A 71,157-nucleotide genomic window follows, 5' to 3' on the forward strand; every position below is an offset into this window, starting at 1 on the left:
CATTCCTAGGAGGTCAGTCTTTATTTGCAGTGCTGGGAGGGGAAGGCAGAGGAAGGTGGCTGTGTGGTGCTTGGTGATCAACTCTCTAGGGACATTTGGGATGGCAGGCCGTGCTTTGTTGGCACCACAAAATGTCCAGTGATGATTGGCTAGCTATGTAAATTCCTCAAGGTACCATTAGAATTGAACTATTCCCTTCAGAAGAGCATCGTGTCCAGGAGAAGGGAGTCATTCGGGAATCAGAAGGCATGTGGTTGGCAGGGCAGGAGTACACTACTTAGTGTTACTATGTCAGGGACCCCTCCTGGCCAGGGCCATGTGTGTTCAGGTATGAACCGGTCCAGGTCTGGGAAGACTGCAGACATGAGACCAGGGATCAGCACCCAAGGTCTTGCTGCTCTGCGATTTCATGAGCCTGGTTATTACTTCTGAAACCTCCCGAGGCTCCAGAGAAGTGGATCAAATGAACATTCACTTGAGGAGAAAGCAGAGGCTATGGGAGCAGGTGTGAACCACAGACTTACATATGTAGCCATAGGGGTCTGAGTCCAGTGTACAGAGGTTTGACTCTGGCATACGAGAGTCTGTCTCCTATATACAGAGGTCTGTCTCTAGCATATGGGGGTCTGTCTCCAGCACATAGGGGCCTGACTCCAGCATACAGGAGGGTATGTCTCCCACATAAAGGCATCTGACTCCAGTGTGCAGACATGCCCAGCACTTACCTCTGTCTTGCTGTTGGATTTGCTGAAGCTGCTTAAGACCTAAGGACTTGGAAGTGAAGGTTGCTGGTTTGTCCCCTTCCCCTCCACTCTGGGCAGGGTGCCCAGAATTGGGGCAGCTGAAGGACAGTTCCTGTCATAAGAGCAAAGGAAGGATAGGATTCCTGCTTCACCCCCTGCGTGCGCAGAAGGTGGACACTTAGGCTTTGTTCTTACCCACACCAGCTCCTCCAGACCCTGTAGACAGTAGTTCTGAGAGGGACATGATAGGAGGAGCCTTATCCTAGAGCCCCTCAATGAGAAGAGACCAGAGAAACCCTGGTCTTTCCCCATGTTGGGGAAAGCAGGCTTTCAGAGTAGGCCTAGTAAGGTTAGGCACCCCAGTGACTCTGCCTTCTTACTGGATGAGTTGTCTTTTGAACCTGCCTCTTTCCAGAGCCTTCATCACTGGGTCCAGAACCTTCCGCAGAGCAGTTTTCCAGAGTTGGACCACTCCTCACACACTGTGCTCTCCCTCAGACTCAGAGCCCTCCTCCCCACATATGATCACCAAATGTCCCCAGCTTTTCTTACCCATCTCCTCCTCTTTCTCTCCCTCCCTCCCTCTTTTTTCTTTTTCTTTCTTTCTTTTTTTTTAAGATTTATTTATTTTGTGTACATGAGTACACTGTCAATGACTTCAGATACACCAGAAGAGGGCATCAACTCCCATGATAGGTGGTTGTGAGCCACCATGTGGTTGCTGGAATTGAATTCAGGACCTCCGGAAGAGCAGTCAATGCTCTTAACCACTGAGCCATCTCTCCAGCCCCTCCCTCTTTTTTGAGACAAGATCTTGTGGTGTAGAACTGGCTGTCACTCATAGTGACCTAACTTGTCTCTGCCTCCCAAGTACAGTGATTGAAGTTGTGTGCCCCATGGCCAACACCCCCACTCGTAGCCCAGCTAAGAAGTATGACTTTGGCAAAATAGTATAGAAAGAAGAGATCACTTCTGACCCATTCACCACAGGACCCCAAGCCCGTCTTCATTCTTACCTGTTTATTTTTCCCGTCCCCTTTTACTACACAGTGCGCCTGCCACCTCCTCCATGAAGCCCTCCATGGATCTCTGTTAGAAGAGGTCTCAAAAGCCTGACACATTGAACCTCTTTTGCTAGACAGTGAGGTCATTGCTTTACTCACCTAGCATTCTCTGAATGCTACACACACATGTCCCCAGGCACTCGTGGGGAAGGAAGTGACAAATAATAATTACATTTTATGATGACGGCACTGTAGAATGCCATCATGGGATGGGGAGATGCTGACAAGGGTGTGTGTTGATGCGGTTTGCCGTGCTTTATGACTGGTGGTTTTACATCTGGGTGTGCAGTGACCTAGAGACACTCATGCCCGAGCAGAAGCTGACAGTCTCTGGGATATCTAGGGCAGCAACACCCGAAATGCAAAAATTAGGTATTGGGCCCGCAGCTTTGACTTTGACAAGCAAAGCTGTGACGTCTGCTAGTTCACACAGCAGAATGGGGGGGGTTATGGGAGAAGGTATTAATATGATTGTTTGTTTTATTGTATTTTGATTTTTGGGGACAAGGTCTTGTTATGTAGCTCTGGTTGGTCTGCAGCAATTCTCCTGCCTCAGCCTCTTGAGTGCTATAACCGCCCCAGTTCCTAAATGACGATTTGGAGGCTTATTATTTAATAATAAATGCCATAGGCATTACACTGGGCTTGCTCCCCGAATAGCTTATAATTCAACAAACCCGTCTATACTATTCAGATGTCTGCCATATGGCTGGTTACCTCTCTCCAGTTTCCCTCCCCGTATTGGGTTTTCCACCTATAATTCTTTGTAGTGCTGGGTTTGTGGTCAGATATTGTGTAATTTTAGTTTTGTCCTAGAATATCTTGGTCTCTCCATCTATGGTGATTGAGAGTGGTCTGCATGATGTCTGTCCAGGATCTTCTAGCTTTCATAGTCTCTGTTGAGAAGTCGGGTATGATTCTGATTGGTCTGCCTTTATATGTTACATGCCCTTTTTCCCTTACTGCTTTTAGTATTCTTTCTTTGTTTTGAACACTTGGCGTTTTGACTATTATGTGTCGGGAAGAATTTCTTTTCTGGTCCACTCTATTTGGAGTTCTGTAAGCTTCTTTTATGCTCATGATCATCTCTTTCTTAAGGGTAGGGAAGTTTTCTTCTAAGATTTTGTTGAAGAGATTTACTGTGCCTCTTAGTTGATATTCTTCGCCCTCTTCTATTTATATTATCCTTAGGTTTGGTCTTCTCATTGTATCCTGGATCTTCTGGACATTTTGGGTTAGGAGCTTTTTGGCGTTTGGATCTTCTCTGACTGTTTTGTCTATGTTTTCCATGTTGTCTTCAGCCCCTGAGATTCTCTCTTTCATCTCTTGTAGTCTGTTGAAGATGCTTGCATCTGTGACTCCTGGTTTCTTTTTTTGGTTTTCCACCTCCAGGGTTGTCTCTTTCAGTTTTTTCTTTATTGTTTCCATTTCCATTTTCAATTCCTTTATCTCTTTCTTTCTGTTTTCCTCTAGTTCTTTGATTTCTTTGAGTGTTTTTTGTGTTACCTCTTTTAAAGCTTCTATTTGTTTATGGTTATAATCCCGTTCTTGTTTAAGTGAGTTATTCACGCTCTTCTCAAAGATCTCCATCATCATCTTGAGGTATGATTTCCGGTCTGAGTCTTCTTTTTCTGGAGGGTTTGGCATTCCACTGCTTGTTGTGATGGGAGAGCTGGGTTCTGATGTTGCCAGGTTGTCTTGGTTTCCATTGCTTAAATTCTTTCGCTTTCCTCTTGCCATCTTGTTGTTAGTGATTGGTTCCCGTCTTTCTCGTGTACCAGGCCTGTGTCCCTGGATCTCCACTGTTCCAGGTAGCAAATGGCTTGAGCGTTTCATCCACAGGAAAGGGCTTTCCAGGAGGATACCGAGTCCCTATGGCAGAGTTCCTGCTCCCCTGAACCAACCTGGGGGAGGTGCTTTCCGAGTGCTCAGCCCAGACCTCTCTGAGCCCTGGCCACTCACGGCACAGTCTTGCCAGGCTTGTGCCCCTGGATCTCCGCTATTCCAGGTGGCAAAAAAAAAAAAAAAAAATTAAAAATGTCTCCCCAGTTTCATATATCTGACTTCCTCCAAGTTCGAGTGGCAAATCTTCTAGTTTATTTCCCAGAGTTCCCCTTTCTCAGGATGTCCCACCTCCTAATCCTGCTTCAGTTTATTGGCCATCCGATTTTTATTGACAGGTGATGTTTTTACACAGTGCACAGAGTGCTGGGATTACAAATACACACTATCACTCACTCCTGTCTGAAGATTTTGTTTTGATGGTTTTTATTTTTGAGACAGGGTCCCACGAAGCCCAGGGTGGTCTCAAACTTACTGGGCACAAGATGCCTTTGAACTCCTGATCCTTCTGCCTCCACTCCCCCAAATGCCAAAATTTGTAGGTGTATATTGCCACAACCAGCTAGAAAATTTATTTTCTATAAACTATATCTTGATAAGACTGATATACCCATATATGTATACATATGTGTATATACATGTATACATGTATGGAGGTAGATAGATAGATAGATAGATACACACACACACATACACACACACACACACACACACACACACACACACACATATAGTATGTGTATATTTGGTATTGCCATGAATAAATCTTAAAAACTGTCATAAAGAGACTGCAGAACAATACCATTAGTGACAATATAAGGCCAATAACATAACAAAAACCTGATCTAATGATTAATAGAGATGACGAAGCTACAGCGCCTATGAAACACAGCCTGTGGTGGTCTGTGGGGAGTGGAGTGGAGCTGAGACTTCAGGGGAAAAACTTCTGGTTTTTCAGGAACACTTTGTTACACACACACACACACACACACACACACACACACAAGATCTGAAGGGAAAATTATAGGATGTTAATATTTGTTAATTAGGTTGATTTTATTCTTTTGTCTTTTTAGAGTTTGAATTTATTTTTTTTTCCCAAAGGAAAACCACCAACTCTTCCCTGGGAGGTAGGGGTAGGGTCCTGGAGGAGGTGACAACCGTGGGCTGAAGGAAGAGTGTGTGGCAGGTGTAAGCAGTGTAGGGAGCTAGGGAGAGGACGTGTGGGGTGATGAGGAGTGCAGCTGACCGTGCTCATCTTTCCTCAGCACCTTCCCATCTCTCCTGTGATACCAGCATGTCAGTATTTGGGCTGTGTGCACAGGAAACAGGACACTGGGAGAACCATGTTGGGGACTTTTATTCATTTATTTTAAAGATTTATTTATATTTATTGTTGTTGTTATGAGACAGGGTTTCTCTCTGTAGCCTTGGTTGTCCTGAAATTTATTCTATAGACCAGGCTGGCCTCAAACCCACAGAGATCCAACTGCCTTTGCCTCCCAAGCGCTGGGATTAAAGACATGAGCCACCTCCGCCTGTTTATTTCTACTATTTTAAATCACATATGCATGTGTGCTTGTGTGTGATGTATATGTAAGAGGGTGTATATGCATGCATATGGTGTCTGTGAAGTCCAAAAATATCAGCTCCCTCTGGAAGAAAAGCTATAGTACTTGTGAACCACTTGATATGGGCACTGGGAACCCAACTCAGGTCCTATGGGACATCAACACACACGCCCTTACTCACTGAGCAATCTCTCCATCCCTGACTTGATACCTTTTAAAATCTAGCTAACCTAGCGAGGGTTGGTGAAGCAGTGAGGAACAGATGAAGTTCCACACTAAAATAAGGAAGTGGTCATTGGTACAGAGAAAATGGAGTCCTCAGAGAACACTGAGTTCAGCCATGTGCAAATCCGTTTGGAAGCTAGCTGAAACAACAGTTCTCTGGGAAAGTGTAAACAATCAGATTGACTCAGAAGAGCTGGAAACCCAAACAAACCAATAATTGTAGAAGGAACCAAGTCCTCAAAAAACAAAACAAAACAAAAAAACAACCCCCAAACAGCCAAGTTTAGACAATGTCTGTGGAACCTTCAGGTAGTTAAATACCACCAACCATTCCAGATTTTAGGGAAGGAAAGATTCCAGGCCATTCTGTGAAGCTAATGCCACACGGATAACAAAGATAGGACAGCTGGTGTGTGGCACACATTCATAATTCATAAATTAAGTAGCAGAATGAAGGCTCATCTGTGAATATTAGTATAAAATGTATAAGCTAAACAAATAGACTTAAAGTATTTTTAATTTACTTACTGATTACAATTTTAAACATATTTTGTTTATATGTTATATATGAGTGCTCTGTATGTATGCCTGCCCGCCAGAAGAGGGCATCAGATCCCATTACAGATGGTTGTGAGCCACCATGTGGTTGCTGGAAATTGAACTCAGGACCTCTGGAAGAGCAGCCAGTACTCTTAGCCACTGAGCCATCCCTCCAGCCCCCTCTTGATTAATTTTTTAAAGAGTTGTCTTATTTTCTGTGTCTGACCATTTTGCCTGCTTGTCTGAGTGTGCACCATCTGCATACCTGGTAACCATGGAGGTCAGAAGAGGGTGTGCCTGGGGCTTGAGTAAAGCTGGTTGGGAACCAGCAGGTGGGGGCTGGAAACAAAACCCAGGCCCTCTTCAAGAGCAAAAGTCCTCTTAATTGCAGAGCTATCTTTCTAGCCCGTATTCTTGACTTTTGAAGACAAGATTTCAAGTAGCTCAGGCTAACTCACTACATAGACCATGATGATCTTGAACCTCAGATCCTCCTACCTCTACCACACGAAAGCTAGGATTAGCCACATATACCAACACACCCAGCAAGGGCCTAAAGAGTATTTGATGAAATTGATATATATTTGATTTTAATGTGTGTGTGTGTGTGTGTATGAGTGTGTTTGAGTGTTTGTGCATATGGGCAGGGTGTACATTCCCAACATTTTTCTATACCATTTATCTGAAACATGATGTAATCTGTGCTGGAGAATGTTCCACAAGTGCTTGGGAAGTGTGTGTGCAGGAGCTGCTGGGTGCAACGAGGAGAGAGTGAGAGAGAGCAAGAGGGTAAGGGGGGGAGGAGAGAGAGGAGAGAGAGGAGGAGAGAGTGAGCGTGGGAGAGAGGGGAGAGCAAGAAAGAAATGATCTGTCCTTGGAGCAATGGAGAGGTCTGAACTGAGAAGTGATGGCCTTTTGACTCATATTGCCAAAGCAGAAGGGTTTAACGGGATAGAAATGAGCTAGATACAGACAGTGTGCCTAAAAGTGGTGCTGTATTAACTACCATATTCAAATATCCTAGTTAAAACAACTGATAAATGGTATGTGGGAAAGCTTTCTTTAAAAGGTGACTATGTGTCTCATGTGGATAGTGCACTTCCTTAATTCCAGTGCCTGGGAAGCAGAGGCAGGTGGATCTCCTTGAGTTTGAGGTCAGCTTGGTCTACAAAGTGAGCCACACTGCTGAAGAGAAACCAGCAGCTGCCTGCGTTGCTGGGACACCAAGCTGCTTCATTATTGCAGGACAGCTTGGCCGTATATATTAGTATTTAAGAGCAGCAGAACCTTCAACCTAGGGTTTTCTACAGCTAAGTCTAACGGCTTACTGCAGCATCAAAAATAGGGAAACAAACCAGGCATGGGTGAACCTATAATCTCAGTGCTGGAGGGGCTGAAATAGGAAGATAGCCAGTTTTGGGACAGCCTGGTCTCCACAGAGAGTTCAAGGTTAGACACAGTCACAGTAAGGACAGCCCAGGCATCCAGCACAGGTTGGAATCGTGTGACACATGGGGCTTGGTTCAGTGGAGCTCCATTGAACACTGAAGGTGCTGGATGCAGAGATGGACAGCATGTATTAATGAACAAAGCAAAAAGCATCAGGGTCATGAAGACATTGGGACACGTGCACATTCATCTGTGTTTGGGGAAACTCAGAGAAAGCTACAGCAGGAGCATTGACTATCTTTATGTCTAGAAATGCAACAGCACTGGGAAGGCCAGGGCAGCGCGTCCAATCTCACTGCCATTGTGTAATTTACCTGGAGTGGGCCTTTTCCATGCTGTGTTGCTTTCAGAATCTAAAAGGAACATTTTAGAAGAAAACATGCAAAGGGAGAAAACTATTTAAAAAGCCTCACCCCAAGCTTCCTTCTTTTCCTTTTTTGCCAATGCTGGGAATCAGACCGAGGACCCTGTGCATACTGGGCAAGTGCTCTGTCACTAGATGACATCGGCTCTGAATTTCCATTTTGTTCCCTTTTTTTGTGGGTTCTTCTCTTCTTTTGTTGGCAATGTCAGATCTCAGAGGGTCTGTAAGAGATTATCCCTCCTTTCACCTTGCTCAAGAGGAAAATAAAACCTAGAGATCTGTCACACATGCTGCCAAGGGTTGCTGCTAGTCTCTGCAGACTTGGGGCTCCTCTGAAGTTGCTTTTGAGAAAGGAAATAAGGATGTTGTGTGAGCAACACAAACCTCATCTGCGGACTTACCCGGTTTCTCCCAGGGTACGCATTGAATATTACTTCCCGTACCTTCTTTGTAGAGATGTGGGTGTGCAGATCCCTGGGTACCTTCCTGGACATTTGTTCTCAGTGGGCCAGGCGGGGGGCCCTTCAACAGGCATTTCTGTAAGGTCTCCTCAGATGACTCTGAAGGAAGATGGCTGTGGCCCTACGCGACCTCCCTTCTCAGCACTGCTGGCGTTAACTATATCCAGGCTAAAGTTTCTGCCATGATAAATGAAAGCAAGGTGCTTCAGCTCACTAGGGCACAGATGCCAGAACCAGGATGGCCTAAAACCCCAGTATACTGTCTCATCTCTGTATTCCTCTTGGTTCCAGGCCTCTGCTCAGCTGGGATAGCTTACTCAGGCCTTGCCTTGAGGACTCATTGGCCTCCGAGGTGCCCTTCACCCTACCAGAGCGCCCCAGCCTGGCCCAGTGGGAAGATGCTGACAAGCACATTGGACCTAGGAGGGGCCTGCTGGGGGAGGAGTTGTTTACAGAGGGCCGGGATCCCTGCCTGCCTATCCTGAGAGTGTTCTATTGTCCCTATGCCACAGAGCTCCGAAGGGTCCACTTTAGTCCTCAAGAACGGGTGAGACGCTGTAGGCTCACTTGGAAGCATCTCTTCCCAGAGACTGGTGGAGAACTGGGAGTCCTGGGGACATAGCCTTTCAGTCTGAGCTCTCACCAACACCCGCTGCCCCAGGTAGGTAACCCCTGACACCATCTCTCAGCCCCAGCATTAGTCCTCCTCCCCACTCCAACCTGGGGAAATATGGCCATAGGGTTGTCCCATAGCCCGGGGTGTGTCAGTCAGCAGCTGGGAAAAGGCCCTCCATGAACTTCCTGAACCACAGCCTGATTGGAGGGACCGGCAGGGACCTGAACCCTCTGCATAGGATGGAGGGTGGCTCAGGCTCCTGAGGTTTGAGGGAAACTTGCAGTGCTGCAGGCTGAGATTCTAGCTGGGACCTCTGTGTTTAGGGTTTTGCCCAGCTGCTCTGGTGTGGAGGGAGAAGCTTCAGAACAGAGCCAGGCAATGTTCTGAGCAGTCCCTAACTCTGGGAACCCTTTGCTCTGGAAAAAATTAAGACAGTAGCATCTTCAGACTTTGGAGACTGGAAGGAATCTTATTGAGCTAAGCTAATCCAGTTCAGTCCCCCTTTACTTTTTGAGCATTGGTTAGTATCTTACTTAGATCTAGTTTTTTCTCTGTGCAAAGTGCTCAGTGTCTTTTTTGTTTTTGGTTTTGTACCCCTATGACTTCCTAGTCTTTTCCTAGGAGAGCTCTTCAGGGCAGGTGGCCTTGACTGCAGGCAGCACTTACTTCTGTCCCCTTCAGGTCTCACTGTCCAACCCTGCTTCCTCTCATCTAGATGGCTGTGAAGAGTAGCTGTGAACACTGTAGAAAGCCGCAGCCACCTGACAGCCCCACCGTCTCTGTGTGCCTCGGTTTCCACTTGTAAAATGGGGGGAAATAGTTGAACCCCAATGTCACTTAGGATTAAATAGATGAACATCTAAAATGCTTGAAACAGCATCTAGTATTCAGTAAGCTCTGCTCATCACGAAAGCCTGTTTTCTCCCAGCCACACTTGACTGGTTGATTAATTTCCCCAAAGCACCGAGTAGCCATCTTACCCATCATGGCTCCCTGTAGCCTGCTTCCTAATGATACTGTAACCTGTCCTTTAAGGGTTTTGAAAATGCAAACTGGATATATCTTATTTATGTTATATACTTATAAGGGAATTTTATCGATCGAGACAAAGGATTTCCACCCTCAAGGCAGTGTGCTGAATTCTTCAGGGGTGGGGATGTAGCCACCTGCAGCTTCCCACCCCAGCTTGAAGATTTAATTCAACTTCTGCCTTTTAACCATAACCCTGATATGAGCAAAGCTGGATCCGCACTGCGGGGTCCACTGGGTAAGTGTGGCTCTGGATTTACCTGGGTCCGGGAGTCTGCAAGTGCAGGAGCCCTTTCTGAACTCCAGCTCTGTCCACGTCAGAGTGAGGAGAGGTCAGATGGCCACTGCCCGAAGCAGATAGGAACTGCAGCACTCTTTCAAGTCCAGGTCAGGCAGCAGACATGAAGTCATGGTCCTTGGCTCCCTTAGCTCTGGGCTGCTGGAGGTTGGCAGAAAGTACCCAGGATCAGCACCTTGGACAGAGCACGCCGCTCTTTTAACTCTGTGTTCCCACGAAGAAAGGCTGCCTACCAGGAGACTGGTGCTTGGAGGAATAGGGAAGGCCGGCATTTAGAACCAAGTTCTTCTTCTTCTTCTTCTTCTTCTTCTTCTTCTTCTTCTTCTTCTTCTTCTTCTTCTTCTTCTTCTTCTTCTTCTTCTTCTTCTTCTTCTTCTTCTTCTTCTTCTTCTTCTTCTTCTTCTTCTTTTTCCTAGTGCAGAGACGTTGGTTGGCCATCATCGAAGGCTATTTGTCAATCTGTAAAATGGGGAGAGTATTTCCCCCTACAGTGGGTAGAGGCTCCTACAGCAGGGCAGCCAGCCAGCACCTTTGCACGGGGCCAGCTTCGTTAAGCTGTTCTTCCCAGCACCGTGTCCTGCGGCCTGCTCACTTTCCCTAGGTGCAATGTGCCTTGCGGGCTATGGGCTCCACTCCAAGTTGACAGACGATGGTGGTGATTAGACGGGGGTGAAGGAGAATCACTCCAAAGCTTCCAAGATTCCTGGCGGGGTGAGAGGCAAGGAGGGAAATGACACAGTTCTGTCTGATTTTCTCTGAGATTTTTTTTTTCCACCAGGAGGCTCAGGCACTGCCAAGCCCCAGGAAGCAAGGGTGTGGTGCCAGAAAAGGAGCAGACTGCGCTGTGCTGGTTCCCACAGGGCAGGCTTTCCTTTAGCCAGCTCTACAACAGGATGCTTGAGCTTGGGCTGTGACTCTAGGCTGAGATCCAAAGCATGTAAACTAGACACAACCATGTCCTCCCAGGTCTCAGTTCTACTGCTAGAGAAGTTTAGGACATTCATTAGCAGCTTAAATTCTTGATTTGTTCATTATTTATTCTTACTCTTCGAGAGTCTCACTTAATAGCCCAGGCTAGCCCCAAAACTGTGTCAATGCCCCTGCCTCAACTTCTCAAGTGCTGGGATTATGGGAGTATACCATGAGGCCTGGTAAAGCAATATAAGTTCTAGATATAAAGCAAATTGGGAAGAGAATGATGTAATATGGAAACAAACAAAAACGCAGAGAAAGAAAGGGGTCTCAGGAAGGCTTTAGAGCTGTGTCATTGCACAGGGCCTCCAGGGGGCTGGAGAGATGCTTAGCCGTCAAGAGGCCCACTTCCAGAGGACCTGAGTTTGGCTCCCGGGATTCATGTGAGGCACCCACAGACACCTGTACACATGTGTGCACACTCACACGTGGACAGACACATCTATATGTAATTTTAAAATATATCCAAATTAAAAAAAAATTTAAATCAATAATTTTAAAAACAGCGTCACCAGGGCAGATCTTACCAAGAACGTGATCACTGAGACCCAGCCTGCTTCCCTTGAGGCCTTAGGACCGGAGCAAGATCTAGAAACCCTACTAATTCCAGCCCAGACAATATCACACCTCTTCTGCACTATTTCTGTGGCTCTCCCATAAAGCACAGGTGAACCAGGCTGTCTTAGGATCCTGTGATCTGTCCAGTTTGCCTTTAGCTCAGCAGACCCTTTTCTCTGGTCTCCGGAGCCAAGACTCATTTTTCAGTATCTCCACTTCCCACCAATCTCCCGCCCATTCCCCGCCCACCCCCGCCCCCGCCTCTACTGGTTTCTATCACTGTAGACTCTCTACTTACAAATGACACCTCTGGAGGTCCTCCCTGCCTGTCCCTATGGCCTGGGGGATCTCTATGGCCACCAAGCTCATAGATTCTGCATGTACCATGCTCTGTCCCATCTTTGGCCTGGAATTACTGTTCGATCTGCCACCTGGGTACATGCTGAGACCCTGGCCTGGGCTCTTCTACCTCCAGCAGGTGTTGGCCCAGTAAATACTGGGCTGAACTGTGTCTATGCTTACAAGCCCCCTTAACAGTAGGACAAGCAGGTTGAGCCTTTGATCCACTTGGACACCAAAGGCAGAAGAGAAATTTGGACAGAAAAAGGGGGGGAAGGTAGGGAACATGGGGGAGAGGAGGCAATCACTCTCTTCTGCTCAGATCCTCACAGACAGAAGGGTGGGTCTCTCTCTTCTCCTGAAATAGCTACTACTTCCTTCAGCAATCCAAGCTAGTATTTCTTTGAGTCTAATTAGAATGCCTCCAGCTTTAAGCAGAGTGAATTTTCTCTGGTTCCATCTTTGGGTCTGAGTGGTTTTCCTGAACCTCAAGCTAAGAAAGAGCAAAGCCGGGCAGGTGTCTAGCTCTGGCTGATGTCAGTAAACCGCCCCCCCTCGTCCCTCTGCAGAGTCATACAGGAACAGGAGGCCTGAGGTGTGGGGTGTGACCACAATTCCTGTAACCCCTCAGCCACTTGGCTCTGCTTCCGTCCAGGGCTGAGCTTTATCACTAGGTCAGTATTTTTTCACATGTGAGTCTCATGACTCGCATGAGTTCCTGACTCTGATGTTCCATGGGCCCTGTGAGGCTGTGTAAACTAGACAAGCATCGTCAGCCATCTGGCTTCCACCACCCATCACCGAAGCAGCTTGATTTGAGCAGGCAGCTGCTCTCAGAGCACCCCCGAGGCAGTCAGCATGGCTTCCGGCCTATTTAGACAGATGGAGCCCAAGCCCAGGGATGGGCTTCACCCTGGTCTTCCTCTCATCTGAAGGTGGCATATTTCCATCTAGGGACCTGAGCTCCCCAGGAAGCCTGAACTCAATCTGGACCCACAACTGCCTTCCTCCCCTGTGTCCCCTCTCGGTTTTTGTGCATCCAGTGGTCTGTTCTTGGAATGTCATGCCATGGTTGGAGGCCTGTATGCCCCTAAGGACATGCAGCTGTGCTATCGACTCAGAGCTCACACGGTGGCAGGGATCCTGTCTTGAATTGGTGTGGTTGGTTTAAGGTGCACTGTGCCGAGAAGAGTGCCTGGCAGCTAGCAAGCTGTCAGCTTGTAGGCGATAAACTGTCTATAGTTAAGGGGCCACCGTTGGCCGGCCAAGCCATTGTGTATCCTTTGTGGATTCTAGGGAGAATCAGATGTTACCCTCTGTGACCCCCACACCTTGCAGGTCCTTTAGTCCAGACCCTTATGAGGCACTTCAAGCCTGAACTGTAGGCTCCTTAAACTCAGGAGACAAGTCTGGGCTGAATAGGTGAATCTATGATCGGAAGCTGAGCTGTTGAGAGAAACACCATGGCTTTGAGAACCAGACCAACTCTGCCAGGCCACCTTCTCCAATGTCTAGGCTCAGCTTTAGGACCTCAGGGGGACCTTCCCCCTCTTTCTATGGACGTGGCCTCCGTAGGACAAATTTGAAAGCATGGTGCAGTGGTACCGGCACCATTCGGGGACTCGTTGGAGACACCGACTCCCAAACCTGCCGTTCCCGAACAGGTGGTGATTCAGTGATAATTGAATCATGCTTCATGAATACCTTGTACCGTATTCAAACAGTGACAAGGACAAAACCGACCAGTGAGTCCCTTGTGCTGCGTCTGTGACTCCCTACCTCTCCCCCCGAAGGCAAATTCTGCCAGCAATTTCTCATGCATGCGTCAAGAGAAAACTGGGCCCTACCCAGGCGGGCACATGCAAGGCACAACATTCTCTGTGTGCTCCCTGTTCTGTGCTTTGCCCTCTAGCAGCTGCTACTCTCAAACCTGGAAGCCTACTGATGGGGTTCAGGCTCCCTTCACCCGACTTGTGTGCTTACTAATGGCCCTGCCACATGTGGCTGGACTTTGCTCCTCAATTCCTAGCTCAGCGTGGCACAGATCAGATGTTTGATATGGAGAAATCTACGTGGATATAAGTGGGCTGTAAATAGTTGGTTCAGTCTTTGGCTGCAGAGCCTTGAATGATCAGAGCTCATCTTGGCTGTAGAAAGAGGTGGAGTGAGGGTGTCAGCAACGGCATCCACCTGACCTGGTTGACCTGGTTGCTGTGGGTACCTCCACGCTGGCAGCCTTTATCCCGCAGCAAGAGCTGAGTCTAAGATGGGGCCCTATCTCGCTGCATGTCTGTGATTCCCTTCCATTCCCACTCTCACTCCTCACTGCTCCCCTCTGGACTCATGCTGAAGAATTAACGAGGTAGAGGCTGAGGAGAGAACTACAGCCTGGCGTCTTCACGCCCCTGTTGATGAGGAATTGAGCAGCTGCCCAGTCTTGCTGGCTGAAAGTGTAGTCCAGACTTGTTGCTATGGAGATGAGAATTACAGGGATAACTCAGGGTCGTGCTGGAGGCTCAGCTTCGCCCAGTTGTGACTGCGTTTGCTCTACCACCCCCGGATGGGAAGTGTGCCGAGTTTCTCTTTCTCTAAATCAAGACGGAAAACTCCAAGAACAGGTTTCAGCCAACCCCGCGGGGAATGGAGACAGGCAGGAGCTACCTAGCCTGAGGTGGGCAGCAACACTGGCCAGCAGATTCAAGTGAAGCAGCTTGGAAGACAGTGTTTCTGTAAGTTTCCTTCTAGGCCATATGTTCTGGGTTTGACATCACAAGGCTGAATAAGTCGCTCTGCCCTGCTTCTTGACTATCTCATCCCCAACAAATATTTGCGAAGCGTCCAGTGTTACCCAAGCAGCAGAAGAGGTAATGATGAACAAGGGCTCAGGTTGTGTCATTAGGGATTGGCTAGTCCCTGGAGTAGCCAGTCATGTGCAAGGTCATCTTGTAAGTGACCACGCGGTATTCTAGCTCCCCACGGGGTAAATCACAAATTTCTGGGTGTGCTGGACAGCGTATGAGCAGTTTCCTAGGTTCCCTTAGTCCTCGCAGGTACCCAGTGTGGGGGTACATTAACGCATCCATTTATAAGTAAGGAGACTGAGTTAGACTTAAGATACCTACTCAAAGTCATGGGGCTAATACGTAGCAGAGGCTAGGGTCAGACCCAAAGAAGCCAGCTCTAGGGACCCACAATTACATGCTGCACTGTGTCTGCCTCCCAAGATGCAATGAGGTAGGGGGCATGGGCATGGGGTGTCACCCAATTTCCCCCAAAGAAGTAAATATTGAACTTAGTGGCAAAATGAGTTAGTGTTGGTAGCGGGGAACATCTGGGCAGAGAGTCTGGGATATGCCCTGGGGCTGGAAGAGAGGATCTGAGAGACAATGGATAAAAGCAAGGGGGTTCAGCTAAATGAAGCCAGTGAATGAGACAAAACCACCTAGAACAGCCAGAGTAAGGAAAGCAACCAAATCCGGATTCCCTCACTGCCTTTTCAGGAAAGACTCCTAAACACTCCAGATTGGGTTCAGTGGCCCTTGTCTGTGAGCTATGCACACACGGCAGACAGATTCTTTTAGCAAGATCTGTCTGAAGCCTCTCCTGGAATGAGCTGAGTGAGAGAAAAGAACATGTCATATTCTTCTTAGCACTACATGGGGGAGAACTCAGGATAGAGTGTAGGAATGGCTGAGACATGGGAACCTCCAGCAGGGCCTCCTGGGAGTGCAGAGTTGATCTGACTTCTAACAGGGCATTCTTAATGGGGGGAGAGAGCCCCGGGGGCTGGAGAACACTAGGGCCTTTGAGAGCTAAGGGCCACCCAGTTCAGAGGAGATCCTGGTGGAGGATGATGCTGGCGTGACCAGACTTCGTCTTCCTGAGTGAGCAGTTCCTAAAGCCACCAAGGGCCTGAACAGAGAGCCCTTCCCATTGACAAGTTACAGTTAGATCTGGAAGAATTAGAGGGCCTGAGGGACAGCAAGGGGTCTGAGATTTGATGAAGGGAAACCAATGATGTTCGTGTTTAGAAAAACAACAAACAACAAACAAAAAACAAGGCTTCCCTTCAAAATACAACAGGGCATGCTCATTTAGCTTAGGTTTTTTTTTTTTTTTTCAGAAAAAAATTAAAGACCTCTAAAAGAGCATGTTGTAATTTTAAGGGTTTGCTGTTGTTGTTTATTATTCCTTAAATTAAACAACAACAACAACAAAAACCAAAAGTCAGGACCCTCTAGTTTTGGAGCATCAGTACACCGTTTTTTTGTTCTGTTTTGTTTTGGTTTTTTATTTTTGTTGTTGTTGTTTGTTTTGTTTTGTTTTTTGAGACAGGGTTTCTTTGTATCTCTGCCTGCTCTGGAACATGCTTTATGGACCAGGCTGGCCTTGAACTTAAAGATCCTCCTGCTTCTGTCTCCTGAGTATGGGGATTAAAGGCGTGTGCCACCATGAGCAGCATCCTGCTGCTCCCCCATACATCCACACACACCCACACACACCCACACACACACACACACTCACCCCCCACAAAAGCAGACATATGAACACAAGTATCTCTCTTTCTCTACACACACACACAAACATACAAACACAAGCAGACAGTATATGAACACAAGCATTTCTCTTTCTCTACACACACACACAAACATACAAACACAAGCAGACAGTATATGAACACAAGCATTTCTCTTTCTCTACACACACACACAAACATACAAACACAAGCAGACAGTATATGAACATAAGCATCTCTCTCTCTCCACACACACACACACACACACACACACACACACAAGCAGACAGTATATGAACACAAGCAGATACTAGCAGGCTGTCACCCAAGCTTCTGTCCAGCTTCTGGAGGTCTGGTGTCTGTGATATCCTGACTGCTCCACCTCCTGCCCTGTCCATCTTGGACATGGCCATGATGGCTCACTGTGACAGAAAGACTTTGGCCCCTGGGTTGGACTGACAAGAATCTGAGGACAAGAGAAAGAACCTTTCCATCAGGGAGAGGCACCCCTGTAGGGCTCCAGAGTGAGGTGGGTGGAAAGTCAGTTTATATAACTCCCAGCCTTGACTTGAGTAGCCATTGCATCCCTCTCTGTCTTGTTTTCCCTCCAGCTTTCTACCTGTGGACTAGTACTTAACCTCAGTTTATCTACCTGTAGAATGGAGCACTGACTCCTGCTGCTTAGGCTGTGACTTTTAAGCTGCTTCTGAGGAATGAATGGTGGTTAGGAATCACACCTGGCCTGTCACACCTCTCTGCCCTCTCCTTCCCACTCTCCATCTGAAGCCACAACACTGGAGGTGGAGTCTAGTGTAGCTTTCCCTTCTCCCCCACTAACTTCTTTCTGTCTTGAGCCTGGGGTTTTTCAGTGCTGTTCAGAGCAGCATGATTCAGAGGGGGCTGACGAGTCCTTCCCCTGGGGCTCATTTCCCATTCCATGTCATTAGCTCCCTGACCTAGCCAGTCTCCTGGGCTCTTCAGGCTCACGATTCCTCTCTCCAAGATGACAGAACAGACTCTAGCTGGCCTTTGTGCAGGACATAAAAACACCCTTAAGAATTTTCTGGATTTAAAAAAAAATGTGTATGCGCATTAAACCCAAACAAGGATTTAATACTAGGCACTTGAGGCTTCCCAAATGGCCGGAAGACTGCCTGTTCAGAACTGACCCAACAGACGAAGCGTGTCTGTCAAGGGGGCTGTTTCTGGAGCCCCTGGGCTCCCCATCTGCTCTCTGGCAGCCTAGAATTAGAAGCTTCTTTGTGACATTTGCCTTTCTCTGCACCCCACTCTCCCCAGGAGGCAAAGCCTGGCATTGAATTTGTTGCAAACTGTCCCTTCCCTCTTCACCAAGGAACACAAGCCAGCCCAAGGGAATCTTTGGGGCTGTCCCCTTATCTGTACTGCACAAAAAAACTGGCTGACTGGTAAGGTCAGGGGCCTTTGTGTTTTCCAAACACCTCCCAGTGAGTCAAAGCCCCGCGCCCTTCTCCATAAGACTGAGCGGCCACTGAGGACCCTGAATGGGGTTCAGAAGGCCCAGGTTCTCACCTCAAATCTGCCCACTCACGGACTTAGGTAAGTGTCCAAGCCTTCAGGAGATTCAGCTCCACCACCACGTACCCTGAACACACCGTCCCTGGTCATGAAGTCTCAGGAGATGAAGGACAAAGTGGAACCAGGACAGGCTCAGCTCAGGGTGAGATTCATGGGCAGCTGGCAAGGCAGGTGTGCAGGGCTATGAAGCAGAACCCCGAGTTCCTGTACCTCCCCTACAGTGCTGCTCCAAGCAACAAGGGCAAGCCTAATGCACCAAGCTGGCTTCCTGGAAAGGGTGCTGAGGAGGGGGAGAGGGGAGGAGACCCATAGACAAGTGGAGCTAGGAGGGGCTCACACGGCACAAAACTCAATTTGTTGTGAACCTGGGTGGGGGTGGGGGGATAATCTTTCCTCTTGTTAGCTAAAGGTAATAGTTATTGAAAAGACCCAGAAGACCAGGTGGTGGGTGGGGGCAGGTAGGAAGTACAAATTTGTGCACTGGGTGGTGGTAGTGCTAGTGTGTATATGTATGTGTGTGTGTGTGTGTGTCCTGCGGTGATTCACATCTAACCCTAAATGCTGGTCCTATAGGCTAGTTCCTGCTGATTGATGGCGTGTGGGGAGGTTGATAGTGACTGAGCCTTGGGCGGTGCTGGGACACTCAGCTTATATGCCCACCATACTTAACACTGCACCATCCTGAAAGCTGGGAACGCTTTACCTCCTTTTCGCCATCTTTGTCAATACTGTCAGCCCAGTGGACGGTCATGGGACACTCAGGCTTGAGGGCCAGCTCTGCCTCTTAATAGGACCATGATCTTGGTTGACTCGCCTGAGCTCACTGGGCTTTGCTGTTTCTCCTCCTGGGTGGCTGGTTCTGGGGCCCTGGGCTCCTGATGAGGTTTAAATGAAGCATTGCTTAACTGGGGTAGATTGTCACAGACCTAATGCTCCATAAACATTAGCAGTCAGTAAGAACTCTCTAGACCATCTTTCAAACATGCTTTATTTCTAATTATATGTACTTGTGTGTATGGATATGTGAACATGAGTCTGGGGTCCCATGGAGGCCAGAATAGGGAGATGGATCCCCTAGAGTTACAAACAGTGTGAGATGCCCAACATGGTTACTTTGATCTGAACTCTAGTTCTCTGGAAGGGCAGCAAGTGCTCTTAGCCCCTGAGCCGTTCCACCAGCCTTCCCTTCTCCTTCATAAGCCACTTTAGTTCTGAAATCACTCCTAAGACTTGGCCCTCCAGTGTTGGGATCATCTGGAAGTGGAGAGCAGAGAGCCGGCCTGGCTCGTCAGGCCCGGATGCCTGGAGGGAGAGAGGGATGAAAAGCAAAGCCAGCTCTTTTTCACACTGTGCCTGAGTTGCTGAGGCTCAGGGAGGAAGGGGTGCCACTGAGAGTCACTATGACAGATCCAGATTACATGAGATGTTCTGGTTTCAGCTAGCCAAACTCTCTCCATTGCCTTGAACAGTTCTTTGTCCTATGCTGTGAAATTAGTGTCCAAAGAGTCATGTCCTCAATACCTGCTACTCTAGGATGCTCCGTGTGTCCTAGTCACATGTATCTCTAGTGTCCTCAGGCAGTTTCTACTACTCTCTCTCTTTCTCCCTCTTCTCCTCCTCTTCTCTTCTCCTTCCTTTCTTTCACCTTTAAGACAGGGTTTCTCTATGTAACCTTGGCTGTTCTGAAACTCACTCTGTAGATACAGGCAGGCCTCAAACTCAAAGAGATCCACCCGCCTCTGTCTCCCAAATGTTGGGATTAAAGGTGCAAGTTACCATGGCTGGCTCAAATTCCATTTTTTTAAAGTCTTGGCTAGATACATACATAGTACAGTCTTTAAAAGTCTTTTAAAGATCTATTCATGGGAATCTGGAGAAGTGGTTCAGCTGTTAAGAGCACTGTCTGCTCTTTCAAAGGTCCTGAGTTCAATTCCCAGAAACACATGGCTCATACCCATCGGTAATGGGATCTGATGTCCTCTTCTGGTGTGTCTGAAGACAGCGATAGTGCACTAATATACATAAAATAAATAAATAAATAACTTCCTTTAAAAAGATTTATTTATATATGTATATACATAGTCATATATATGCATAGTCATATACATATTAATCATATACATGTATATGACTATGCCATCTTCATGCACCCAAGAAGAGGGTATTGGATGGTTGTGAGCCATCATGTGGTTGCTGGGAATTGAACTCAGGACCTCTGGAAAAGCAGCTATTGCACTTAACTGCTGAGCCATCTTCCCAGCCCCTCAAGCTTCATTTTTAACAGGAATCAGGCTTGGATATCCAAAAAAAAAAAAAAAAAAAAAAAAAACCTTCATTTTTTGAATCTTTCCCATACACTCTAGAGCTAGCTTAGAGCCACATCTGGATGGGGTTTTGCCTTTTGGGTTATAAATGAAATGAAGTAAGATGAAGGTCTGGGATGGAGCAGTATATGGAAAAAGGCTGGGTGCTACTTTAGGTTTCCATGGCAACAGCCTCCTCTCTGCCTCTGCCTGCTGCTGAGAGTATGGGTGGCAAGGTGGGAGAGGTGAACTATTCTCTCCTCCCCTCCCACACCTGCCCTGCAGGCCAGAGCCAGATGGAGTTGAAATCCTGAACTGACCAGATTGCTGAGTGGAACCCCCCCTACCCTCTGAGCTTATGTTGGGATCTCATAGCAGAGAGTCTTCCAATCACTAGGCCAACAGCAGTCTTCTCTCCAAATCCCAAAGGCTATACATTCCCTGAGGAGGATGCCATGTTTGAACCTCCAGGGTCTGCACGGGGCTTGGCAAGAGTAGATGTTTGACGATGTAGATTCATCTGGTATGTGATTTTAATTTTCTGTGTATGAGTGTTTTGCCTGCATGTATATCTATGCACCACGTGTGTGCCGGGTGCTTTTGGATGTCAGAAGAGGCCATCCAAACCTCTGGAACTGGAATGACAGATGGCTGTGGGCTTCTGTGCAGGTCCTCTGGGAGAACAGCAAGTGCTCTTAACCCCTAAATCATCTCTCCAGCCCCAGATCTATTTTGTTGGATGGGTTGATGGGCAAACCAGTGACCCATCATACTCTCTAGACAGAGTTTATTTTAACTTCTTGAAAATACTACATTCAGTCTCCCCCACAGGTCTTTGTCAATATGGTTTCCTCTGCCCACCCTTCCTCAGTGAATAGTGCTAACTCTTACGCTGCCTTCATATCTTGGCTTAGGGGTCACCTTATCACAAGTCAAAAATGTTTTCCCTTTAAAAGAAACCAGCAAGGCTCTAGAGAGATGTCTCAGTGGTTACACTGACTGTGACTCCCGATTCGTGGGATCTGATACTTCCTCCTGGCCTACGGCACTTGCATTCCCATGCACAATATGCACCCTGTAATTTAAAAAAAATCTTTAAAAATGAGTAAATAAAAGTCACCAAGAGAAGGAAAGGCAATAGAATAGTGCAGGACATCCCAGATAAAGGGGTTGAGCAGAAGGCCCCAAGGTGATCTCTCCACCTGAGTGGATGCCTCCGATCTGACGTGGACCTTCTGGAGGTCCTGGAGAGCTGCCTCAGGTGGGAAATGTCTCCTAGGGTGTGTGTGTGTGTGTGTGTGTGTGTGTGTGTGTGTGTGTGGTGGGTGGGTGGGTGTCAACTTCCAATACCATCTGCTTTGACATGGGCTCCCCCAAGTGGCCACTGTCAGAACTGTTGGTTCCTGTGGGAGCGGATGGTTCACATGGCTGCCCCTCTTACCCTGGGGATGCTATGCTGTCACGCTGCTGTTCAGGCTTGTGATGGACGTCCTTCGTGTTCAGTGTCAACTGCGATGGATTAGCAGCTGAGCTTGAGTAGACAGTTGAACCCAGGACACCTCATTAGAATGAAAAGAAACAGAAGGTACAGAGGACACTGGGCTTTTATAGACACTAACTCAGAGGGTAGAGATGTGAGGGTTTTGGTTTTTTTTTAATCCTTTATTTTCTCAAGGTGAATCTCATTGTGCCCTGCTATTTAAAATAATATTTTTACTTATTCTTGGACAACTTTGCATATCTATACACTGTATCTTGATCCCGTTCACCCCAAATCCCCTTCAGCTCGTTCTGGGACCCTTAAAACCGCCCTTCTTTGCCTTCATATCCTCTTTTTAAAAATCTGAGCCCTATCACTGCTTCCTGCATATGCACAGATGTGGGGCTGCTCACCACAGCATGGGAAGCCTACCAGTGACACATCCATGAGAAAAGATGTCTTCCCCTCTTCTGGGAGCCACCAATTGTCAATAGCTCCTTAGCTAGAGGTGAGCCCTGCCGTGCCGGAAGGTTAATTGTCTCAATTTTGTGCAGGAATTATGGCATAACCATAGCTGTTGTATGTTGATGGGTACACTGGCCATCTGACACCCAGAGGACCACATTTTACAGTCCCCCTTCCTATCCTCTGGTTCTATTTTTTTTCCCATCTTCTACAATATTTTTGTGAACCTTGAGGGCAGGCTAGTGGAAATAAATGTCTCATTTAGGGCTCATTGGTCAGCAACCGCGTAGCGACAGCACTGCCTGCTGCCCACTGCAAAGTGGAGCTTCTCCCACCGAGGTTCAGGGCAGCTCGGACCTACGGTCAAAGCTACCTTTGCTAGTTACCTCATCTTCTCTCTTCTCTCTTTCATCCCCACCTCCCATCCTTCCCAGCTCCTGAGATGACAGCCCTGGACCCCCAGGGACTTCACATCCACATCTCCCGTTACAGGCTTTACATGCTGCTTTACAATGATGTTTCCGGTCATTGCTCTGTTGAGTCTACAAATCCCAATGCTCTAGATTCCCAAAGGCGCTGCATGGCAGCTGCTGTCACCATCCTGTGACAGACGAGGAAACCAAGGCATGGAGACCTCTGATGCCTTCCTCAAGATCCCTGGGCTTGGATAACTGTCAGAGCTGAGCTCCGGTGTCACAGAACCTACCAAGTGCAATGGCACCCCAATTCCTCAGCTTCCTCACCTCCCAGAATTCCTAGAGCCGCCCCTCGGAGTAGCCGTTTCTCCCCAGTGGTGGCCTGTGGAGACAGTGGTCCTTTTCATTTGTCCTTGCAGCTCCCAGGCTCTTCCTTGGTCCCGTTGAAGCCCTGTCTTGGGTTGTGGTCCCTCTCCTCGGGACAGTCATCCACTGTTCCCCAGAACTGGCTTCTGCCCTCACCTCCATTTTGTCTTCTTCAGTGATGTGGTCCTTCGCCTCTGAGAGCTGCTTATGCTGATGTCTCCAGGCTGCCTCTGGATCCACTCCCACTGTCTTAGGTTGTCCAGCCTAGCTGTTGCTGTCAGCCTTCTTCCCCATCTTTCCAGACAACGACAGAAACTCCATTTTATGTTTCCATTTTCTTGAGCTAAAGCCTTAGAATCATCCTGGCTTCTCTCCTCATACAGTTGGCTAGAGAATCTGACTGGCTCCGTGTTCCAGTGTCCGTCTGCTCCTCACTGCCCTTCAGTCCTGCCCAGATTCCCACTATCAGGACCTGAAGGCTGATTTGTCCCTACTTTATCTCCGTATCCCCAATGAAAGGGATTCTTTAAAACTTAGGTGACCTCATGCCTCCAGGACCTCTCCTCTCCATTCCTTGTGGAGCCACAGAGTCTGTTCCTCAACACATTGGGAGACTTTTGTCTCTGTTTAGGAAAGTGCTTTCCAACACAAGCAATAGGGTTGCCTGTACCCATGGTATTTACTGATCCTCCCCTTGTATGTTTCTCCCCACTAGACCATAATGAAGGAGGACTCTGTTCTCCACAGTCATTGAGGTACAACCAACACGAGTAAGACACAAAGCAATCGATCACAAAGAGTTTAAATCAATCAATCAATCAATCAATCAATCAATCAAGCCTTCTCTTGAATGAGAGCAGAGAGACTCTGGGTATGGTGAGGTTGGCTTGTAACTGGCTTTGTATCCAGAGCTTACCAGGATGCCCAGCTGTCCTGAATGAGTGTGGACCTGGGCTGATACTGGTCTTCTTGGTTCTAAGACAAGATAAGACAGGAGTTTACCAGCTAGGGAGATGCCCAGCCAGTAAAATGTTTGCCCAGAAAGCATGAGGACCCACACAAGAGTGTCAGCTGTATGACCTGTGGGTGTAATCCCTACGGTGGAGGTAGAAACAGGAAACCCCTGGGGATGTGCTGGAAGCCTATTTAGCCTAATTGATGGGCTCTAAGCCAATGAGAGAGACTGTTTCAAATGACATAATGCTTTCTTGAGAGTTGTCCACTGGCATGAGCTTGTGTGCACACACACACACACACACACACAGAGAGAGAGAGAGAGAGAGAGAGAGAGAGAGAGACACAGACACACCAATGATAACACACAACACACTTAATAAATTACATTAGACAGGAAGTTATCGAGCCATCCTCTGCACCGAGCATTCTGCATCTTTAGGGTCTTCTTTTTCCTAGGTCAAGCAGTACGAATTAAGGTATCATTCAGAGAATTGGAGCTACTCTGTTTACACAGCCATGAAGTTTAGACGGTTGTAACCTGGTGGTATAAGCCTGCTGCCATTGAACAGGCCAGCACTTCTCCCTTGGAATGATAGTTCTAAACCCAGCATTGGCCCCTGGGTTGCACATGTCCCGGTCTAGTTGACTGGAGTCCTTGGTGAATGTCCCAATACTCCCCAGCAACTTGATGTGTTTTGCAGAGTTTTGGTGAGCAGTCCCAGAGTCTGACTGAGACCTTCGGCCTGGCTGGGAGCCTTTGTGTGCCCAGGATGTCTGCCTCTCCAGAGAACATGGACCAAAAAATTCGAAACATGACAGTGAATGAGTGCTTCCAGGCCCGGAGCACTGTCCTCCAGGGGCAGCCCTTTGGGGGGATACCCACTGTGCTTGTACTCAACATCATCTTATGGGTGGTAAGTCTTGGATGCCGTGGGAGAGACAGGGAGGGCTGAGCCAGGACCTGCTGTGAGGCTCTGACAAGGGATACAGTGGGGATCCCCATTGTTCAAAGTAATGGTGCAGCCTAGGTGGCCCGGGTGGGAGGGCTTTGGGTTTGGAAGGCAGGCAGAATTTTTGGAGTTCTCTCTACACCATCAGAGAAAAGTTTATTGCCTTCAGGTCTTTCTTCTCTGTCCCTTTGCTGCTGCTGCTGGGGTTGGGGTGGGGTGGTAATTCTCATTTTAATTACTCCAAACACCCCCTCAGCTCTTCCATTTAATAAGCTGACCATCCATCTATTCTGTGTAAGGACATGCCCAGTTCAAAGGGACAGCTCCTCCCCAGGTAGAATTTATCATTTGATGTCGGGGGGAGGCTCTGTAGATTTCAGGGGTAGGCTGTTCCCCTCATGGGAATGAAGGGGGCTGGTGTAGAAGAAGGCATATGCGAAGTCTCCCGCTCCATTTGCTTTTCTGGGTCTGCAGTGCATTGTCTTGCTTTACTCCTTCCTCCGGAAAGCTGCGTGGGACTATGGGCGCCTGGCTCTGCTGATACACAATGACAGGTAAAGGGGAGCAGGATGGGGACAGCCCTACTCCCCTGGGAGACACTGCCTGGTCTTCTGCTGAAGCTGCAGGAAGTCTCATCAGCCAGTGGCATCCTGTCCCTTGCTTTTGCCCCTGCCCTGACCTCCACGAAGGGACAGGAACATGAAGGGCAGCCATCACTGGGCACAAAGCCATGTTTGTGTCTGGTCTTAGACTTTCTGGAACCCATGGCTTGACTCCTGAAGTTTATTATGCACACGGCAGCAGGGGTTCTGTGTATACCCAGAGCTGTGGGTCCAGTTCGGAGCTGAGGCCTGAAGCTCACAGCTATGGGAAAATCAGCCACTGTCCCTCACCTAGAGAACCCAGAGGGGGCAGGGCAGGTGCCTGAGAACCTTGTCTCTCTTTTTCTATCTCCCTGCCACCCTTCCCGGCTGTCAGCCTGACCTCGCTGATCTATGGGGAGCAAAGTGAGAAGTCATCTCCCTCGGAGGTTTCCTTGGACGCGGAACGCAGGGACAAGGTAAGTGCTGGAAGTGGTCTGGGCCCTAAGGGACCCCAGTCCTGGGCAGGTAGTTACGGTGCACAGAGTAGTAACTGCTCCTTCAGCCTCCCAGATTCAGTTTTCCCACCAGACATATGGAAATATTAGCCATCCCTAGCTCCTAGAATACCTTCCTTTCATTATCCCGGAATTCTCAGCCTTGTTCTGTTCTCTCCTGTGGACTTCTTCCCTTGCCATTCATCTGACCAGTTTCTGTGGGTACCTGTGGTGTGTCCACTGCTGCCCTGGGGCGGGGAGATGGACAATAGGCACCATGGACCAAGTTGGGCCACATGATACTTTCTTTCAGGGCTGGGAGATAAGCAGGCAGATAGTATACAGGACAAGGATGAATGCAGGATGGGAGAGGGGGGCTGGACCCTTCTGACAGTGGAGGTGAGAGCAGCAGTGTGGGTGGTGGTCAGGGATGGTGCTGGGCAGACATGACATCTGAGCAGAGCTCTGGTGGGGAAGAGAGGAGTCAAAGCAACTGTATTCCTCATGACCACCATACTGTCTGTGTGCATCAGCATCGTCTGTTGACTAAACAGTGGCCTTTCCCTCACCGCTTGCCCCTCCCCAACTCTTCAAATATGTCATTGCCTCCCCCCCCCAATTCTGCCAGCTCTCCAAGGCCATCACTGACCCTCGGTCACTGCCTCTAAGTCCCGTGGTCTCTCTTCAGTCTCTCTCCTAGCCTGTCTCTTAGAAAGGGAGGCATGTCCAGACTGTGGGCTGAGGGTCTCATGTGTCACGGGATAGCTATGAATATGGCCCAGACGATTTGTAGATGGCAGTGCTACGTCACAGTGTCAAAAAGTTTGCCACACGTGGTGGATCTTTCTGCCTTCAACAAGGTAGCTATGGAATACTATTTTTTTTTTTCTACCTCTGTCTGATTTGCAGAGTCCTCCACTGTTGAAGTCCCCTGACTATCCCAAGCCCCCTCCCTCTGCTTCCATATTCTCTGTCTCTAAATCATGGCTTCCAGTCTCTCAACCTTGGCTGTCATCACCACGCTTCTACCTCTAAATGTTTCCTTCCTGCTAGCCCTGAAGGCCTCTCCAGCCTGTCCTCTCCAAAGCAGCTCCACATGAATACCACCCAGGAATTCGATATGCTTAAACGTCCCATGACACCCTCCACCCAGTTCTAATCCCTGATCTCAGCCCTTCCCTCGCTCCATCTCCCACTTACCACTGTGTGTGCTCTTACCTGAACACAGCCCGTTCCTTTTCCATGTTCTGTTGCTCTTCCATCTCGACCCAGCCAGCCCTGCCCAGGCTCCACCAGTCTCTTGCCTGGGTGGCTTCTGCAGCTCTAAGTAATCCCTTGAGATCCTCCCTCGTTCCCATCTCATCCATCTCCCATCTGCATGCAGAGCCACGCCTGTGAACCAAGACTCTGGTTTTCCCACGCCTGCTTTCAGTGTCTTCCTAATGCTTTTCCAATCCATCGCAGAAGTCTTTCTTCCACAGCCTGGAGGGTTGCTCCCTTGCTCCACATCTGATCTGTGTCTCGACAGTGGCTGTCGCCTCTTTCCCATCTCAGAACCTTCCATGTATTTCCCCCTTCTCCTTCCCCAGCAGTCCTTTTCCTAGTCTCCTCACCCTGGGATCCTGACCAACCCATGTGGGTCCAGAACTTGTGTTTTCTGCTCAAGGAGAAAGTGTTCCTTTAACATCCCTAACCCTGGCTGGAATGACCCCTCACCCGCATAACCAACTCTCTGTGTCTGCTTTCCCTAGTGACCCCCACCTCCCAGTACCTGGTCAAGCCCATGTTGTAATTAGCACAGTAGAGATCTATCTGTCTCTCGTGGTAGGTGGAAGCACATTTCTTCTGTGCCCACCCCTTCAAGAGACCAGGTTTTCCTTTTGTCAGGCTGTGCACCATCTAATGTATGAATCCTCAGGGGAGTCATCCTGGCTCTGGGGGTGGGGTCAAGGTCACAGGAAGATAGTGGCAATGGCCTTGCATTGCATATAGGCTTATTTCTGGACACACTGCACCGTGCCTGTGTGTGTATTTTTGCAATGCTAAAAGGATTTTTCTTTCTTAAAAACTAAGAAGCTCGTCGTCGGTCTAGACACGCCCAGTAAGTTCTTAGCCACCCTGGGCTATAGTAAGACTTTATCTTAAACAATCAAGAAAAAAAACAAAGAAAAAGCAAGAAGGCAAATCATTGTGCAGGAGGAGGGCAGGAGCAGAGAGGTAGTCATAACAGCTGTGAAGGCTCTCAGCCAAGTGGGTCCCCTAGAGTGCTCGTTGGGGGGGGGGGTGAGCCAGGCATTTATTAGTCCTGTGTCATAGGACTAGGACGTGGAGGATAGGGACAGAGACACATCCACTCTGCTGAGCTGTCACTCAGACTCGTTAGCTGAGTGGGTTCCTGGCAGCTGGTAGCCCTTCCCTGTAGGGTGGGCTAGGAAGAGAGAGAGAGAGTCTCGCTCACTTACTGCATTTCAGTTACTGACTTTTCTGCAGAGTGTTGGCTTCAAGGACATTGTGTTAGTCACAACTTGACAATCTGTGGTGTGTGTACGGCGGGGGTGGGGGAAGAGATGTGTTTAGGCTCAGTCAGAGTCAGAGGGCTCAATGTGTGCTCAGCTGACTGCTCTGCTGAGGAACAGGAGACGAAGAGGTGAGGACAAGATACACTCTTCAAAAGTATGCCCCACTGACCTACTTTCTCCTCACCTCACAACAGCCCATTCGCCTATGACTATCAATGGGCTGAGCCTTGAATGATGTTGGCACACTCACATCTTTGTAGTGCCACCAGCTGGGACCAAACCTTCAACACAGGAGTCTTTAAGTGGGAAGGGATGTCACTTTATACTCAAACTTAGAAGGTGGGCCTTGTACCAAGGGAACAATTGACTTTCTTTTTGCCTGCCCTTGCTGCTCCCATTTAAGGAAAAACTTCTCCACTCCCTTGGATCTAGAGGGCTGCCTGTTAATAGGTCTGCTTGGTTCAGAGAAAAGATATACACAACCAAAACAGGGCCAGTCCAGAGATGCAACCTTGTTCAAGCTTTTGTTAACCTTCTGGGACCCTGAAGACATTTAATTGACTATCACCTCCGAGAACTGAGAGCCACAGGTCCCAACCCACCATCACAGATAGCCTCCCCAAGATGACTTTCCTTTTGGGTTTCCCTACAACCTTCCCATGGCTGAGACTGCCTTTTCCTTGATACCCAGAAACTCCAGACAGCAAGATTCAAGAGAAAGGCATCTTCAATGGGACAAGACACTGAGATGCAAACTTGTTCAAACTGGTTTTACAACAAAAGGGTCATTTAGGTACAGCTAGATACTGGAAGTCCAGTACTGCCAGCAGGGTCCCTCTGGGGTCCACTCATCTGAGCTGGCTTTGTCCTCAGGCTTCTGCATGTGGCACCAGAGATGGCATTAAGACACTACAGAGCTCTTTGCCAACGTCATCGCCATCCTCTTAAGAGAATTTTAATCAGCTCCTTTGGGGTCATTTTCCCATTGGCCAGCTGATCATTGAAAGTCAACTCATATTTCATGAACAGCACTAGACTGCATGTGTAGGGGGATGGGGATTTCTCAGGAGGCAGCAACAAGCATCAGGAAGGAGCAGCATCCATCCATCCATCCAGGAGTCCCTCCAGCCCCTCCTTCCAGGCCCCATATCCTGGATCAGAACAGCAAGGATGTCCACTCACTTCCAGGGAGATATCTTCCTCAGTGTTTACCCCATTCCAGAAAGTTCTTTCTTGGAAGGAGATTCCCCCACCCCTGACATAATTCTTTGCTCTCTGGGTCCCCCTAGTTAGGCAAAGTAACCCAGGCTGGCTTTTCTTAGTTTGTCTCCTCTTCCCCCAGGGCTTCTCTTCCTGGTTCTTCAACAGCCTAACCATGAGGTAAGTGCCACTCTCTGAGATTCTGATGGTGTTGTCCAGGGTTGGAGGTGAGATAGGAAAGGTCTGCAGAGATCAGCAGACCCTCCGGGATGGCAGCCTGGGAAAGGTTGGAGCTGGTATATGGGAACTGAGCACAGCACTCTGCCCCTGACATCCATCTTCCTCCTCGGAGAAGACCCCATGTAAAACCCCATGTTTTTATGACTACAAAAACCTGTAGATTCAGCTCCAGGAGAAGCTAGCCTTTGCACACCTGCTTGATGTCAGTGTTCATTATACACCATATTTGTCCAGCAGGATCAAATATCTGGAGCAGAAGGGCAGAGGTCTCCTCCCTGGGCCTGGATGGCAAAGGCACAGCCTTGCCCACCTCACCTTCTGGATTTTGTAGAGCTAGACCACAAGACACTTGTTCTCTTTCATTTGTCCAGTACCAGACATTTATTAGAGTGAGCCTTAGCTATACCACCCATAGTGCACAGACATGCAGACACACATATGCATACTTGTACATACAGGCATGTATGATTATGAACAAAAGCATGTACATTCATGAAGACCCATTCATATATATATATATATATATATATATATATATATATATATATATATGCACAGGAATGCACACTCATTCATACTTACACACATGCATGGGTGTGCTCAGCCTTGCCCGTGTTGAGTCATAATTAATTCCAGGCTCTCTGAACATCGTCCATCACCTGATGCTCCTCCAGTATTTTTTCTTGCCAGGCGACATCTCCTATACATGGTGCAGCCTCGCCACTCCTTAGAGATGGCATTAACCAGGACTCTTTAAAGTAACAGAACTCAGAGTAAATTTCTATATATAAAGAGGCTTTGTTGGAATGGCTGCCAGTCATGGTCCAGGTAACCCAAAAATGGCTGCCTATGAATGGAAGGTCTAAGAATCCAGTAGTTCGGACCACGAAGCTAGATCTCTCAGTTCGATTTCAGTACATGCTGGAATCCTGAAGAAGTGGGCCCTAATACCAATGAAGGAATGGGCTGGTGTGTGCATGCACGCAAACACACACACACACACACACACACACACACACACACACACGGAGGGGGGAGAGAGCTTCCTTCTTCCATGTCTTTTATATAGGCTGCCAGCAGAAGCTATGGCTTAGATTAAAGGTGGATTTTCACACAAACAACAACAACACAGTCCCTCACAGGTGTGCTCAGCCACTTGGGCTTTAGTTAGTTCCAAGTGCAGTCAGGTTAACAACCAAGAGGAGCCATCCCAGGAACCTGTGCTAGCCGCCCGGGTGGCCGTGGTACTCTGCTTCCTTCTGCAAAGCCTGCTGCACTCCATGTGTCTCCATACCCATCCTAGTTGGGCCTCTGTGATATCCACCCTGAGGCACCGCTCCTGAGGCACCGCCCCTTCCCATCCAGGACCCCAGAGGGCCCAGGAAACTCTTGCTGGGCCATGGGAATCCTGAACTGTGCCTAGAACTGTGACTTCCATGGGGGGGGGGTGTCTCAGCATGGCCTTGGCCTCCACTGCTCCTCCCTCCCTCACCACAGGCCCCAGGAAGTAAAGCAGCTGTTTCATGGTGTGTGTGTGTGTGTGTGTGTGTGTGTGTGTGTGTGTGTGTGTGTGAGCTTCTCTATGGTGAGCAGCATGTGGCCAAAGAGCAGCCTTTTAGTTTATTCATTTATTCCTCTAGTTTTGTTCATTTATTAAACATGCACAAGCCAGAATACCACATTTTCATTACAAGAAAGATTAAAGTTCACTGTCATGCTTTCACAGAAACAACCTCACTACACACACACACACACACACACACACACACACACATGCACACAATTTTTTAAAGACAAAGCCTTCCTATGTAGCCCAGGCTGGCCTTCAGCTTGTGATCTTCCTGCTTCAGTCTCCCTAATGTTAGGATTACAGGTTTGCACCTGAATTGGGCCTACATTGCATTTGTATTTTAATCAATTATTTTTATAAATATGTCTCTTGTTACTATAATGAAATACTCAAGGTCAGGTAACTTTAAAGAAAAGAAGAGGTCTATTAAGTTAGAAATTCTGATGGTTCAAAGGCATGGTGCTGGCATCAGCTCAGCTCTGGTGTGGCCCCTGTATGGATGGTGTCATACACATAAGCAAGGCCTTGTCTTAAGGCAAGAAGCCAGTCCGCAAGGCAGGAGTCTAGTGCAGGTTTGCCCTCTTTTTTTTTAATAGTTCTGGGAGTCAGCCCAGAGCCCTAAGCAACATTTATTCTGCCACCAAGCTCCTCCAGCCCCAGAGACAAGCGTTTATAACTGATTCTTGCAAGAAATAATTTATGAGTTCCTATGTGAGTTACCTTCTGGAAGCAATACTCCCCAGATTCCTTTTAACAGCTCTACCACGTCTTAACATAGTGGAGACTGGGCATCCACCACAGGAGCCCTCAGGAGGACAAGCTGCATCCAAACCGTAGCTCATGTCTGAACATCTGTTCCCCTGGCAGGCAGTGCACACACACTATATATATAATGTCTATAGGTTTGGCAAATTCACAGGCAGGAGCATCGTGGGACATTTTTCATTCCTTTCATGGGAATGAGAGAAAGAGAGTTGGGATGAATATGTTCACCCAATTGACCACATCCTCAGATATGGAGAAAGGAACCCCCAGAGGGACTTTGAAGCTGACTTTCTGGATTTTATCTATTGTTGGCATGTAATCATCAGTTTGGTTCCTAACAAACTTGAAATACCCTGACAAAAGCAACTTGGGGGAGAAAGGGTTAATTTGGCTCCCAATTCCAGGTGACAGCTGGGAAGTCAAGGCAGCAGAAACTTGAAGCAGTTAGTCATGTCACAGCTGTGAATTGGTCCTGCCTGCTAATGCTAAGCTTGTTTTATCCAGTCTTATACAGTCCAGGATCCCCCGCCCAGGGAATGGTGCCACCCAAAGTGGACACGTCTCTCCCCCTGATCAATGTGATCAAGACAATCTCCTTCAGATATGCTCACGTCTAGACTCAATCAGACAGTCCATCATTGGGACTCCCTTCCCAGGGGGAGCCTAGATTGTATCAAATTGACCATTAAAAGTGAGCATCAGAAAATATCACTGGGTACTTATAGTTAAAGAGAAAGTGATGGGAAGATGGAACATTGGTGAAACAGTAAGACTTCAGGCGTCTCTGTGGCATCAGTGAGAGCAGACGACTCGGGCCACGGTTCGGCTGCACATCTCTGTGTGTCATTCTTCGTACAGAGTGCCTGAGCCTGCAGGTCAGTGAAGAGATCAGTGTGCAAGATCTGTGCGTCTTCATGTTCATTTTGATCTTCACCCCACCCCAAGGCTTCTCTGTCTCCTTTATCATGGATGCTTGCAGCCTGCCAGGCAAAGGGGAATTTGGGGAAAAGAGAAGGGACTCCCACCATGGGGTTCAGGAAGTGTGGCTTTTGAGCTGCCATGTGGGTGCTGGGAATCAACCCCAGGTCCTCTTGGAAAAGCAGTCAGTGCTCTTAACCTAACAGCCATCTCTCCAGCCCCCGTGGCCTGCTTTTAAAGGAAGATTTGGAGATCTTGTTTGTGTGGAGAATAGTAAAAGCAGAGGATCAGAGAGGGAAAATGAGGACACACGGTCCAGGCAAGCGTGTGAGGTGACCAGCCAGCTGTTGAAACAACAGTGAAGCTTAGGAGAGCTGTTTAACCTTGACAGATGGGGGAAGTGACGGAAACACATGGGTCACCTAAGGGACAGGATCAGCAAAGGCCCTGTGAGGCCTCACTGAGAGAGGAAGAGGAAGGGGACTCTTGTAGGGTCTGAGATCACATGCAAGTGTGGCTAACAATCATCAGGGGAGGGTGTTGAACTTAGTGATCTGGGTCTGTCTTGAGGCATTTGTAGCTGAGCAGATGTTTGAGGTGTGGAAATGGAGAACAGAGCTTACTTTCTGAGAGGCGTGTGGGAGGAGGGATGTGGGAGGAGGGATGTTATAGACACGGGAGTTGGAGGGGGAGGGACAAGATGGAGGTGTTGAGGGAGTCGCTTGGTTTATTTTACAGTACACACTCTCGAGACTGATGGGAGTGTAAGGGGCGAGGTGTGGGTGGGTGTAGAGAGAGGAGAATGTCAGAAGAGAGAATGGTAGAAACAGCAAGCCTTCAAGGCCAATGGGAAGGAGGGACGATATTAAAGCAGACAGAATTAGATGCATGGGAGAAAGGCATGGAAGCTCGTACTGGAGAGTTATACAAAGGATTGTGGAAAGAAGACCCTGAGCTGGAGGCAGAATGGCTGACCCAGGAAGGAAAACCGCACTGGCCCTGTCCTGTCCAGCCCTCCACTCTTTCTGCCTTTGTGGGGTTGGGGGAAGGTCTCTCGATACTTGCCCTCCTCCTCCACTGCTGTAACCACAGTTCAGATAGGCTTTTCGCTCATAAGATCAGGTCTGGCATTCCAAGCCTACAGCAAGGCAGGTCCCTATTCTCCCATGGCTTCTCATCAGCTCTCAAAGACCCCATTCTTGGTCTAATTCTCAAGTATAGAGCAAGGTCTCACAGATAGAAAGGCAGAAGCTCTGAAGAAGTCTCTAAATTGAGGCTGGAGACCTCAAAGGGTTGCTTTTCTGTCATAATGTCTGAAATCCTATACTAGATATTCTAGAATGTTCTTCAGAGTAGAATTGAAATAGAAAGGAACCAATGAGCCTACCTAGAAGGTAGGTGTGGAAAATCCATGAATGAGGAGATCACGTGGTTGTGAGCATGTTCGCATGTGTGTGGGTTTGTGCCTGAAGCTACCCACATGGGTGTGTAAAGCTTTACTATGGGTTTTACACCCCAACCCCCTCACCTGCTCTAAAGGTCCTACCTGTCACCGTTTTATCAGATTTCTACTCCTTATACTCATGGTGGGCACCAAACTCCATAGCAACCTTTGAGGGGACAAACCATCTTCAAACCTTAACCATCACTAAGAAAAACTTGCACAAGAAACAAAGGGAAATTATCCAAAATGCTAAATTAAAATCATAGCACCCGGTGTTTTTGTAGAGGACCTGGGTTCAGTTCCCAGCGGCCCCCCCATCAAACTCTAGTTTTAGGGGACCCACTCCCCTCTTCGTTCCAAGGACACCTGCACACACACAAACTCATGTAGGCATGCACTCATATACACAATAATAAATCTTTATAAATCATCTTACGTTTGATAAAATTACAGGACTTTTTTTCCCTTTATATTTCTAATGTATTTGTTGCTTTTATCCTTCTACTTTAAAAATAATTTATTTATATTTATGTGGTATTTTGCCTCCACGTGCATCTGTATGAGGGCACTGGATACCCTGGAACAGAAGTTACAGACAATTATGAGCTGCCATGTGGATGCTAGGAATTGAACCCTGGCTCCCTTGAAGAGCAGCCAGTGCTCTTAACTTCCTTGCTGTTTGTTTTTGAGACAAGGTCTCTTGTAGCCCAGGCTGGCCTTGAACTCACTATGTAGTTTAGGATAACCTTGAACCCCACACCCTTTTGCCTCTACCTCCTAATTGCTGAGATGACAAGAAAACATCCTCTACAGTACACTGACATCACATCCAGACAGGGCAGTTATAAATCATGAATCTATAGATTCTTACCCATATCTCTTGATAAGTGTGTCATATCTTTGCTGGATGTCACCTAGGAGTGAAATTTCTAGATCCTGGAGTGTGGGTGCATTGTCTTTCAGTAGCTAAGGCCGGCTGCTTTCTGGTGTGTCTGGCCAGTGTACACACTTAGTTTCCATAGAGGAAGGAGCCCAACACCCTTGCCATCACCTACATTTGGTCACTGTCTACTTTCTCCCGGCCGTGTGGTTTTCAAGTATTGCCTTTGAGGTTAAGGAACTGGGAAATACAAAACTTTTTTAAAGGGCTACATCTGAGTTGTCGGTAATGCTGAGTCCCATGGCCAGCAGCACAAGCCCGAAATGTTTGCAGAAGGATTAGAGGGCTGACTTTTGAGTTCACAGGGCTCTGGGTTCCCTCCTGTGCCTGGACTGTAGCTTCTCTCTGATGCGCCGTATTCTCTGACATGCTCTCTGGGCACTCTTGAGGCATTGAGAAGATTAAAACGTGGGAATAAGATGGTCCTCTTCCCACTGCTTCATCTGCCTGCCCCACCCCCCACTGGTAGTGGTCTCCCTGGTGAGAAATGTTCTTGTCTGTCTCTCGCAGGGACCGGGACCTGATCAACAAGTGCGGGGACGATGCGCGAATTTACATCATGTTCCAGTATCACCTCATCATCTTTGTGCTCATCCTCTGCCTCCCCTCCCTGGGCATCATTCTGCCCGTTAACTACTTTGGAACTGTTCTGGGTAGGCGGCGCTCAGCAGGCTGTTGGCCCTGAGCCACTTGTAGTTTAGTCGGCTGGATGAGGCTTGGGCCCCGCAGGTCTAGAAATCCGGCTATTAGCCCTCTCTCGGGAAGGCGGTTGTCACGTATCCTTAGGCAAAGCACACATGCTTCAGTTCTCCCACGTACATACTGGAGCCTTGTTTGATCCAAGGCCTGGGAGAGCACAGCTCACAGTTTAGCCCACTGTCTATAAATGCCCCGTGTCTTTGGAGGTTGAGCCCCTCACTGGAGAAGCTTCTGACCCCTACTTCTCTCCACGTATACCCTGGTGGACACAGGCCTGTGCATGTAGAGTTTTTCTGGTAGGACTTCTGCCCGAACTCATGGTAACAGAGCGGCATTGTGAATGAGGGCTTGGCTCCTAAGTTAGACCCTGCCTGGTCCCATAGCTTTCCTCATATCTACTTTCCACACACAAAAAAGGCTTTCCCCCAAGCTAATCAGGTATTTTACCTCTGGAATCTGTTCCTTTCACTATTTTAGACACGAAGAGAGGTATGCCAAGTACCTGGTACTCTGTGGGAGCCTAGGGAACAGCAACTGTGTCTCCCTTAGGACTGTGGGAGGGACGGAGTTGTGAGGAAGCTGGTGTCCAGTGGTTCCTTCGATATCCAAATGAAAGCCAATTTTAACCTCATTCCTCAGGTTTTCCCTGTTTATCCTCAGCCAGAGGTAGACATGAATGACTCCCTGGTAACATTTTGAGTATGCCGGATTGCAGCTCCAGAGGGAGTGTTCCTCTGGAGTGTTCCTGGCTTGATAGATTATCATTCCGAGCACTAGCATGTGACAGTGACAGCGTAATGCAGAAATCGTAGATGGTCTATGAAGTCTGGGTCTGTCTGGTCAGACAGATTAATACACATGGCCAAAAGGATCTACTTTGTTTAAATGCGACAATGTCCCGTTTTCTGGAATTTAGGCCTCCTGTTGGGACTGTGGCCAACATTGCTAATGTTACCAGTTTGATGGTGGCAACACAGCCAGCTGGTCCCCTCAAAGCTAGTTTGCTGGGTGTCTGTTATATGCCAGCTGTGCTGTGGGGATTCCTCGAAGACACTTGGTCTCACAGCCCAAGTCATCACCCTCTGGGAGGACAATGTTTTTGCTGGAAGTTGGGGACAAATCTGGGGACCAGAAGGAAAAGCAGATGTAGGCGAGTATCTACATCCTTGGCATTTCTTCAGGAGCCTTGAATTCGATCCCCATCATAACTGTCAGCAGTGTAGAGGCCAGGATCAAGGGTGGCCCTTTCTTCTCTCTTTCAGACTGGAGTAGTCACTTTGGTCGGACCACCATTGTCAATGTCTCTACAGAGTAGGTACCTGATTTTTACTCCCATTCTATTGGCTGGGTGCTAGTGGGGAAAGAAGGGCCACTGTGTGGTGCCCAGCATGATAGCTCCGTGCTGATGAGGGAAGCCTGGTTTCTATGGAATCCAGGTCCTGAGTGGGATGCTAGAAGTTGCATTCTCCTGGTGGGGCAGGACTTATAATGCCTTAGTTTCCCTAGCTGTCATGAGTGGAACTAACTACCCACACTGGCCATTCCTGAGGACTGTAGAAATGGTCCTAACAGCATAGTGTCCTAGTTAGGGTTTCTATTACTGGGATGAAAGACCACAACAAAAAAATCAAGGTGGAGAGGAAAGGGTTTATTTGACCCATGTTCCCTCGTTTTACACTCATTGAAGGAAGTCAAGACAGGAACTCAAACAGGCAAGGGATCCAGAGGTAGGATGCAGAGGCCATGGAGGAGTGCTGCTTACTGGCTTGCTGCTCATCATAGCCTGCTCAGGGTCATCAGCCCAGGGATGGCACCAGACAAGATGGGCTGGGCCCATCAATCATTAATTAAGAAAATGCCTTACAGCTGAATCTTATGGAGACATTTTCTCCATTGAGGTTCCCTCCTTTCAGATGACTCTACCTGTGTCAAGTTGACATAAAATTAGCCACACTTAGTGAATCTGCTTCTGGTAAGACACTGTATAGCAGGGTGAGAGTGGAATATATTAAAGATGCAGTATCCTTGACAACCCTGGGTTCAAGTCATCCCTCAAATAGTGGAGTGGCTCACCCACCCTCCAGTCTGCACTTCTGGTGTCCACAGCAGGAAAATAAAATCAGACGGTAGGTTCAGGCTTCCCCATTGCCGTCTGCTGCTTCTGCGTCTGGGGAAAGCCTCATCCCACATTCAGTCCTTAAGCATGGGCGATACCCATTCTCAAGCCAGGACCACGCCCACCCGATTGGTAGCTCCACCGATCTGAACTGAGGCAGATGTGGCCCTGCCTGTATATGCTAAGGTTCACAAAGTGGCTTGGCCAACTTCCTGATCAAACTTCAGAGGCAGTTGCCTGAGGTGTAAGTGGGCTCCATCCCCACCTCCCTCCCATCTCCATCTTGCCTTCAGCCTCAGAACAGATGAACCTTGTTAGAACTCTCTGGTCAGCAGAAGGTAACTATGGAAACCTCTTCCCTCCTCAACCATCCAACTCTGCCCAGTAGGACCAGAGCTACGAGTACCCTCTGAGCCAGTCATTCTGAAGTGCCTCATGTCCTTTCCCAAGTACTGGAATTCTATAGAGCAGCATAGGGCCTTTGGTGGGCATGAGTCCACACTGCACAGTGCTGAAATACTCTTCAAAGGACCTGCCGTTGTCCTGGTGCAGAATTTGAGTGGCTAGGCATCTATAGGTAGGCAGAGGCCTATGGCCGATGAGGCACTGAGACAGAAGGAACAGGCCTGGCTTGCTCTCCTGGAGTCTTGCCTCTCAAGCTTCCAAATATTAATTCTGCTCAGATACCTTAAGGCAGCATCCTGTGAGCTGCATGCAAGGGTAGAAGCAGAGCCCAATGGTCACTATTCCTCTCACTGAGACAGTGAGATTGCCTGGCCCTTGTCTTTTTGCATATGACCCAGCACCTGCTCACTCAACCTACTGGGCATCCATGGGTGAGAGATGGCTGTCCATGTACATGGGCAGCCATGGCTCCTCTCCCTGTGACCTTAAGCAGGTCAGCCACTGCTCTGGCCCTCCTTTCCCTATGGATACAGTGAGGGGTGGTGGTCAGGGAACCATCCTGAGGGGTTGGTGGGAAGATGCAAAAAGGAGCTCAGGCCCCTCCCTCTCCCCCATCTGGACCACTGGAAGTCCTGATGTAGTGCAGTGAGTCTAGAGACACCGTCCCAGTGAGAGGGAGGGGTAGGAATACTGGTGGCATGATGGGGGTAGAGCTCCGGAGGCCTGCAGCGCATGAGTTGTGTGCTCCGTTCTCTCTGCAGGAGCAAGTTCCTGTGGCTGCATAGCTTCTTTGCTTTCATGTACTTCCTCATCAACTTGGCCTTCATGGGTCACCACTGCTTGGGATTTGTGCCAAAGAAGACCCTCCATGTGAGTGTGTGAAGGATGCTCTCCCCAGCTTCACAAAAGTACCATCTTGGCTCATCTTGCATGCAGGGGGTGGGTGTCTGCCTCCAACCTGAGCAAGCACCTGTTTGCCCTGCCCTTGGGTGCTATCTGACTTACTTTCCCTACCCTAGTATCCCACTTGCTAAGCCGTGAAAGCCCCTTGCACTGGTGGGTAAGTAGCTGCTCATACCTGCATCTCATCCTTTGCCTCTGTTGCCATAGAAACTCTGCCCTAGGAGCTGTGTTAGAATGTGTGACCTAGAGTTTTCCCAGCCTAGGAGTGTGAGCAACTAGGGATAATTTTTACCCTTGTCCAACTCCCTGGCGGAGGGCTGTTGCACTTGGGAGCTTCATCTCTCTTTTTTATTATTTCTTTGTTTGTAAGTGTGTGTGTGTGTGTGTGTGTGTGTGTGTGTGTGTGTGTGGTGTGTTATGTGTGCCCACATGGAGTCCAAAACACAACATAAGGTGTCCTGGTTTCTCAATCTCCACCTTACTCCCTTGAGATGAGGTCTCTCATTGATTCTGGAACCAAGCTGGCTGCCAGCAAGGCCCCCCCACCATGGTCCTTCTGTCTCTGACTCCCATTCCACTGAGGTTGCAGGCGGCCTTGGCCACAACTGTCTTTTTACACAGGTACTAGGAAGTTGAGCTTATGTCTTCATCTTGGGCAACAAGTGTTCTTAACCCATTGAGTCCCTCTTCCCACAACGCAAGTCTTCATCTCTTTATTCACTCATATCTCCAAGGCCAGGGAAGGATATTAGGCAGTCTTAGTGTTGAGGTAGACCATAGCCTGTGGTATGCAGAGCTCAATGCTCAGGGGCCACGAGTGGGCAGCTGTGTTGAGTTGTCTGTGATCTGTGGGGAAAGGGAACCCATGGGAATAACCATCCATGGTTTCATCCCTAGCCTGCCATTGGATCTTCTCCTTTGAGCCTACCCTATCCAAGACAGATTCACTTTCACCTACCTCAGAGTGTAGATCCACACACCCTGAAAGCACCCCAAGCAGAGACTGGGACACTCATTTGTTTCAGCTTTCCTTGTTACCAGGCGCAGATTCAGATATTACTCTTCGTTTGTGCTAGTCTATTATACCATCATCCTGAAACGGATGGATCAGAAAACCATTATCCACCCGCAAGAGTGAAATGGGTAGTTTAGGCAAGATACCCCAGCCTCTCCTCAATCTTGCTGTGTTACCCCACTTTCCATCACCCTAACAATGTTCCTGGAGGAAATCAACCTAAACGGAGGAAAGGGGTCTGTTTGTTTTTGTCTCATGGTTTTGGTTTTATTACATATTCAGTCAGCTCCGTTGCTTTGGGGCCTGTAGTGAGATAGTTCATAATGACAGGAATAGGTGTCCTGAGAAGGTTACTCGCCACAAGGTGGCAGATGAAGAGAAAGATTGGCATGCCACAGTACCCTGTGAGGGCACACTGCCAGCTATCTACGATCATTCACTAGGCCTCCTCTCAGAGTCTCTTTTTCCCCATGGCACTTGGGCCTTTAGGAAATATCCCGGATCGAGACCTTTATACTCGCCCCCACCTCCAGGCTCCTAGAATACTAGGGATTTCTCTGGCAATATGAGGTTTTACACCAGAAAGGTAGGCAGTTCAAGGAGATTGAGAGTCACTGTGGGGCTGTACCAGCTACAGGTGGGCATGACCTTTGCTAGAAGGGGAGAGGTGGTTCTTCACTTGTTCCTGGTCCTCCCTTCCTGACCTCAGATGTCTGGCGGGGCCCCTAGCTGGGGTACAGAGAAGAACCAAGACCCGGTTTGCTGATCTCTGGGCTCCAGGAAGCTGGCAAGCAGCTCACTTGGCAGGGAGGCTCTAGGTAGCAAGCAGCCTAGTATGAGCAGAAGCCCTGCTCTCCAGGGCCTCTGGGCCACTGAGGACCACATATCTACCACTCCTGTGGAAGCACAGCCTTGTCTCTCCCAACTCCAGTTCACGAGGACACTGATGGTCACCTATGTACCCACTGAAATCCAGGATCCCGAGATCATCAGCAAGCACTTCCAGTAAGTGGGAGGGTGGGCTGTGTCTAGCATCGTCTCCTCCCAGGATCCCCTTCCCGGTTTTCATGAGTGAGCTGGCACAGGATGTGGGGGCTAGGGACATTCCTGGTGGTGGCCTCTCTGGAGTCAGCTCAGAATCAGCTTTTCAGAACTGAGAGGACCCCCAAGGCTGCAACCGAGCTCTAAAGGTCCTTGTATGACACGGGCAAGAGGCAAGAGGGGCCATTTAATTTTTTCTTATGGCTTCAGCTACTCAGCCCAAGGAGATCCTACTTCCAAACTGTCTCAAGTATGGTGACTTCAGGCCTCTTTGGTGTCCCCAAGTCTCTGGACACAGATATGTTGCTCCTTGTCTCTCAAAAGTAGCTTCTTCCTAGGCCCCCAGTGCTTGAAACATACTTATACCCTGTTCTGAATCATCTATAAAAGATGTTGTGAGTCTCAGATGACCAGGGTTTAAACCCCAAGGATAGCTCAGTTTTAGGGACAAGGATGGATGCTATTCTGAGAGGCAGAAATCCCAGACAGTGGAACTTCCCATTCCCGTGGACTGTGATACCAAGTAGGGAATGGGGTTGTTCAACCTAGTCCTACAGGCTGGTTCAGCATCCTTGTTTGTGACTGCAGTGAGGCCTATCCTGGGTGTGTGGTGACCAGAGTGCATTTCTGCTATGATGTCCGGAACCTGATTGACTTGGATGATCAGAGGTGAGCCCTCAGAGGGGTCTGCTGGCATCTGGGGTGGGGGCGCAAGGAGAGAATGGTGTTTTCTGTTTGTCATGACTAGACTGTTTCTCTTCTGTTGCCTACCACTGTCAGGCGCCATGCCATGCGGGGCAGGCTCTACTACACAGCCAAGGCTAAGAAGACTGGGAAGGTGATGATCAAGACTCATCCCTGTTCCCGCCTGTGCTTCTGCAAATGTTGGACCTGCTTCAAGGAGGTAACTGACAACAGTGTTGGGAACACCGGAGAAAGAGAGCTAAGCTCCAGGATGGTCCCTTGCCTGAGTCCAAATCCCCAGGGCCTATTTAGGTCTAGCCTGGTCGTCCAGACCTGGCACCCCATTCCCTCTCACCCATACCCTCTATCTTTGCAGATATAAAGAAGAGCTAAAACCTTTCTTGGGTCCCCCTCCAGGGCAACCATGGAGGCTTGCTCTTGTCTGCTTTCTGGTTATGGAAAGACAGCAGAGGGGACATGGCAGGCTGAGGCAGCCAAACCTCAGACTTCCAAAACCATTAGAGCAGAAAGACTTGAAGAAATGGAATCTACCTTGTCCCCGACCACTGTGGCTGGAGGGGTTTCAGGCACTTGGACTCCTGTTTCAGCCAGACTAAGGGAAGAGTGCCCAAACTTTGGCACAAATGGACATTTTTTTTTTTTTTGTCTTTCTGAAATTCACTTGGGTCTAAAGCATTCACTAAACACACTGTGCCTCAGTGTCCCCAGATCCAAGGGCAAGGGGTACATTGCAGGCTTGGTGTGCAGCTGCTGTGGGAGAGGCCTGGGGCCCAGCCAGGCTTCCTTAGCCCTGGCCTCCTGCTCTGAGGGCCTCCTCTCGTCCCAGGTAGATGCAGAGCAGTACTACAGTGAACTGGAGGAACAGCTGACCGACGAGTTCAATGCCGAGCTCAACCGTGTCCAGCTGAAGAGGCTTGACCTGGCCTTTGTCACCTTCCAGGATGCCAGGACAGTGTATCGGTGGGTGCCGGATGACCAGAGTCTAAACTCAGAGTGTAGCTCAGCCTAAGGGAAGGGTAGATGCTACTTTCTTACCCTCGCCTGACTTAAGGATAAAGGGGGATCAAGCCTCCCTCCAACTGCTTTGTTCTACCCTGGCGGCTATCTCCTCCTTTCTGGAAGTTTCCACATTGCTGGTCCCAACAGAGTTATACCGTTCCCACAGCTGGTGGGCCTCAATTGCTCTTTGGGAATTATCCTCACTTCCTACGTCCTTACCTTAGTACAGGGCTATCAGCATAGCCTGTGATGTCTTGCCAAGAATGATAGCCATTTCCTCTCATTCCAAACACTCAGCCCCCCTCCTACTACAAGTGAGAAGCCCAAGAGATAGAAGGCCATTTTGACCTTTCTTCCCTTCTGTTATAGGCTTCCCCAAAAGGCCTTCTGTTTTTTCTGCCCTGGCCTTTAACAATCTCATCTCAACAAGGAATCAATTCCAATCAATTTAGAATGTTCTAGAAGAATTTTCAGTATCAAAATAAAAATGTATGAGAACTCCAGAACTGGTCTCTAAAGGACTATGGCGCCCTCCTCTTCCCAATGGAAACCTTATAATACATGGGTATTATGTGACGTGTCCCTCTTCCACCCAACCCTACAAAAGAATCTATAAACTAGATTTTAGTCACAAACAATGCTACACAATTTTCCAAGTTACTTAAACCCTCAGACTTCTTTTAAAAACAGATTCTGTTTTATATTATTTTATGTGTATGGGTGTTTTGCTTGCATGTATGTCCTGTGCACCATCTGCATGTCTGGCCCTCAAAGAGGCCAGCAGAGGATCAGATCTTCTGGGACTGGAGTTACAGAGGGTTGTGAGTAGCTGTGTGGTTGCTGGGAATTGAACCCATAGACCTCTGAAAGAGCAGCTAGTATTCCTAAGTACTGAGCCATCTCTCCAGCCCCTCAAACAAAAAACAACTCTCTCCTCTCTCCTTTCCTCTTTCTTTTTGATATCAAGTTTCTTTGTGTAGTTCTGGCTGTCTCGGAACCTTCCTTTGTAGACCTGTCTGGCTTGAACTCAGGGATCTGCCTGTCTCTGCCTCCCAAGTGCTAAGATAAAAGGCAAGACCATCCCACCCTTCACATTTCTTGCATGTCCAGTTTGTTTACTGATATCTGCTTTGTTCAATCCCCAGTGGGAGGGGGTCAAGGAACATATAGATTCTATTGTTGGTGTTGTTATTCGTGTATGTCATATAAAGCAATACCCTTATACAAGGAAAGATTGTTTGTTCCTTAAAACATCACCAGTTGGCAAAGATAGGAGCCTTCATTTCAGCAGAATGTGTTAGTAGAAGGTCATACTGGGCTCTCCCACCAGCATGTACCTCTGCCCAATTGCATCTCAAGACTATTTCTAGACTGCATTCAATTTAGGAATCTCCTCACCAGCAAGATCCAAGTTCACAGGAGGACTCCAGAACCTGGGGTTTATGATGCTAACATGAGTTAAACCTATCCCCTTCTATGGCCCCAAAGGATGAACTCATCTGTGAATTGTTACTGCCACTAAGAGAGGACAGGAGTTCAGGACCCTGTGTTCTGCTTCTTTTCCTGGATAGTGTAGACACTTCCAATATCCCCTTTCCCTCCAGATACTGTACTTTAGGAACTATCCATTTCTGAGGTCCTGGGGGACTTCACAGGGCTTTGAGAATCCTCAGGAAGAGGAGTATCCCCAAGGGTGGGACTGTTCTGGTGGTCCTGGCATCCTGGTATCTGATTCTCTGAAGGTTTCTCCCTACTCCTGACCTATGTCTTCTCTTTGACCCATCTCCACAGCATCTATGACGATTACAAGTACCTCCATTGTGGTAGACACCCCAAGCAGTCTTCAGTAACGACCATCGTCAAAAACTACCACTGGAGGGTTACTTATGCCCCTCACCCCAAAGACATCATCTGGTAAGCTTCCTCTGTGCCCCCATCTCTGTCTCTGAGATTGAAGAAGGCCATGGGACAGAGCCTCCCAACTCTATTACCCAACAGAGAGTCCATGGGGACTAGACTTAGAACTGTCTAAACACAGCTTCTGCTGGGCTCTGCCATGTGCTTTCTTAAGTATCATAGTACCTGCTCACCCCATGCCTACCTTTCCCATATGCATGGAAGGGACCAGCCTTTGGGAAAGTTTTCACTATCATGTCTTTCTAGCCTCTGAGACATGGTCTGAGCTTTCACAGCTGGTGTCAAGGGAAAGGCCCAGTGAGCATTGCACATAGGTACAGACATGCAGGAGAAAGTATTGGCCTCTCTGTGGACTAAGGCTTGGCCTAAGTGTGCCTCTCTTTTCCCTCCCTTTCTAGGAAACACCTGTCCATCCGCCGCTTCAGTTGGTGGACTCGCTTTATCGCCATCAACACCTTCCTGTTCTTCCTCTTCTTCTTTCTCACGACGCCTGCCATCATCATCAACACCATCGACATGTACAATGTCACCCGCCCCATTGAGAAATTGCAGGTGCCTCTTCTGCTCAGGCCGGGCCTGGGGGGGGGGGCTCCTGGGACAGGACTCCTGGACCGAGAACTTTTACAACAGCAGCATGGTGGAGGTTGAGTGGCATCATCGATGGGGTGTCCTGAGTTCTAAATAGGATGGTTCTTGGGCATTATCCATCTCAGGGACGGGCTAGAAAGGAAAGAGAGTATGTAGGTCGGTTCTGCGGAGAGACTGAGGATGGGTGGTCCAGCCAGTGCAGGCTTAGATCCTAAAGGGGCTTGGTGGACACAGTAGGCATGCACCATTCTGTTCTCACCAGGCTTCTTTGGTTCTTGGTAAGTGCAGAGGGTACAGAAGAGTAGGATGAGCCCTAACACAGACATGGAAAGAAAGAGGGACCCTTCAGTGTTACGTCTGCTTCCTTCCCATCCTGACACCTATAGCCTGGGCCCTGTGGAAGCACTTCTCAGATTAGCACTGCTCAGTCCTTTAAATCCTATGCCCTTTGTGCTGTTCTAATGAGCCAGAAAGCCTCTCTACCTATAGCATTCCAAGTGAAACACACACAGACATTCATAAACACATGTACATGTACATACACACATAGATACAGACATCCATTCAGAGACACACATATGCACACAAAGACACATGTACACACGTGCATACAAATATAGACATCCATAGAGACACACATGCAAACACACAGATGTACACACACACACACACACACACACACACACACACACGTGGCCATACCACTTTGGCTTCCTGTCTCAAATCTATAAGAGGCCCAGGCCACATACATGCTGGTTACCTCACTGCTGTCTTTGGCATCACTCCTTCCTATGCTGCCCACACACTTACACATCAGAGTGCAGGCACTGTTGTCCCTGACTCAAGATATAGGAGTCACAACAGCTGGCTCTGGCCATAGGGTAAAGTCACCTTGGCTAAAGAAACCTTGGGCTGCCTCTTTCACTACCTGAGCCTAGATGCCCCTGGTACACTTAGACAACCTTGGGGTATGAGCCTCTGCCTCCTCCGGCTAGGTGGACATCTGGCCAGGAAGGCACAAAAGAAAGACAGACCTGCTCTGTAGCCTCAGGGAAAGCAAACTAGTTCTTGACTGGGCTTAGAGATGCAGGCCAAGGGAGAGAACCAGGGCAGCCTGTGTGGGGAAGGGGCTTCCTGTGCTGATGACTCCTGCTTCTCCCATTTCCCTTTCCCTTCCAGAGCCCAATTGTGACTCAGTTCTTCCCTTCTGTACTGCTCTGGGCCTTCACTGTGATAATGCCTCTGATGGTCTACTTCTCTGCCTTCTTAGAGGCCCACTGGACGAGGTGAGCTGGGGACGTCGGAGACTCCTTTCCTCCCCTGTGTGTCTCTTTTACTAGTCTCTTCCTCTTTCCTTTCTGCCTGGCACTTGGGCCCTCTATCTAGCTTAAGGGTTAGAATTATAGAAATCTTTACTATATACCTAGTAATAGAAATCCTTACTATATACCTAGTAATAAAAATCCTTACTATATACTAGTTATAGAAATCTTCACTATATACCTAGTAATAAAATCTTTACTATATACCTAGTAATAGAAATCTTTACTATATACCTAGTAATAAAATCTTTACTATATACCTAGTAATAGAAATTTTTACTATATACCTAGTAATAGAAATCTTTACTATATACCTGGTAATAGAAATCTTTACTTGTCCTATAGCCAAGAACAAGGCTCATGTTGATTTTTGAAGTTCTCCAGATTTAAGTATCATTGGTAATGTTGTTTTGATATGGAGATGTCAAATATATGTCTTGCTTTTTGTCTCCTTCCTGTGCCCAGGACAAACATTACTAGTTGATCACACTGTTCATTCCTGCTGTTCTTAGATACAGCACAGCTCACAGTGCTCTGTGAAGAGGGGTGCTGGACTAAACTCCATGCATCCTTGTCCATCCATCTTTTGTTTTCCCTCTCTTTTTGCTTGTTTTTTTTTGGGGGGGGGTTGTTTTGTTTTGAGACAGAGTCTTTAAATGGTGCTGGGTATCCTGGAACTCCCTATGTAGACCAGGCTAGCCTTACACCCTCACAGATCCGCCCACCTCTGCCTCCCCAATGCTAGGATTAAAGACATGTGCTACCACACTCACCTCAGAACTTTATTAATATTCTGTCTCACACAATGATAAATGTTTCTCTTCATTTCCTTGTAGATCGAACCAGAACCTGATCATAGTGCACAAATGCTACATCTTCCTGGTCTTTATGGTGGTCATTCTGCCCTCCATGGGGCTGACCAGGTAGGTACCTTGTTCTCAACTATCCTTCCTATCTCATCCAGGCTCAGCCTAGAGTTGAAACCTTCTTTCAGATACCCTAGGCCTCCCATGGTTGCTGAAAGTCTCCTCAAATGACAGTCCCATGCCTGTCACGGGCATAGCTTGAGCCAGGTATCATGCAAACTGTAAAGTGTCAGCCATGAACCCCTGCTCCAGTTTGGAAGACAGGATGTCCTTGCCAGTGGAATAGCAGCCCAAGGGAGAAGAGTGCAACCAACATAATGGGAAGTTGGGCCTCAGAAAGATAGTTGACAAAGATCTGTTGCAGAAAGTATTCTTGAGCTGTAAGGCCAAGAGTGAGGGACACAGATGACCTGGCATTGAGAGGAAAGGGGCAGGGTGACTGGTCAGCTACCACCAAGCCAGGGATTCAGGGGACTCTTGAGGGAGAGCAGAAAGTAGGACATCAGACAGGAGAATTGAGCTCTATGCTGTAGCATGTGGACACTGTAACTGAAGGTCTGGTTTTGTTCTTCATTCCAGTCTGGATGTGTTTTTTCGCTGGCTCTTTGACATCTACTATCTTGAACATGCAACCATCAGGTTCCAGTGAGTATTTTTGGGTGTACACAGGGTTTTCTGTGTGTCTGCACTGGTGTGGGTATGTGTACCCCTCCCCAGTCCAACCCTGCATCAGTGGCAACCAGGAGTAGGTACATTCAGGTGAAAAGCATTCCCAGAATCCTTTTCCCCTAACCTGTGTTGTGGCCCCCTTTGGCAATCCAGTAAAGACCAGGGACCTCATCTTGAAATCAGTGTAGATTCACAAGAAGTTACCACAAAAGTGTACAGGATACCTACCTGCCTTCAGATAGTTTTTCTCGCTGGTAATATTTTGCATGAATATAGTGTAATATAAGACCCAGGTACCTTGGGTTGTTACAGTACACAAAGCTGATGAAGTTGTCTCCAGTTTTCACCCACTAAATGGTGTATGTAAGTGTGTAACATACATGGATTGCATTGTTATTAGAGGTAAGAGAGATGGCTCAGTGGTTAAGGGTGTATATACTGTTTTTCCAAGGACCAGAGTTCAATTCCCATTAGGTGGTTCAAAACTGTCTATAACTCCAGCTCAAGGGGATCCAACACCCTTTTCTGGCCTCCTTGAACACTGTACCTCCCTGTACAAACCCACACATGGGCACACAGATACAACCATCATTTCATAGCAAAATTAAATAAATAGTTATCAAGATGCTTTACATTTTGTGGCAGTCTTCGTTAACCCATTAATAAGATAATGTGTTTTAAATAGAAGCAGTGTAATGTTACATTCTTGGTTCACTTCACAGACATCAGTGTGAAGGATGACTAACGACTGGAATAAGAACATTAAAATTGGGGGGTGGGGTGGGGATGGGGAGATGATTCCGTGGTTAAGAGCATTGGCTGCTCTTCCAGAGGACTTGGGTTCAACTCCCAGCAGCCACATGGGACTGTCTGTAACTCCAGTTCCAGGGCTTCTGACACCCTCACACTGGCATAAAATTGGGGGGTGACAGGATCTATGACAACACGTGCATTGGGTTGAAAATCTGGCCTATTGTGTGTGTGTGTGTGTGTGTGTGTGTTTTAAGGTTATAGTATTTGAAAATGTCAGTTTTCAAAGACACATTGCCAATGACTTCCTTTCTCCACAGCTTGCTCTTTGAGGCAAGGACCGGGATCCTCCAAGTTTTCTATAATTAAACTGACATTGTAGTCATAGAAAGCTATCTTTTCTCAAATGAATGGGTTCATCTTAGACTAGGCACATTACTTCTATACAGTTAATAAAGCAAAGCTTCTGCGCCAACCTCAGTTCCATGAAGAGTGAACATGAGGAGTGTTGCTTTTAGACACAGATCCTACTAGACTCAAGATTCTCCTGCCTCAGCTTCCTATGGGAACCGCATTCTTGTGCCCGCTAAGTAAATGTTCTACCTCTGAGCTATTTGACCTCTTAAGATAGCTTTTGAAGAAATTCCAAAATGTGGCCAGAGGCGCACAGTCCTCTCTACAACAACAATAACACAACTGTGTAGATGGGAATGCTGAGAAATGCTAGACATGCTTAAGTCTCCCTTTAAAAAAAACCTGTGTGTGTGTGTGCATGTGAATGTGTGTGTGTGAGTGTGAGTGTGAGTGTGAGTGTGTGTGTGTGTGTGTGTGTGTGTGTGTGTGTGTGTGTGTATGTGTAAAGGTATGGGGAGGCCTGTAGTTTTTTGCTGATGTTCTTAAAGGAAAGAAATGGTGAATTTCAATAATAAATTAATGAAATTAAAGATATCATTGTGGGAGCTGAAGAGACAGCTCAGCTGTTAAGACCATGTGTTGTTCTTGCAGAGGACCCAGGTTTGGTTCCTAGCACCTATTCTAGATGGCTCACAACCTCCGGTCATTCTAGCTTGAGGGGAAGCTGATGCCTCTGGCCTCTGTGGGCACCTGCACTCTTGGGCACATCTCCACACACAAACACATATACCTTATTTAAAGTAATAAAAGCAAACCCTTTAAATTCTTTTAAAAGATGTCATACTTTCTCTTCTAAGACTGTGTGTCTTCAGAGTTCCGAGTCTATTCATAGAACCAGATGCTAAAAACCTAACAGGTCCACTCTAAACCCTTTTTTATGTGGTTTATCCATATGTCTGCTCAAAAGGGCTACTGTTAAATTGGGCTGTAGGTATCTATGCATTTATATTCATGTGTGTGCATGAGAACTGTACCTCTAGGTGTCCCTGCATGGAGTAAAGTGCCTGCCTCGCTGGGGCATGCAGTCTGCAAACTACCATCTTAGATGTGACCTATCATTGATAAAAATGCCAGGATGCAGAGTGACTGTTTATGGATCTTTTGCTCATTAATTAATTTATTCACATTACATCCATGTTGCAGCCCATCCCCTGCCCCAGCTTCTCACTCTTTGCACCTCTCCCTACCACTCTTCCCTCTCACCTATGAAAAGGGGGCTGGGGTGCCGCCTGGCATCTCAACCCACCCTGGCACAAGTCACTGTAGGACTAGGCACATCCTCTCCTACTGAGGCCAGACAAGGCAGCCCATTTAGGGGAACAGGATTCACAAGCAGGCAACAGTCAGGGTAAGTCCCTGCTCCAGTTGTTGGGGAATCTACATGAAGACCAAGCTGCACATCTGCCACATATGGGGAGGGCACTAAGTCCAGCCACTGTATTCTTTTTGTTGGTGGTTAAGTCTCTGAGAGCCCCAAGGAGCCAGGTTAGTTGACTCTGTGTCTTTCTATCTCCTCCGGGTTCCTCAGTCCTTCCCCCAACTCTTCCACAAGACTTCCTGAGCTCCAAGTAATGTTCGGCTGTGGTCTCTGCATCCGTTTTGGTCAGCTGCTTGGTGGACCCTCTCAGAGGACAGTTATGCTAGGTTCCTGCCTATGTGTGAATCCAGGTGACAGATACAAGCACGGCCTGAGACACCGAAATAGTTGAAGCCTCCTTCACATTGGCTCCCTATTGCTCCTCTGAGGACACCTCAGCACATTCCCCACCCCAACCCCCAAACTGTCAGGGATTCATGTATGTCCGTGTCACACAGGGCACCAGTGAATCCAGGCCAGCAGTGACAAATACAGCTGTCAACAGTGTCTTCACATGCTGTGTAGTGTGACAAGGCTTTGACCATCAAAGGGGCATCCAAGTGCATGTGACTTTTTCCTATGTCTCACAGTGCATCCCTGTGAATCCACTCCCTGTGCAGTCACAGTAAGAGTTGTCTCCTCCATCCACACAGAGACCTCCATGGAGACATGGCTGACTGGCACATGCATCAAAGTTGAGTTCACAGTGGTCTCCAAGGAATCCAGGTGCATGGTCACAAAAGTGAGCCCCAAAAGCATCCTGACACGTAGCACCATGTAGACTTGACTGGGATTCATATTCATCAATTCCCAGCTCCCAGTTCACACCAGAACACTCTCCAGGACAGACACATGTGTATCTCATTGAGGCATACAGCCTCAACCAGGCAGGGATCAGAAACACTGCCATCAACTTCCAAGTCACAATGCCTGCCTTGGTATCCAGGGACGTAGAAACATGAGTAGCCATTGATTGCATCCTGGCGCACAGCCCCACTGTGGCAAGGGCTGGAGGCACACTCGTTGTGATAGGTCTCATAGAACCTTCCAGCATATCCAGCAGAGCAGATACAGGCAGGGTGCTCCGGGTCTTTATGGTTCCTCCATGCTGGCAGCTGTTCCCTCCACAGAAATTTGTGACAGTTTCACAGGTTAGCCAACTGTACCTAGAAGGACATTGGCACAGGAAACCCCCTTTTCCTGAGGTAGTCACACAAGTGGCAATTCCTTGGTGGAGATTGGAGAAGCATGGGTCTTTTAGATCTTCACGGTCTTTTTTCCAGATTGTGGCTATGTCTAAGCAACTGTTGTCCTGTGAAAACCCTTATGTGTGGAATTATTTTGGCAAGAATTTAAGAGATAGCTGGCCGTCTGTTTATGGATCTCTCTCTCTGTCCTTCACTCTATCTACTGTTTCTGTCTTTTCCTCCCCTGACATCTCTTTCCTCTATCCCCCCACTGCCTCCCCCCTTCTTCCACTGCGCAGGTGCGTGTTCCTTCCAGACAATGGTGCATTCTTTGTCAACTACGTGATTACAGCAGCTCTGCTCGGCACCGGCATGGAACTGATGCGCCTGGGGTCACTCTGCACGTACTGCACCCGCCTCTTCTTATCCAAATCAGAGCCAGAGAGAGTTCACATCAGAAAGGTGAGGGCCAACCCTCCTCTAAGCATAGTCTTCTGAGAGGGAAAGGAAAAGGTCAGCTAGGAGTGCTAGGGACCCACGACAGAGGCCTGTGACCATAGGTGGCTGTCTCTTAGACTCCAAGGTGGGAAGATGTGTTGCCTCTAGGACTGAGCTGCCAGCCAACTCCCTAGAGGAATCCCAGAAGCATACAAGACAAGGGAAGCTGGGCAACCTGAGGGTGACCCCTGCCTTCTGCCTTAGAATCTGGCCACGGATTTCCAATTCGGACGAGAGTATGCATGGATGTTGAACGTCTTCAGCGTGGTGATGGCATACAGCATCACTTGCCCTATAATTGTCCCGTTTGGTAAGTCATCTACAAGGCAACCCCCAGAGTCCACAGGAGGAAACAACCTCCATGGTATCAGGTTACCTCCCAGAACATGAGGAGATCTGGGACATACTGTGGCAGGGAGGTGGGAGGAACAGGGCCCAGCCATGGGACTGTTTGGATGGCTGCTAACAAGGGGTGTTGGTTGAATGCATGAGTGAATGAACGGCACCACCGAGCCGGCAGAATCAGTTCTAGAGGTGACAGAAGTCATCTCCATAGGTCTCCCACAGCCCATCCTGGGCCCTTGTTACCCTAGCAGCACTGAGTCTGACCTCTAAGCTCTATGGGCACCTGAGAACAGCACAGATCTGCTAGGTTAGAGCAGCCAGTAAATGTATCTCTGTCTTCTGGTCCCCAGGGCTGCTGTATCTGTGCATGAAGCACATCACAGACCGCTATAACATGTACTACTCCTACGCGCCCACCAAGCTGAACGCGCAGATCCACATGGCCGCTGTCTACCAGGCAATTTTTGCCCCACTCTTAGGGCTCTTCTGGGTACTCTTCTTCTCCATCCTGCGAGTAGGTGGGTGCCCAGCCTGCTCTTTGGTCCCACCTCTGCCTCTGTCCTGTGAGTCCCCTGAGACTACCTCTGATAGAAGAGGAGAGCTTAGGGTGAGCAGGACATTGCTAATGGGACTTGGCCAAGTCCAGTGACTGCTCTGGGCCACAGTGCATGCATTAGCCTTGGCAGAACTTTGAGACAAAGGCAAAGTCCAAATGATCTGGATTTGGTTTCGAGTGTAAAATGTCACATTCCTTCATTCTAAATGTAGATGGGCAGAAAATAGAAAAGCAGCTTTTGGGACTCAATTCCCATGACATTTCCTCTGGGAGCCCTACGATGCCTGCTTTCATAGGTTTGCCAGAACCCGAAAAAGGGAACCAGATCCTGCAATGGTGGCTAGCCTTCCCTCATACTTTGGTTAAACACAGATGCTTCTGCTGTCTTGGGGACCCAGAGGCACCTTCACAGAAGTTCCCAGTGGCCACAGACTGGGTGCTCCTCAGCTCTCTCCCATCTGGGTTACTCATGTCACTAGGGTGTTCCCAACCCCACTGTCCTTCTCTCCTGTGACAACATACTGTATCCCCTGTGATGTATTCTCCTTGCTCTCTGTCAGAATGACACCTTCCATTACACATTCACTTGTTAATATTGTTTTCTGCCACCTGGAAGACATTTTCCCCCTTAAGTGCCTTTTTCTAAATACCAAACATGGGAAAAAAAAACACAAAAAACCCACAGAAACCAAAAGCTGTTACTGATAATTCCATCTAGAGATGTTTTTCCCCCTTGTTCCCGACTCTTTAGGCATTTGCTCAGGGGAGGGAGTAAAGTGAGGGTGTGTGTCAGTTTATTGTTATTTATAAAATCGTGACCATCCACACTGTAACTTGCAATCCTATATCCTGGGTTTTCATCTGTGTAGCATGAGCTGACTGGCTTCATGCATCGAGAGTCTGTTTAAATGCATGCCTTCTGCAGCCGCATCGAAGGCCACAGCTCTTGTTAGCCCTCGGTGCCCGGGTGTTGTTGACCCTGTTTACCAGTGTGTGCTGTTGCACACCAGTAAGCTTCATTTGACTGGCACCTGAGACTGGAGAGTTAATTTTCCATACTGACCTGTTACCTTTATGGAGATCAGTTCACTCATGGAATTTGTAAATGGCTTTTGAATGCTGGGTTGCCTTTTAATGTGGTTAGCAGTGGGCCAGCGGGGAAAAGAGAGGCTCAGAGTCTGGGGACAGAACTTGAATATACCTTTGAGGAACAGATAGTTGACAGATCCCAAGTCTGCTTTCCACAGGACACACAATAAGCCACATTCTAAGCTGGCTGAAAAGAACAGAGGGATGGCCTCATTGTGTTGTGCTCATTCCTCGTTGCTGGGGGCAATTGTAGGGGTTTCTCTGCCCTAGCTCAGTGGTCCCATGGAGATTCCGAAGTGGGTGGTCTCAGGTCTGCAAAGCAGCTCCGTTGCCCTGCCTCCACCCTGACTCCAGCGCTCCAGCTCCACGCTCATGGCCTTCTCTTTTCCCTGGCAGGTCCCCTCCACAGCATCACCTTATTTTCCTTGTCTTCCCTCATCATCTCTGTGGTCATTGCCCTTTTTGGCATTTTTCTGGGGAAGCTCCGGATTTCCCAGCAGCATGAGGTAAGTAGTCAGCTTGCCCTTCTCACCACTGATTCTCCTGTCTCTAAGGACATAACTTTGAGATGCCCTAGTAGAGGCACCCAGAATACAACAGGACAAGATGGATGGGCCTTTTCCTTAGTCCAGGGTTTATGGGCTCAATGGGCTCACAAGCCAACCAAAGACCCTGCTCCTTGCCCCCCAATACCTCTTCCAAATAACAGGCTCATGCTGGCCTGTCTCACCTACATGAGTCAGGTCCAGTTGGTGTGAGCACCACTGCAAGTTCTCAGAGAGTGGGGAGGAGGGAGAAACAGAGAGGGGCAGGGGATGGTGTAAATGGACAGGGCTATGGGGCACACTGAAGGTGCCCCTAGTGAGTCCTCTGGCTTTTTGGCAGGGGTACCCAGTATAATCATCAGGCTCTGGAGACAAGAGTCATCCCACGCCAAGTCAGAGCCCTGCCAGTAAAACTGAGCATCTGCGTCAGCATTTCTTAGAGTAAACATCCAGGCTGGACCGCTGGAATGATTGCCAGTGGATAAAACATAATTTTTGCACTTCATGATTACATACTTATCTCCCCAACGGACTTTTTATAGTAATTAGTTGTTTAGAGCAGTAAAGGGTCTCCTTTCTGGATGCTGTATATATAGGAAACAACACCCTGCAGAGGGAGCCTTCTTGAAAGCATTTCTTCTTGCTCTCTCCATCTGTATATGGGACCTGGTTGGAGCACAAACATTCATCACTATTGCTGGTCAGGGTACCAGGCTAGAAGAGGGCCAGAACAAAAATTTTAACAAACATGTGCGTGTGTGCACAGATACACACACACACACACACACACACACACACGGGGGGGGGGGGCTCTAATACTGTGATGTCACAGATCTGTTTGCATTTTATCACCCCAGAGAAGGAGGGTGGTAAGGAACTTTGTAAGATTGATTGAGGGTCCCTAGACAAAGACAGCTGCTAAAGCAGACCCATCTTTAAAACCCATTCCAACTATAATTGTTTCCCCTTTATAGTTTTTGGAACAGAACATTCCAGAAGGGATTCTTGGCATCCCAACTCTTCCCCTGTGTTTTTTTTTTTTTTTTTTTTTTTTTTTTTCCTGAGCTTTCTATCCTGCTTGCTGGTCTAAATGTCTAGAAAGAAATAGTTAACTACGAGGTGGTGGTGGTGCATACCTTTAGTCTCACACTCAGGAGGCAGAGGCAGGTGGATCTCTGTGAGTTTGAGGCTAGCCTGGTCTACAGAGCAAGTTCCATGAGAGCCAGGACTATACAGAGAAATCTTGTCAAAAAAAAAAAAAAAGAAAGAAAGAAAGAAAGAAAGAAAGAAAGAAAAGAAAAGAAAAGAAAAGAAGAAGAGAAAGAAAAAAAGAAAAAAGCGAGGGGCCATGGTGGCAAGCCAGAGGCCCTGGTATAGAATAGACAAGGGGTGGGAAAGGGTAGCCGCCAACCTTTGATGGACCACTTTTCCTCTCCCCATAGCAGCCTGAGGAAGAAACAGAGACTGTGTTTGATGTGGAACCGAGCAGCACAACATCCACTCCCACCTCCCTTGTGAGTTTCTGCCTCTACCCTGGGGACACGTTAAGAGGGTGGGGCCTTTCAGGGGTGGTACACTCCAGTGATATGGGGGGAGGGTACCAGTGTTTAGTGCCTACCCTGGGTACTGGGGAGGAGCTGGGAACCCTGGGTTCCCCCTTCTGACACAGCAGAACTTGGCCCAGGTCCAAATGCTTCCATGGCCCTGGCTGAAGAGTGTGCTGAGAAGACCCAGCTCTATCCCGACAGTCAATAGAAGTCACGCAGAGAGGACAGAGCCAAAGTTGTCGGACTCGATCAGTGAGAGCCAGACCTCAGAGAGCCAGACCTCAGAGAGCCAGACCTCAGTCTTCTCAATCGTGTAGATGCAGGGCCATGCTGGGGCTCGGCCTCAGGACCCAAGGCTGCCCCCAGGGCACAGGTGTTGGCCAGAGCGGTGCAGACAGAGCTGCAGGGAACTATTAACGGACCCAGTGAATGGTAAGGCAGGGGCAGCACCCAATCCACGAGTCCGCCAGCCTGCCAAGAGCTGAGGCTGGACTCAGAGTCTGTGACCAGTGGACTGGGCCGAGGCTCCCATAGCCTTTGGCTTGCCTGAATGGCAGGAGCCCTCGCCCTTATCCTTACCACATGTGCCCATGCAATCATCTATGCATATGTGGAGTTGGGCACAGGGCCTTTCCTACCCCAGTGCTAGGCACCTCCAATGAGCACGGAAGAAGGTGCCAGCAGACCTGGGTACTTGGGGAAGCTTCCCCGAGAAGGAACTATGTCATGCAACTGGAGAAATGGGAAGCAAAGTTGCCAGGGGAAGCAGGGCGTGGGAAGAGCATTGGAGGAAGAGGGAAGAGCCTGGGCAAAGGGCAAACAGAAGACAGTGTCCACCATGGATACACAGAGTGTGCCTTGGACAGGGCCACACACCCAGAGGCTTTTTTTTTTTTTTGAGGTGGGCAGGGTTGGGTCAAAGTCCAACAACGTCAGCAGACTCACCTAGCCATGTGCACAGACACTAGATGTGTCAGAACCCTGGTTGGGCCTAGTTTGAAAGGATAAACCAAAACCAAGACCAAACCCTTACAGACAGTGGCCAATCAGGGATGGGAAGAACCAACCAGGGGCAACTTTCTCCGACCAATAGGAGCGCTCTTGCTGTGTCAGGAGTCGTCTAAAAGCTAGAAGCCTTGCTTTTTTCCCTCTCTGGATTAATAAACTCCCGTTGTTAGGGCTTTTTCATCCTTCCAAACTTAATCATTGCTATTTTTCTGTGTGGGAAATTGATTGAGCACATGGTCTTATGCACTTTAGGTGAGCACCTTAGGAAGCTACACTCTCGGGCTAAGGTGTGGTCAGTTTGAGCCAGGTTCATTTGACTATAAAATTTGTGCTTAAAGAAAGAAAGAAAAAAGAATGATCAAACTTATTATTTATGTGTGTATTTACTTTTTGAGACAGGGTTCCCATGTGGGCAGCCTGGTCTCGATCTTCAAACTCAAGCCATTCTCCCATCTCAGCTTCCAGAGTAGCAGGGGTTACTCAGGCACGTGCCCGTGCCTGGCTTAGACTCTTTAAAAATCCTTTATGCTTATGACAGTGGTGTATGGACACAGTACGCAACTGTGGGAATGGGAAACCAGAGGAGCAAGATGAAATAAAACATTCATACTCCCATCACCCAGGGATAGTCACTGGCGTACATTCTCCGAGATCTCTGTGGATACGTGTATCTCGTCCAAAGCTTGTGCTTACATAGACATGTGGAATTCTATATGTATATATGGATTTCTTGTTAAAATGAAATTCCACCGTACATATGATTTTATAACCTGTGCAGTGGGCAGTGTGCTGCCACCTATATGAATTTTGATCTTTTTGCCTACCCGTAGTCAAATAGCCCTCATTACTCATCTTTTATAACTGGTCCAGACCCAGACCCAGACCCAGTTGAGTATCTATACTAGATTAGGACTTGGAAAGATCAAGCCAGCCCTGCAGAATGCCCCCGCCTTTCCCTCCCTTCCCCATTCCCTGAAAGCTGGATGCTTGAGAGTTTAAGGTCAATACTGGGGCTAGACTGTCCCCTGAAGTCCAGTGCTTCACCTTGGAGAACTGCAATATCCCATTCGTTCCTGTGAATGGCACTAGTGAGCCCACTGAATATGCCACTTGGTTTTTCCCACTGTTCAGCTACCATTTCCTTTTTTAAAGCCAAAATGTCTACGGTATGTGCTTTGGCACTATGCATGCGTCTAGGTGTTTCACGGGACTGTTCCCTCACCACCTGAAGCCACCTGTTTATACTGGTGTATGAAAAGGTGTTTGGTCTATGTCATAATTACTGACTTCTAAAGGATAGAGCAGGTTAAAAGCCATTGCAACAGGTGACAGGTTGCCCCTACCCCTGGTACTCCATGTCTCCCTAATCCGATGTCTTTCCTGACATTCCTGAAACCAGCCCCTGGTGTGACATGAGCCAGCTAGCACTCTCAGAGTTCTGAATCTGACGTGCTGCAGCCAAGCTTTCTAGCTGGTAAATGTCTACCTCTCCAGCTCAGGGGGTGCCTAGGCCATTGTCTCCTGGGAACAGATAATGGGTAAATGAGGAGTTAGGCAGCCTGCCTGCCACTAAACTAACCCTGGCAACTCCAAGGTAGCAAACAGGCTTTATCTCTTGGAGCTCACTCAACGATGAAGAACAAGGCAGGATAAGCCTGCTGGGGGTTGGGAGGGCAGAGGTGACTGGGTGGGGCATGAGGAGAGAGGGTGTACCCTACACTTGCCTCTGATGTGACCGTGCCTCATCTCACCTTCCCCTCTCTGTCCTGAGCAGCTGTACGTGGCCACCGTGCTACAGGAGCCGGAGCTGAACCTGACCCCCGCCTCCTCCCCAGCCCGGCACACCTATGGCACCATGAACAGCCAGCCAGAAGAGGGAGAAGAAGAGAGCAGTCTGAGGGGCTTTGCAAGGGAGCTGGACTCAGCCCAGTTCCAGGAAGGGCTGGAACTGGAGGGCCAGAGCCACTGATTAGAAATCCAGTCAAAGGGCCAAGAATGAGCCTGGCAGGGGAAGGCAGGAAGGAGTTCCCTCCCATAGACTTTGGGAAGCTCCTGGTGGAGACACCTGCTACCCTGTGGCCTGGTGAAGAGCCAAATCTGCTGACCAACCAGAAAGGGCACGATGGGTAGAGGAGGATTACACCATGGTTCTGGGAGTGGTAGCTGGGACTGTGTGCTATGTCTTGCTGGGGTCAAGCTGGTGTGAGTATGCATAAAGGAAGAGGTAGGAAGAAGCCCACTGACAGCTTTCTGGGGGTTTCAGCATCCCCTATCCCACTCCTGCTGTCTGTCAAGGATCACTCCAGACCCCCATCCTCTACTGCAGTCTGAGCAGAGAAAGGTATGTGTACTGGGCCTTGTGAACAAGGCACTGACGCTGTCTCATCATGGGTTCCCTATAGAGCATCTAGAAACTCTGTTCCTCACCCTCTGAGCAAGGGGCAGCTGGGACAAGCCTGGGAAGTGACTGAGGCCCTCTCTGTTTCTTTGTTCTGCTATCTACTTATAATGGTAGCTGGGACAACTACTCGGGCTCATTAAAGGAGACCCACATGCATGTGGTAAAGGAAACCATGCCTAATTCTTGCTGGTTGGTTTAAGGGTGTGTGTGGGGGGGAGGGTGTCATAGAGTTCAGGAAACAAGGTGTTCTCTCCAAAACTGATCCATAAAAATTAGACACACCTCTCTTAGTTCCAAGGATGAATGAAATCATCCCCAAAGCCTAGAGGCAGCTGCCAAGACATCCTCTGTCCCATGTGTGTGAGCACTGTGCCCCAGCATGGCCAAGAGTGGTGACGGCTCAGGCTGCAAACTGAAGGCAATGGCTATCACCTACCCTCAGAAGGACTCTTTCTCTTTCAAGCTGCCCTGCCTGGCCTCAAGTGTGGAAGTGGCTCAGGAGTTACGGATGTCTCACACAGTGGTGGGCCTGCCAGGGTTACTCAGAGGAGTCATGGGTGTCTTCCATTCCCCACAGAGAAGACCCTTCTGATGGGCATGCCTCTGGCTGGAGGAGCAAGCCCCCAAAATGCTGGAGGCTCAGCACCTCTGCCCCCTTTTAAGGTGTTCCAACTCCTGCCTCTTGGGACAAGGTATTTTCAGGACTACCATGAAGCTTGAGCCACCTGAACCAACCAACCTCCTGAAGCTCCTCCCCAGATATCTGGGTTCTTTCTTGCTGTCTATTCACTGCAGGTTGGTCCAGGCTCATTCAGCCCCAGTGTTTGCACGAATGGCTGCCCCGAAGACAGATCACTTGGCCTGGTCTCTGCTCCATCTCTTTCACACCCCAGCCACGTAGGCAGTTCCAAGCTTCACTCCAGGGCAGAAACGGGTGCTCAAGGAGCAGGTAGAGTCACACCCCTAGGACTTGGCTCCAGATGCTAGTATGGAGATCTTTGCTGAGGGCCGAGTCAGCTGGAAAGAGGCTACCTCCAGTCTTTGTCAAGCTTGGAATAGAGGTAGAACTATATTCATCCAGGCCTTTTACACTCCAGTACCCTGAGGCCCTCACCTCTGGGAATTCATCAAGAAGGGGAAGAACTTCTTCATAGCAGAATGGTCAAGCCCAACATCTAACTCTGCCCAAAGTGGGGAGTTAAAGTCTACCCCCTACAGTGTGTATTTGGTATGTAATGATTTGGAGTGCAGCTAGAACCCACACCAGGGCCTTTTCTCTGCTTGTTGACATCTGCCCCAGATCCCTACAGCCCTGTCTGCTGCTGCTGGCCCTCCCTTCTACCCTGACTCACTATAACCCACGGAAGCTTCAGGTACAAGGGGTTCTGTAGACAGTAGGGCAGGATGGCTGGAGGGCCCTCCCCCTCTGAGTCTGGGTCAAATGCAGCCTGGTTCTGATGCCAATGTTGGGCAAGTGGTAGATCCCACTCTGTTCTTCCAGGACCTGTCCACCTGATTGGACCTTGAGTTTGCAAGGTTGCTAGAGGCCCTCCTCAGCACCTGCTATCCCAGCCCATTGCGAATCATCCCACCATGGCCCCACACTCAGTCCATCCACTTTGATCCCTTCTGGAGGGAGATACCTCCCAGGAGACCCGGAATGACACAGAGCCTGGGGGGGGGGGCTTACTGGGATTCGAGCAGCCGCACCTCTGCCTGCCTATCCCTAAGCTGCCTCTGGAAGCAAAGTGCCTATCAACAGCATTGCATCCTCGGGGGTGGGGCCCTGGAGGGGTGTGGACTAACCACAGCTACTACCACTAAAGGAATGTGCCAGAATACTAAACCTTCTTGTTACTAATGAATGACTGTGCCTTGAATAAACAAGTCCTCCTAACCTTTGCTGGCCTGTGCCTCTGCCTCAGGGCCAACAGGGCCTTCTCCACCTAGAAGGAGCCAGAGCTGTTAAGAGATAATCCCAAAGTCACCAGGCCAAGGCGGCATAGCTCGCTGCGTAACTCTTACCCTGGTCTATGTCTGTTATTGCCTTTTCTGGGACCCCTTTGCTCCCCAGGGCTTTTCCTGGGTCCAGGTCAAGCAGGAGAGGGTAGAAGGAAGGGAAGGCCTGATAACTGTTGCCAGTTGACTAGAGAGACAGAAAGTGACTCTGCCTTCTTCCTGTGCAGCAAGTGAATGCCACCCCAGAGACCACTGAAGTGGTAGCTCACCTCACTGAGTGCTGAGCCAGGATGGCAGTCAGCTAGATTCCAGGTGGACATGCCCAGGTAGAACCCCAGGCAGGGTTCAGGCCTCTATACCTGGGGATACAGAAGAGAAGATAATCTATAGAGATGGTGGGTTTCAGGGAGAGTTGGGGACAGTCATGTAGGCCTGGGTAGGACAAGAAGTAGCTTAAGTAAATCTTTTGTGGCAAGAAGAAAATAGTTCCCTACCAGGTGACATGCCTCTGGGCTAGGAGACCTGAGCTCTTGTCTTCTTCTCCCATGTAGCTGACACTAGGCTGTCCCTTCATCCCTAGAGTAGGAAGAAGACCTGAGTTCAGTGTGCTGTGAAGAGCAGAGTCAACCATGGTGGAGGACAGGGTAGGTTGGGGCGAGAATGCTTCTCTTGCAGCAGCTCCCTGTGGGGACAGACCATAACCATCTTGGGGTAGCTGTGTACTGCCACCACCTATACAGAGCCATCTCCTTAAGCATTTGACCCACCTGTGCGTGTAGGTTAAAAGCCCACTGTAGCATGAGTCCAGGACATGAGTCTAGGCTCTCTCTTGCTGTCCCACCCCTTGTATAACAAGTGCATACAAGGCTGTTTCAGGGAAAGGGGGTGTTAAGAACAGAAGGGGCAGGGCATGATGACCATGCTTAGTCTCAGATTGAGCTGTTGCAAGACAGGGACCTACAACCCACAAACTCCTGTAGTGTCAGCTATTTCTCAGGGGTCTCTTCCTGAAGACTACAGACCTCCAGCTTGTGGCATTGGAGCATTCGGTGATTCTGCCACCCTTTTTTTGGGGGGGCACAGAAAGACCAGAAGAAAAGCTGCATGTCAGGGGATGAGTAGCCCAAGGTGGGGGAAGGGGGGATGCTCAGAAAGATGCAAGAGTGGATCTTCTTACTAACAGTCAAGGAGGACAGGGGTCTTAGGTGATGGGTATACCTGATTCAGGGTGGAGAACAAGGCAAGAGGGAGACTTGGTGCCAGAAAGGCCTAGAATGTCAGTCACTGGGCTGTGTCCACAGGGCACTGTAGTACCCAGGCAAGGGCACCATCAGCCTGAGAGAAGCAGGAAGGCCTGAGGTTCCTTGCAAATTCTGCCTGGAAGCCTTCAAACCCAGATCAGGTAGAAGCAGCTCTTGGCCACCCTATCCCTGGTGTCTCTCTGAAGACAGCTCAAGTCTGTCCTGAGGAACATCCCTGCTGGCCCAGCTGCAGGCTTCTAGGTCACTCTGTGGGAGGCCCTGGGACATGGGGGAGTCGGGATTCCAACAAGACAAAACTCCCAGCTCTGCCCAACTAAAACTGTTTCTGAACATCTGCCAGCCCCTTGGCATTGACAACCTGCAGTCCAGCATCACCCAGTAACAAGTGGGAGTCTCCTAGATGGAGCAAAGGTTCTGGGGTGGTCCCTGGTCACCTCTGTGGTACAGAAACTCCAGCTGAATATAGTAGACACCACATACTCTTGCAGACCTCATCAGCCCAGGCTAGAAATAACTGAAGGGCACAAATTCTGTCATATGGATCTTACTCTGCAATAAATATGACTGTTATTTGGTCCCAAGAGCCCCATCCTGGGCCTCAGGGCCCCTTCTGCTTTGTCAGCTTCAGCAACTGTTTAAGGAATTGCCTCTTCTCTCTTCTCTAAACACAGCCCAGAGTGGTTTTCATGACAGCCTGCCCATTCCTAGGCAATAGAAGGTTCCAAGCTCAATAAACAAACCTGTTACATAATGGGATGTCAGGCAGGGATAAGTGCTTTGAAGAAAGAACAGAACAAGTCGAGAGAGAAGGGACTGGCTGGAGATGGGAGGGTAGTTTTGCCCTTATGGGATCCAGGATAAGATCCTGGGGATGGGGTGTTGGAAGAGTCTACAAGAAAAAGGGCAGAGTTCAGAGAGTAGTGGGGAGGCTTGAGAGGCTGAAACAGAGCGAGCAAGGAAGAAGAGGGCCAAGGCAAGTTCTGAGAGGGCGGGGCCCTTGTAGGATTCTGTTAGGACTTGAGTTTCCCCTGGTAATGTGGGAGGTTACTGGGGATTCTGAGAAGAAGGGCATGATTGTCTTTTGTAATTTTTAATTTTCCAGAGAAGATACACATTAAAAATATTTATTTTATGTAGAGCACACCAGAAGAGGGCATCAGACCTCAGTGCAGATGGTCATGAGCCACCCTGTGACCATGTGGTTGCTGGGAATTGAACTCAGGACCTCTGGAAGAGCAGACAGTGCTCTTAACCACTGAGCTATCTCTCCAGCTCGCATTTTTTACTTTCAAATTGAGTCCAGCTCTATAGTTCAGCTCTTCAGTCTTCTGAGCTTTAGGACTTCCTGTGTGTGCCACCAAACCTTGCTATCTTAATTATCCTTTAAGTATACAGTTAGGCACTGCTAAATGGATTTACCATAATGTACAGCCATCACCACATTCACAACCTTCCATCTCTGTACCCACAAAACAGTAGCTCCCTTTCCCCTTCCCAGCTCCAAGGTCACCAAGGACACCCTCATGTACTGAGATGAACACTGTAGACCATGAGGGACAGAAATTCCAACTGGGACTGTCTGTGAGAGGAGATATAGTGACTAGGCTAGAGCCAAGAATTAAAAAGTACTGTAATATGCTGCCGCCATCAGGGCTGAAGACTTGTGTGTGGAGAGAGGTGGGTCAGAGAGAAATCCAGAAGCCAGTATCCTAAGCCAGTAACTGTAAGATGTTATCCAGACTAACTTGGCAATAGTGACATAGGCAGTAAAGAAGGCTGGGAAGGAGATGCCTGGAGCATACTGCATTTGCTCGTGCTACATTTGAGACACCACTTGCTGGATAAGGAAGTTAGGAATCTCTAAACCTCAGGGGCAGTTGGAATGGTGTTTAAGCACGGAAAAGGGCAAGACTGGAAAGGGAGCAACCTCAGATGAGGAGGGGCCTCGGAGGCTGAGCCAACACAAGGAGAGAAGAGTCTACAGGGCAATGGAAGGAGCAATAGCGAGTACCAGAAGGGCCTCAGGGAGGAAAGAGGGAACCTCAGGGCTCACCACTCACAACAGAACTATGGCAGAGAACCACAGAGCATCAGTCAAGCAGAGGATGCTGGTCATATTGTTAACAGACAACTGGTTTCTCCCATGAGACAATGAAAAGGAGGGAGGGAACTGGCAGAGATGGAAAGACTTAAAAGGCTTAGCCAAATGCAAAGCATGGACCAGATGCAGAACAATGATTTTTAAACATCAGGGGAACTGGAATCCGGGTGAGAATGAGGGTGATGATGTCATATTCTTGAGTTCAAATATAAAGAGACTATCTAGAAATGCCTAAGGAAGATCAGCAAGGCAAAGAATGCTTAGAAACTCTCTAGTAAAGAGAGAGCAGGGAAGGGCCAACCTTTAGGTGATGCCAGATGGGGTCCAAGTGGACTCACTACTCCCTGGCTTTCCACAGCTGGTTGAGATTTTCCATAATAAAATGAACATGAAGAAATTTAAACATGAAGAAGTGATCGACTCTAAGTACCGCTGAGAGGAAGAGCTAGCTGAAGGAAAGCATAACTCTTAAACCGAGCAACATGGAAGTCACTGGTGGCTTCAGTCAGCAAACAGATAAAATCTGGCTGTGGTAGATTCCCATTCAGCAGCCAGAAGGCTATTCTTTTGAAGAATTTTTCTAAGGAACTGAAAAAAAAGTGGGGGGGGGGGAGCTGGAGAGGGAAGGAGAGGGATAGTTTTTATACACACACACACACACACACACACACACACACACACACACACACACACACGGAATGGTAGTGTATTTGAGGCAGAGCACATATACATACGTGGTAGTTCAAGACATGGGCAGAGAAGGGTGTTTTTTCACTAAGTGGGTCACTCCAGTCACCTTAGTGGGCATCAAATGCCTGGGAGCATTAGGCCAGCATAGAAAACTGAGTCTAAACTGTCATTAGGTTATATGAAGGTGGGCTTGGGAGGGGACGATGCCCCACCCTGCTGCACCCTGCTGGCTGGAGAAAATGCTTTCTGTGTAACAGTGGGAACAGCATTCCCCGCAGGCTAAATTAGTGTCTGCAGCCCCACTGCCCCCAATCCCTGCCCTCCAGGCTGAACAGGAAAAACTGCCCAGCTGCCACCAGCTTGCCTCCCACCCATACTGAGAAGCCCCAAGCCAGGGCAGCTACCCCAAGACTCTGTTGCCAGGCCGGTTACAGGAGCATTCCTGGAGCCCCGGAGCCTCTGGGGAACTAATCCACCTGCTGAGACAATGGTCACTTTTCACGCTGTGCTGCCCCATCATGTCCCAGGCTGTCCTCACAGCCACTTGCCTGTGGGGTCTCGCATCCCAGACCCATGGTCTACTTCCCCCAAGGAATAAGTGCTGTGTGTTATATCTCACTATCTTTGTGTTGCACTGACAAAATGCCTGACAGGTTTATTCTGTCTCCTGATTGTGGAGGACTTTGGACCATCATGGTGGGGGATATGGTAGAGTTCATGGCAGTGGGTATGTGTCATGGTGCTGTTTCATATCACGGTGGACCGGGAAGGGTGGGGTCAGAACTAGGAACCAGGCTCCCACCTTCACTTTGACCAATCAGACTCTACTTTCTAAAAGTCCCACTGCCTTCAAAATAGTTGCTACAGACTCACTCGGCAACAGACATTCAAAACTAGCCCATTCTGGCTCAAGCGCAGCACTGAGCATCCAAGCACAAACAAAAGAGAAGGTTATATCCTGTTCAGATTAAGTTCTAAATGAACGCTGGGGACTGGGTGCCTTCTCCAAGCAACAACTTAGGCCAGGGCTATTTTTTTTCACTCTCATGTTCAGCATGTGGCCTTCAAGGTCACTGCGAACTCTGCATTAATGGTGAATGTCTGAGCATGAGGAACATGTGGCTCTTTGGAGACTGAGGTGGCAGGTATGGATATGGTCTCAAACCCACACAGAACTGTTCCCTGCGTGCCCAGAGAAAAGGGCTGGGTTTGGTGGCCTCGTAGCCATTCTGGACACAAGATACGCAGCAACTCTACCACCACTGCCTCAGCCTTCCCTTCCCAGGCTCCTCCTCTTCCACCCATTCAGGCCTTGGGCCTGCTGACCCCATGCCTCCATCCTGTCCTGAGCCCCAGTGTTTTGTAGCTTCATCTGGCACAGGTCAAGACCCACAGAAGGTCCAGTTATGGAGAGTCAGCACACAGAACATGTTTATTTCTTGTGAGTTTATAGAACCACAGCACAGACCACGAAAGTGTAGATGGTTAGGAATGGGAACAAGGGCCCTTCCCACTGTATTCCACCCCCCATCTGCCCAGGCACAGGTCAGCCTTGAGCATTAAACACAGAGTTAGGGGCCCACAGCTGGAGAGAGGTGGGTGAGCAGAAGAGGGTGAGGAGATAGGATTCAGCCCTGCTAGAATAAGGTGGCAGGAAGAGCCTCAAAACTCAGAACCACATGGGATGAGGTCACTCCTTGCCCTCTGGCCTCTCCATTCTGGCTGGCCAGCTAGGTTTCCCCAAAAAGAACACTGGGGTGTTTCCACCAGAAATGCTGAACCAAGAGCATAAGAGGTGTCCATTACCACTGAAGAACGCCATCTTCCATGCTCCCCTTGCCTGAGATCTCCAGAAACGAAAGCCTCTCCTCTTCATTGCTAGAAAGTAAATGGCCTGGCAGGGAAGTATCAGAGAGACTGGGCAGGCAAAATGGAAAAAATTCTAGAAGCCTAGTCACTTTTCCCTTGCCTTGGCTTCTCTGAGAAGAACCCCCAATGTCACCTCCCTACCAAAACTCTTCTGCCTCCTGGGGAGAGCTAACCAGGCATACAGCAGAACATTTATGAAGATGGGAGAAGGAAATCCACCTCCCTGACGCTGACCGGAAGCTGAGACAGAGCCCTCTCCTATCACCTCTCTAGGATGGCCAAGGAGATGAGGACCAAGGTACACTCCTGGGGGAGAGACTAAGATTACTACAGGCAGATCAACAGACAGACACACAAAAATAGGGGCACTGGCTTATCTCTTACTCCCCATCCCAGCCTCGGCTCATGGCTTGCACCACAGCTCCGTAGAGTTGGCTCCAGGCGGTCCTTGTGGCTGGTGTAAAGTCGGGACCCAGGCACTTCTCCAGCATGTAGAGTAGGGATTCACCTACTGTCTGCAGAGGCAAGAGGTACCTTGTCATCTGAAGGCAGGAGGGCACCATTCCAGTTACGGGTGAGAAAACTGAAGCTTTATGCCAGTAAGGGGACACCGGTTCTTTTCTCTCCCAAGCAGGCCCAAGAGTGTCACTGTGAGTGTCACCCTGTGTTCACCTTTCTTTCTAAATGTGAAAATGCACAGTGGATACTTGCAATCACCTCATGAGAGGGGCCTGTGCACTGTCTTGAAGCTGTCCACTCAGACTCAACCAACTCAGTGCTTGCAGTTCTGTTTCCCTACTTTCGAGGCATGAGAACAAAATGCCTGCGCCGTGGAACCAGCTAGGTGTGGGTTAAGATTATGACCAACATGCATGGCCTAGGTGACCTGGAACAGTTTACCCCACCCCTCTGAGGCAAACAGAGAAAACGAAACTCTGGCTTCCGTTAAAAGCACTTAGTGTAGCAGCTGCACACAGTAGGCCTTATCAAATGACGTTCCCTAAGGACTAGGCATTGTGTAAACACCCAGATGAAGAGGCACTCAAGACCATCCATGCCCTCTCCTTACAGAGCTTTCCAACAATGGGGTTGGGCACTATCATGGCAGAGGCTCCCCATTCGCCAGGACTGGGGTAGGATGCTGTCACTGACATGAGTTAACTTTGTGGCCAGGTCTAACCAGCGGAACATTAGTACCAGAGGCAACACTGGGGCTTGTGTTCTAGGCAGTAGCCTGAGTATCAGTCCTTGCTTGCTGAGACCCAGCTAGCATGAGGAAGGTTTAAAAGCTCACAGGTCACCTGAGACATCCTAGCCCTAGTGGAGTTGACCTTACACATACGTGGCTCCAACCAGACTCCTGAGAAAGGACTGCCTAGCTGAGCCCAGCCAGCAGAACTCAAAAACTGCTTAGAGGGAGGACTTTTGTCGTGGTTTGATACCTAAAGAGGGATGACCGAATCGACTGATGCCAAGGGCTGCGAGGCCTCTAAGGGCCTTTTGGTTGTTGTTATTATTATTGCCGTCATTTTGTTTGGTTTGGTTGTTTTCTTTTTTTTGAGACAAGGTCTCTCTGTGTAGCCCTGACTGTCCTGGAACTTGCTCTGCAGCCCAGGCTGGCCTCAAACTTAGACGTTCACCTGTCTGGAATTAAAGCAGCCACTGCCACCATTACCACCACCACCACCCAGCTGCCTTCATGGTTCTTAAAGAAGCCATGTTAAAGAGAACTCGGAGGCTCAGAGAGGTTAAGTCGGTGTCAGTGACATAGCAGGCAGTAACTAGAGCAGCCCTTTATTTCTGGTCAGCCGTGAGGTAGGGGGCGATGGTTTGGGACTGGGAGAGAGTGTCAGGTGTAGGTCTGGAGCTCTGGAATGAGAAAGCACTCCACTACCCACCGAGAAGGAGCTGAGCCTCACTCCCACTGCCCGATGCTTCCTGCCCAAGCTGGCCAGGTAATCCTCCAGTGAAGACAGGTCCTCCACGTTGGTCACTGCAGCATCGATCACTAGCATTACCTGTCAAGGACACAGAGGGCCCAGCACAATCCTACGTGCTTACCACCACAGGCTAGAACCCAGGCTTCTCAACAGGGAGGCTTTCAGAGCACTGTTGTGCAGGATCAGAGGGTGGCAGGCAGCCATGCCTGGAAACAGTAGGTGTTCAGTATGTGCTGGCTTTACTGCTGAAATCCCACCCATGAAGCCCTTTGTTTTTTTCTTTTTTTTTTTTAATGGAACAAGGGTAAGCTGAGGTGCTGTGTGGATCATGAGCCCAGCCCAGTTTTCATAGGCTGGTAGCCCCCAGGGGGTCAAGATCTACCATACAATCCATAGGAGTCTGAGAGCAATGTACGAGGCTGGGTCCAGCTGGCTCAAAGACAGGGCTGGGGGAGAAGGCTGGGTCCAATCCAGAGGAAAGGGCCTGGTATGTGTGTATGTATGTGTGCAGAGGCTGTGCATGTGTACATATGTGTGCAGAGGCTGTGTTGTGTACATATGTGTGAAGAGGCTGTGTGTGTATATATGTGTGCAGAGACTATGTGTGTGCAGAGGCTATGTGTGTACATATGTGTGCAG

At 48.7% G+C, this 71,157-nt stretch overlaps 2 protein-coding genes across 4 annotated transcripts in view; one reads left to right on the forward strand and one right to left on the reverse strand.

The window, feature by feature from the left end:
- Positions 1 to 24,901: 24,901 nt before the first annotated feature.
- On the forward strand, positions 24,902 to 60,265 carry TMEM63C (transmembrane protein 63C; the record flags this gene model as incomplete). 2 transcript variants are annotated; one of them, XM_080919420.1, is made up of 22 exons in its annotated part: positions 24,902 to 25,045; positions 25,556 to 25,635; positions 26,060 to 26,141; positions 30,021 to 30,058; positions 36,266 to 36,408; positions 37,717 to 37,765; positions 39,737 to 39,845; positions 41,825 to 41,898; positions 42,523 to 42,603; positions 42,715 to 42,838; positions 43,466 to 43,599; positions 45,430 to 45,552; positions 45,954 to 46,107; positions 47,323 to 47,429; positions 48,302 to 48,388; positions 48,911 to 48,976; positions 53,008 to 53,170; positions 53,411 to 53,516; positions 53,902 to 54,069; positions 55,593 to 55,702; positions 57,184 to 57,255; positions 60,071 to 60,265. In XM_080919420.1, 22 exons carry the CDS (start codon positions 24,902 to 24,904, stop codon positions 60,263 to 60,265), a joined length of 2,409 nt encoding a protein of 802 aa, XP_080775546.1. The 2 variants fall into 2 exon arrangements, with proteins under 2 accessions (XP_080775546.1, XP_080775547.1); XM_080919421.1 differs by having other exon boundaries at positions 57,187 to 57,255.
- Positions 60,266 to 68,958: 8,693 nt separating this feature from the next.
- The window catches only part of NGB (neuroglobin), a gene marked incomplete at both ends in the record, with an annotated part of 3,949 nt that continues 1,750 nt past the window's right edge, over positions 68,959 to 71,157 (reverse strand). Inside the window, 2 exons of one of the 2 annotated variants that reach the window (XM_080920010.1) lie at positions 68,959 to 69,093; positions 70,477 to 70,596. In XM_080920010.1, the coding sequence (XP_080776136.1) occupies positions 68,959 to 69,093; positions 70,477 to 70,596 (255 nt within the window). Of the gene's footprint in view, positions 69,094 to 70,464; positions 70,597 to 71,157 lie in introns of both variants that reach the window. The other variant, XM_080920009.1, reaches the window with a different exon arrangement.

The sequence above is a fragment of the Micromys minutus genome, assembly GCF_963924665.1.
Source record: "Micromys minutus genome assembly, chromosome: 1".
Classification (NCBI taxonomy): Eukaryota; Metazoa; Chordata; class Mammalia; order Rodentia; family Muridae; genus Micromys; species Micromys minutus.